Below are 60,948 nucleotides of genomic sequence, written 5' to 3' on the forward strand. Positions count from 1 at the left end.
CCCCTTCATGTGTTCCAGCAGTTCATAGATGGGATGGAGGAACTCAAAGCCCTGCATCTGGGCCTGGGTGGTAGCTGAATTGGTCAGCCTAATAATAGCTCTCCTTTGCTCACACCACCTTGGCCAGCTCTGCTGTCCTGCCCAGGCAAGGTTTAGGGTGCTCTCCTGAATGCTACAGCTGGCAAGGGGTGGGGCCAGCTCTCCCATCTGCTTCAGGTGGCTAGGGGTGAGGGTGGGCAGGCATCTCTCCCATGCACACACGACCATATGGCCCATGAGGACAGTCAGTTCCCCTGAACTCATACCCTTGGGGCCCAGTTTACCCGCAACCCCCCAAACCAGGGCCAGTTCTACTGTGCTTCTCCAGTAAGGTGTGTGTGAGAGGTTGGGTGGGGGTAGCGAGTTTGTGCTGCAGCTTGTGAGGGCCTGATCCCTCTCCCACACTGCCCAAGGGAAGGATAGGACCAGCTTTGCATAACCCTTGAACATCAACATAGTCCCAAGTGGCAGCCTAGACCAGAGACATCCACATGGCCTTTGGTGGTAACATGGGCCACAGACATCAATCAACACTGACCTCTCTTTCTGCAGGGCCATAAACCCAGACATGGTTCTCAGTGGTAGCACAGGCCAGGACTTCACCATGGCCTTTGGTAGCAACACAGGCTCCTCACACCAGGCTACTCCTTACTACCCTTGAGTCTCCAGTCCAGCCTCTTTTCACTGTACACACATGCTTCTGTTTCTCTTTCTCTTCCATCTCTCCACCACTCACTTGCTCATCTTAGTAGCACCTGTGCCTCTGGGTGTCTTCCATGTGGCACTAGAGGAGGGGTTGTCTCAGCCAGTAGTGTGGAGGGTGTCATCAGGGGCATGTTTTGCTCCCCTTCCCCAAATAGCTTTTAAGGTTAATTTCTTCTTGGACAATGTCATAAACATACACAGACCCTACACTCTGATCACACTCATGCCTCCTCTCTTTCTAAAACTTGCATTTTGTTTATTTATATGTTTGTTTATATGCATTTAGTGTCTATGCTCTCACATGGGAGCTCTCACACACATGTAAATTTGTGTCATCGTGCATGTGTGGAGATCAGAGGACAATTTGCAAGACCTGGTTTTCCCTTTCTACTGAATGGATTCCAGGGATCAACTCAGATAATCGGCTTGATAGCAGGCTCCTGTATATGTTGAGTCCCCTCACTAGCTCCTCTCTCTCACCCTCCTCCTACTCCAGCCCTTCCCCCTTCAACAACAGGCATTTGCATGCATTTAGTTTAGGTTTTGTTTGTACTTTGTGATCCACTGGGTTTCAACAGGACTGGTCTTGTGGGCATGGCTGTAAATCTCTCTGCTGGAGCACGGGTAACTCACACAGGCTACATCACTGAAGATAATGACTTCTCCAGGAGCCATCAACCACAATTAGCTCCTTGGAGAGGTCTCATGAGTGTCTTCTGTATCTATGACTGAATGTTTATGGACTCAGTCTTGTGCAGTTCCTGCAAACAGTCACAGATGTTGCGAGTTTAGGCATCCCATGGTCTCGTTATGTCTGTAAGACAGCCTTACATGGCCACTGCTGCCATCATCATCATCATCATCATCATCATCATCATCATCATCATCATTCTTCAGCTGTTATACCCTGCCTCCCTTCTTGATGTTTTCTGGGCCTTGGAGAGGATGACATAGGTGGTCCATTCAAAGCTTAGCACCAGATATTCACCTGTCCTTAGCACCTTGACCAACTATGAGTCTTCTCCTCAATTGCCATTAGATGTGGTTTAGTATTTTTTTTCTACAGCTTTCAATATACTTTCTTTGTTCTGTATATTAAGTGTTTCAGCCATGATATGATATAGGGATTTTATTTTCTGGTTATATTTGGTGTTCTGTGTGTTTCTTCTACCTGGATGGGCATATCTTTCCCTAGCTTTGGGAAGTTTTCTTCTATGCATTCATTGAAAGTATTTTCTATGACTTTGGTGTGAAAATCTTTTCTTTCTAGTCCCAAAGTTCACATTGTCCCAGAGATTCTGCATGTTCAGTTCATATATTTCAGAAATGCTGTGGTTGTGGTGGCTCATGCTAGTGAGATGTGCCGAAGAAGTAAAGGCAGGAGGAGGATCAGTGAGGCCAACCTCGACTTCACAGTTCCTTTTCAATGTATGTCATTTAGCTTGACTAAATAGTCCAATTCTTTTACTCTGTCTTCAAGTCTTGATATACTGTTTTCTGTATGATTCCTAACAGGGGTGTTGGGACCGGGGCGGGGGAGACATTAAGCTCGTTCTATGGGGCAGACTGTTCTGTGTAATTTTTAAAAGCTTGCTCCTTTGCCTGGGGCTGTGCTCTCAGCTAAGCTCTAAGATCATGCTCCTGCCAGCCTGGGAGCTCAGTCCATGCTCTGACGGCTCCTCGTTTAGATCAGCTGCAGCTGGCCTCACTTCCAATTTGCCTGTTCTGTTCCTCCAGTCTAGCTTGGCCAAGCCACTGTGAGAGCAAAATTTGAAAGCAGCATTGTAACAATAACAAAAATTCATGGTCAGCAAAGACCACCAACAATTTGTTAAATATAGTCATAATAAAAATATTAAGCCCCTGCAGGGGCAGGGTGACAAAAAATAAAGGCATACAAGGGCATGCCCAGACAAGTCCAAACAAGCCCAAGTGAGTAATGGGCTATCTGGTGTTTACTTTTCTCTCCCTCCCTTTTCTGGGAGGTCCGAGTTTCTGCAAGTTCTGCCAGTTCTGCAAGTTGCTGATGTTTGAAATATCCAATCATATGTAACCGCACCAAATTTTCCCGCTCTCCCCAACCCCTACCGATAAATATCCCAAGTTCCCTGGGTCCGGCGCGCGGAACCTCTATCTCCTGTGTGAGATATGTTCCATCCCGAGGGCCCTCGTCATTAAACCTCCTCTGCAATTGCATCAAGAAGGTCTCTCGTGTGTCCTTGGGGCGTGCAGGTCCGGACTTGGGTGAGGGTCCCCTTGCGGGGGGGGGGGGTCTTACATTTTGGTGCATGGGCCGGGAAGTGCGTGACCCCAGGACTCACGACAACCTCTTGGAGGTAGGTCTGTATGAGTGGAGTGTGTCTGAGTGCAGCGCTGCTGTCTTTGTCTCTGTGTTTTGGTTTCTGTGTCTGTGCCATGGTTTCGGTTTCGGGCAGCGGTCACTACAGGCCGTCAGGACTTAGTGACCAGCGGTAGCTGCAACCCTGGGGGACGCCCTAGAAGAGCTGGGAGAGCCAGTTAGGTCAAGGGATTTGACCATCTGACGGTCGAGGGATTCGGCTGGGCGGTTGAAAGATTCAACCGTTGAGTTTCTGAATCTGGGAGACGGAGTTCTCCATCTGGAGGAGAAGACGTGGTGTGCTTCTCCATCTGAGGTCGTGTTTGGTCGATGTGGCCAGGTGTGTTTGTCTGTGTTTTCTGTGCCACCCGTGGCAGGGGTGCGATATCTGTGTTGTTTATGCCACCCGTGGCAGGGGTGCGATATCTGTGTTGTTTATGCCACCCGTGGCAGGGGTGACCTATCTGTGTTATTTGGTTTATATGTTCTTGGACTCTGACTGATGATCGTCGTTTCTTTTCTTTTCTTCTGGACTGAAATTACTGTGTAAAACATCCTAAGTTAAAAAGAGATAACATGACCACCAGCAGAAAAAGAGATAGAACAGCTGGTGAGTGCTGTTGCAGAACAGTGAGACAGGCAGGTCCTGTCCCACAGCTTGTAGCCAAGAAAAAATTCTGTTTCTCTGCTGTTAGCAGAGGCTACGGAGGAGGTACAACATGCAGGTCTTCTGCCCGCTGCAGTCTGAAAGGCGAGACGAGTTCCCAGCCTCCCACCAATGATAAATTGAGGTGTGGGCAGCAGCGCGGGCTGGGAGTGATCGATGAGCGTGTGGGGGTGAGCTATCTGTGGTTTTATTGTTGTTGTTGTTGTGCCACCCATGGCAGGGGTGAGCTATCTGTGTTTTTTTGTTGTTGTTGTGCCACCCATGGCAGGGGTGAGCTATCTGTGTTTTATGTACCACCCGTGAGAGGGGTGAGCTATTTGTGTTTTTTTATATGTGTGTGTCTTTTCTTGGCAAATCATCTGTGTGTTAGCTGTTAATCTACTGTGTTAAACATCTTGAGTTAAAAATAGGTAACATGATTGCCGGCAGAGAGGAATGAAGCTGCCGGTACAAGAATACAGCTGCAGAAAGGCGGGCAGGTCCTTTAATAAGGGGCGGCTACCTCGATTCCTGCTCGAGGTTCGTGTTCCTACAGCCCGCCTACCGCATATAGGGTATACTCCAGGTAACAGCACATGGAGGGTGCCCGAGCCCAGCCCACACTTGGCGGGCGACAACTCGTGGTTCCCCAGCACAGCAACAGCGTGCAACAGCTAACTGATAATTTGCCCTGCTCTGTGGCCAGGAGAAGGGCACCAGCAGAAAACAGAAAAAGGGGGCCAGCAGTTTTTTGGCTTCTGTAATAAGAAAGTTGATAATGATTTTTCCAAGTTTAATATGTGAAGGAGTGCTTTTTTCTTAAATTACAGCTAAAAAGTTACAGGTTGTCCTGAGTCAGAAAAAAATATATATAGGCTTCCGTTTTGAAAAAAAAAATGCCATTGCTGTTTGAGACAATTTCATTACTTATATGAGACTTTCATTAAGATTTGGTTCAAAGATGGGAGTTCAGACAAGATAAAATTAAAAAAGTGATAAAGACTTGTGCTCATATATTAGATATAAAATGTTTACTTTCCTGTTCTTGTTGTGAATCACTTCTAAAACAATATTCTAATCAGAAATAACTTTTAAAAGGTTTTTATAGAACCATGACCAAGGTTTCTATTTTTGCCAAAAGTTAAATTCAAATGAGTGTCTAATGTAACTCAAGTTGCCTTTTAAAAATTGTTAATACTGTGTAAACCTTTAACATCGTAATAGTCCTTACTGTGAAATGCTATTCGTTCTGATTTGATTTCTTTCTTAGAGCTTCAGAGGTGAGCTCACATTACACCTGTGGACAAGGTACTGTTTACAGACTGAATTAGATTGTGGTCTCTAGTGTGATGTGAACAGCAGTCATGCAGCCTCACAGATACATTAGTCTGTACAGAGTCCTAAAAGACTATTATTTACTGCTTTTACAGGTGATCAAAGTAATAAATAAGATAAGAGCCTTTCTTCCACAAGACCCTTATAGGTTTTAGTCTTCAGGAGTAAAGAACAAGAGAGGACACTGAAAGAATGTTCCCTCAGACATGGGGACCTCATCAATTGATCAGGCTGTGGTCAACAGTGGGTTACAGAAGGTAAGGGACACCCAAAGGCCCACGCCAGATTCCATTGACAGATCTTGAGAGAGCTAGAGACTCTGTCAGTATAGACAAGGCTTCAGAGGCTAGAGAGACTACAAAATGAGTCATTGAAAGATTTAGGAAGTATACTATACTATATCAGGGAAAAAGGAAAAGAGTAAAAGAAAAAAAAGATAAGATAGATGGGATCATAGACAGGGTTAAAATTATTGGTGGTAATAGCAAGTGAGAGAAGGTTAAGGAGTAGAGAAAAGTTGCCAGGAAAGTCTAAAAGAAAGAAATAGAGAAGAGATTAGAAGATAAAAGGTTTACTGTAAGTTGCTGTGAAAGTCTAGAGGAAAAGAGTGGAGAAGATAGAAAGTCTAGAGAGAGGAAGAAAAAGAAAGGTGACAGGGAAAGAATTTACAGAAAGCAGAGAAGAGGGACTCCAATCAAAGGGAGATAAGAAACTCTTTTTATTTTTTTTTTATTTTTTTTAATGTAATATATACATATATATTACATATATTTAATATATATGTAAGATTCTTCAAATTTATTAGTGAAAACTAACAGACTATGTTTTTTTAAACTATTTATTTATTTATTTATTTATTTATTTATTTATTATATGTAAGTACATTGTCGCTGTCTTCAGACACCCCATAAGAGGGCATCAGATCTCAATACAGATGGTTGTGAGCCACCATGTGGTTGCTGGGATTTGAACTCATGACCTCCAGAAGAGCAGTCAGTGCTCTTAACCACTGAGCCATCTCACCAGACCAAGAAACTCTTTTTAAAAAAGACCAGTTTGCACATTGCAAGTAAATGAGCCAGCTTCAGGGTCCAAGAGGGCCCTAACAAATAGAAGCCAGGGCCAAGAAATCCCAGGCCTTGAAAAACATCCCAGATGGTGAAGATATTAGCTCTGTGTAAAGACAGCGATTAAGATAGACAAGGTCCTCCTCCAGGCCAATGGGCCAAAATATATTTATGGACTACCCGAAAATGGTGGACTAAGAGATGGGCTGGGTATCTCATTCATTTATGGTCATCCTAGGCTGCTCCTATCCCCTGTCTGGTTGAGGAGATACCCCCTAGGATGGACATCCAGATACAACACTTCCTGGGCTGCAACTAGCTGACAAGAATTCAACGGATAAAAGACTGACTTCAGCCAGGAGCCGAGGTAACCTGCTTTACAGACGAAAGCAGTTTTCTCCATGCTGGTCAGAGACAAGCCAACACTACTGTGGTGGACACAAATGTCATCTGGACTGACTCCCTACCCCTGAGATCATCGGTGCAGAGAACAACCTTGGAACTTGGGGCTGACAAGAAGACCAACATCTGCATAGACAACAGGTATGCTTTTGCCACAGCCCATGTCTGCAGGACTACATACCAAGAGAGGAAACCCTGATGAAGCCAGCAACTGTGAGTACTCGTTGCCCAGGACACCAAAAGGGAGGAGACTCAGTGGCCTGAGGCAATAACCAGACAGATCAAGTGTCTTGATACGGCAGCCTGTTCCAGTTGTGGGCCTAAGAGATGGCCTCACTTAAAACACAGAGTAAGAGAAAGAACTCAGATTGCTAGCCATCCTGCCAGACGCTATCTAGAGGAAAAGAGACAATGGTGCACACAAGAAGGGAGAACTATACTCCCCAGAAAGCAAAGGGTTTACCAGGCTAAATGCACAGATGGACTCTTAAGATATGAGTACAACCAAGCAGCTAAGAGATTTAAAGCATATAATAGACTTCAGGTTTTGGGCTAGAGAAATAATAAGATAGTGTAGGATATGCCAGCAAGTAAAGGCTTATGAGACTTAGAGTGAATAAAAAAATACCTAGAAGAGAACAGCCTAAAATAAAAGTTTTCCAAAGGTTTTCAAATGTCTGAGATAATTAGATCAGATAACAGACTTGCTTTTGTCTCTAAGATAAGTCAGGAATTGTCAGAAATATTAGAGACTAATTAAAAGCTCCACTGTTTATACTGTTTCCAAAGTTCAGGACAGGTAGAGAAAATATACAGAACCCTAAAACTAATTGCTCTCTGGAACTGGCGCTGGCTGGAGACTGTCCTTTGTCCTTGTTCCTTACCCTTTGTTCCATTTTGTGTGAAAAATGATTTTTCAGGCTACTAAGAGACTGTTCCTGGAGCTGTTGGTCATTTGACTTCCTTGAAGTTCACCATCACCACCCCTGACTGATGCCAACTGGAGAAGATCCAGATGCCTGAACAACCCCCTACTCTTTAACTCCAGGTCTTCTAAAGAGCAGCAGGCCTTGACTCCTGAGACCACCCCAGAGGCACAGGGAAAATGCTGCCTTGGAGAGTGAAACTTAGTGTGTACACCCAAGGTTAAATGACAGCTTGTGATTACAAGATTGAAGTTGAAATGTGAATCTAGAGTTATATAGATTTGTTCCTTTTGCAATTTCTCTTTATTATATATCTGATTATATATATATATATATATAAGTCAGAGGACAACTTTAGAAGTGTGTTTCAAAGAAAAGAAAATGTTTTGAGACCCCTAGTCAGTAAAATAGAGCCCAAGGAGTCCTGATAACAGAAACTTAGTGCCTAAGATTGATAAATGGTGAGTTTACAGTTCAAGATTAACCCTTTATTTATCTACTTCTGTCTTTGATGAGGTCAAAGATTATTGTGTACTTGTCTAGCTAGTCTCCTAGGTTTATTACCACCCTGAAGACACTTTTATATGTGCGTTTGAGATACGCCCTAGACACTTCTGCAGAGAGCCTATTTCTTTGACCCTAGCTATCATACTGGGACTTGGAGTGGCCGCAGGAATGAGAACAGGTACTGCTACACTAATACAGACACCCTGTTATTTCCAATAGCTAAGAGCTGCCATTGATATAGATTTGAGAGCCTTAGAACAATCAGTACTTCCCTTTCAGATATTGTTCTGCAGAACAGAAAAAGATTAGACTTGCTGTTTCTTAAAGATAGAGGACTGTATGCAGCCCTCAAAGAAGATTGTTGTTTTTATGCTGATCACACTGGGGTAGTCTAAGACTCAATGCAGAGACTTAGAGAAAGGTTAGACCAGAGACAGAAAGATAGAGAGACACAACAAAGTTGGTTCAATAAGTGCCCTTGAGGTTGATGACCCTACTCTCTGCTGTGGCCGGTCTCTTGATAATAATTATTTTTTACTTTTGGTTTTAGGCCCATGTGTCATAAATAGATTGCTAGCTTTTGTTAGAACTAAAATAGATACTGTTCAATTAATGATGTTAAGACAAAGAGATGAGATTATAAGAGACAAGATAGAAGATACTGATCTTTAACTTTAAGATTAAAGTTATTCCCAAAAAAAGGAGTAGGAATGTGAGAGCAAAATTTGAAAGCAGCATTGTAACAATAACAAAAATTCATGGTCAGCAAAGACCACCAACAATTTGTTAAATATAGTCATAATAAAAATATTGAGCCCCTGCAGGGGCAGGGTGACAAAAAATAAAGGCATACAAGGGCATGCCCAGACAAGTCCAAACTAGCCCAAGTGAGTAATGGGCTATCTGGTGTTTACTTTTCTCTCCCTCCCTTTTCTGGGAGGTCCGAGTTTCTGCAAGTTCTGCCAGTTCTGCAAGTTGCTGATGTTTGAAATATCCAATCATATGTAACCGCACCAAATTTTCCCGCTCTCCCCAACCCCTACCGATAAATATCCCAAGTTCCCTGGGTCCAGGGCCGGAACCTCTATCTCCTGTGTGAGATATGTTCCATCCCGAGGACCCTCGTCATTAAACCTCCTCTGCAATTGCATCAAGAAGGTCTCTCGTGTGTCCTTGGGGCGTGCAGGTCCGGACTTGGGTGAGGGTCCCCTGGGGGGGGGGTCTTACACCACCACCAACATCACCAGCTGCTCTTTTTCTCCAACCTGTCCACCTTAGCCCTGAGGATGGAAAACACTAGACAGCTTTGTTATTTTAAAATTAGCCAGATACACAATGGCTGGATGAAAAATCTCAGGCCCTAATCTTATCAGCTAATGGCTAACTCCTGCCAACTCATCAGCCCTCACCCAAGGCATAGGTTGCATGTCCTAGGTGCCCCAAGGGCTTAACATGGTTGTTTGTGCTTCTCCTTCTAAAACCTTGTTGAAAGGACTCCCCCTCCCAACCCTGCTCTTCCAGTCCCTTCTCTTCTTCCTGGGACCTGAAACTTCTCTTCCCCCAGCAATGGGCTCTTGTCTTCTTTATTGACACAATCAAGAGCCAATTAGGGAACCAGATTTTAGTATCAGCTCCTCCCCCTACAGGAGACAAAGAATGAAACATATAGGAAAACCTGGAGATTGGTCCACAGATAACATGAGGGTAACAGCTTTCTTACAAGCAGCTCCCTTAGGATGGGAGGGGACTAGAGCTGGCACTTCCCTAGCTGCACTCTGAGTTAGATATTTTATAGGATGATTCCCCTAGTAGTTTTGTTTAGATAACTGTCCCATTCCTTCTCTTTATATCTCTACACAATAGACTCTGGGAACAAGAAGCCATCATCACAGGGAGTCTGCTCTCACTTCCCTGTCTACCTGAGGGACTCGGAGAGTTAGATTCTCTGGTAGACAGACAGAGGGAGAAGGGCTATGACTAGGTAATAAAGGTGGGGAACTCCAAGACGGCTGGCTTCATCCTCACCCTAATAAAGTGAGACAAGCCAACAGTCTAAAAGAAAATGCAAGGAGGCTTTCTCCCACCAGTGGGGTCCCTGAGAAGGCCCCTATTAACCCCCGAGTTTCATGGCTGTCAGGTAGCTTGTCTTTTTTTCAAACTGATCAACCCTAAATTACAGAAAGCAGCCCCATAAGCTCCCTAGTCCTTGAGAAGAGCCTGGGATTTCAGATTCCTAAATGCCCTGTCTGGTTTACAATAGGTCTTTTGTTCTGTGTGCTTGTTGTGTGTGCTCACATGTCTTTCCCCACCCCTAATGAAAGCCTTTCTTTACCTAGAGTCTTGTCTTCTCTGTCTAAAAACTTCACTGTTCTTACCTATTGTGCTGGAGATTTTCTCCCCTGCCTTATAATTCTTTAACTGGCAGAGAAAATAAATCAGATTGAGGCTCCCACATATCTTTTTTTTCCTTCACCTCTCCTTCATCCCACGGGAACACTCTTTGACTTACTTAGTATTTTCTTTTCACAATAATTTCAGGTTGACCTTTATTTGATATTTTTGTCTCTTTACTGAATTGTATTTTCTGGTCCTGAATTTGACTTTCTTATGTCATCCAGATATTTATTTGTATTCTCTTAGAGTTCATTCAAGGAAAAGGAGCAAGTTGTTGTGCAGTAGAGGTGGTCCAGATCGATGGACTGCACCTCTGACTCCCGGAGGCTCATCTTGAGGCACAGAGCAGAGGCTATCCATACTGCTTATGCACATTGCCACAACTGTGGGGGAAGAAGAGCGCAGGGCACAGCACTGCTCATGGGTTGCCAACGTGGTAGTCATGCCCCAGCCCACGCCATAGGCAAGGTGATGTACAGCAGAATGCAGGTCCTGCCCCTGGACATGGTCCCCAACTACACAGTCACCCTGACTGCGCAACACGAGATGGAGAAAAAGATGGCGGAGTGGAGCACACGTGAAACAGAAAAACTGAACTAGAGAGGCAGTGGTGGGACAGGTTTGGGAGCACAGCTGAAGCAGACAAAGGAGAGTGTCATTGCTGAGTGGAGCTGGTCCTCTGCCACCAGGAGACTCAGGTCACAACCAGCTTGCCTCAGGTGCTGCTGCTCACAATGCTTGTTCTGTTAAAGGGAGGAGAGCGCAAGGCCTTGGGGCTGCCTGCCAGCTGCAAACAACTTGGTGGTGCTCAAGGTTCTGACAGGGAGGCCCCACCAGGATGCTGTGCAGCAGCACAGAGCTCTTCAGGTCTTGCAAAAACTACCATATTTAGTATTTACTTCGGGTTCTACAGCTCCACAGCAATCCTATTGTATGTTTGAGTCAAAATTGAACTACTTACACAAAAGATAAAGATGGACTTTGCTCCTTTGGGGGATGCTGGATTCGTTGAATCTGGGTGCTCAACTTTACATTAATGGGAAAAATGTCTCTGTGAGGCTATCAAGAACTCAGACTTGGGTTACCACAGCTGATAGTGAATTGGAATAATCATTTAACTAGACGAAGCAGGCAGAAAGCAAAGACCTTGTCCTTAGGATATTGATTCTAATAATTGGGGTCGGTATGTGACCTATAGTAGATTTTTTTTTTCAAAGAAATTAGATGTTGTATCATCAGAAGGTCCTCCTGTCCAAAAGCTCTGGCAGCTGCATCACTGATAGTTCAAGAGGCCAACCAAGGTATCTTTGGAGGCAATGACTAGAAGCTCTTACAACCAACCAAGTAAAGTCTATAGTAGAATTAAAGGGCTACATATGATTAACTGGAAGTAAACACCAGAGGAGCTTCCCAGACAACCAGAAGTAACTATGAGAACATGGGTCACACCAAGTCTGCTTCACTTATGCCCGTGGTAGTGACCTTCTATCTGGGACACTGTGTGCTGAGACTATCTCCTCCACATTTGCCAGCCAGGCTGACTTAGAATCAGGCTCTGGATAATCAAGGGGAGAAATGGTTTGCTGATTAGGGCACTTTTCATCTAACTGGAAAACGTAAGACCAGATAGTATGTGGTTTTCTATAGTGGAATGATTGAGGTTACCATATTACCCACTTCCATTTTAGATCACAGGGCAGTTCTAAGTTCTAATATGGGGACTCAATCTAGGCAAAAATAAAGAAAAGGTAGATACCTACATTGCTTCTAGTATGCCTTCACGATGTTGCATACCTCTGTTGCCATCTTTGGAAATTTGAAGAAGGTTAACAGCCAACATCTGACCTGTAAAACATAAGCAAGAAAGATTGTAAACCCATTGGCAGCTGTCTAAGTCTCTGATCAAGTGTTAGTCATCTACTGGAAGGGCCATCAGAAGGGCCTGCATGTCTAATGTTGCCCAAGGAAATAGGCCAGCACAGAGGAAGGCAAAGAGGATGCATTACAGATAGAGAACACTGCTCCTTCCAAAGACAGATGTTACAAAAGCAACATGTACGTCATTCTTGCAGTTTGCCATGAAAGGGGGCAATGGAAACTGGCCATGGATCAGTGTGGGAAATAAAATACTTCCCAATCTAGGTCCTGCAGTGAAGAAAAATCAGGGAATGCATGACTCATTTCATCCAGGGAGGGATGCCACTCTGTAAATGGTAACTTGACTGTTCTTGGGTAGAGGTTTACCCACAGTAAAGCAAGAATATCAGGCCTACAGTCTTCACAACTCTGCTGCCCTCATCCTCTACACTCCTTGGACCAACCTAGAGGAGGACTTCTACCCCAGTGAGAACTGGCATGTAGAATGTACTCTTTTGTCTCCTTGGGGCTGCTTCAAATATGTGTTAGTGTTTGTACACATATTCACTGGCTGGATAAACACTTTACCACTGGGGCTGAAAAGACTACAGAGGAGTCAAATATGTGTCTCTAAAGGACACTATCCCAAGGTTTGATCTCTCCTGGTCATTAAAGACTCACAAATGAACCTTCCTTTACACCACTTATGACTCAATTTATATCCACAACTCTAGGGATAAAATATTACTCGACATCTGATTGGAAGCCCAAACCTCAGACAGTATTGAAAGGATTAACCAAGCTCTTAAGTAGATTCTAGCAAGACTTTGCCAAGAAACCTCTGATAAATGGCTGAATCTGTTCTCGTTGGCCTCAGGAGTGTCAGAATAGTTCCACAAACTGACACCAAGGACAGCCCTCGTTTGTTGTGTGGAAGGCTTTCCTCACATGGGTTCTAGGTTAGACTCTGAGGCCAATCAGATGATTCAGTACATAATACACTATGAACTTGGAGCAAATCCAACAAGCCCTACTGGAGTATGGGAACAAAGTTGTACACTGTCCCAGCCTGAGCTGCCTCATGCTTGTGGGCTAAAATGTCCCAGACTGCTCTGCTGCTCCGGTCTGTGGGTCAGACAACAGGATCTAACAAGAGAGAGAGTGTGGGATGGAGGGGCAAGAGACTCGAAGAATGGAGACAAGCCAGAGTGTGTGATCAAGTCTCATTTCTCGTTTCTTGTCTCTCTCTTATTGTCTCCTCCTCTCTTATTGTCTCCTTCTATTGCAAGGAAATCCCGGGTATTTATAAGCACAAGCAGGGGAACACAGCTGAAGACACTTTACCACGTGCACCATGCAGCTGGGGTCACTAAACAGCAAAACAAGATATGTGGGATAAACAAGATGTTTATCAGAGTGTGCTCAGCTGTTGTAGGTTGTTGAAAAACAAGTCTCTTGTCAGGGTATATCGCTCAAGATGGCTGCAAAATTGATAGCCGCTTTCTGCTAGAAGTCGGTTCCCAACAGTACACACCCACTCTAGGGGGAAATGGGTTCTCCTGGTAAGATCCACAGAACAGTTGGATCCTCTGTGATAGAGACCTTGCCAGTAGTCCTGAGAACCCCAATTACTGTCACATTGCCTGATGTTAACACCTGGGGTTATATTTTAAGTTAAAACCAGTGATCTCAAGGTAGAGAACCCACCTGAGGACACAGGGGAATATACCCCCACTTCTGATCCAAGGACAGCTCTCAAACTTCTTCTAATGGACCAGTGAGTTGGCTCAGTAAATAAAGGCACTGCTGATAACCCCAGTTTGAGCTGCAGAGCCTATGTGATGAAAGGGGGGAACTAACTTCTGCAAGTTGTCCTTTGACCTCCAAATATATGACTTCACATATGTGCTGTGGTATGTGTGCACTCACCAACACAATAAATGTAAACCATTAAAACAAAACAAAACAAAACAGCAAACAAAAAACCTGGATAACAAAGAAACAAACAAACTTCCAACCTCCCTGAAACCCCATAAGCTACTGTCCAGATTCAGATTGTTGCTTCCCCCAGAGATGGTAGTGTGGGAGAGCATAAGCTGCCCTAACTACAGAGAGAAGAGACCATAAGGAGAAAAGCACCAACACCTGTCTCAGAGACAAGAATGGCCACTTGAATAAACATGAGAAGGAATGCCTCTGTCTCCATTTCCTATGGAATCTGTTAGCTAAAGGTGAGAAGAAGATGGAGCATCAGGATGCTAAGCCACTGTCTTCTCAGATGGATGGGCCACAAAAAGTACAGTTTAAAGGTCCCTTTTTCTAGGTTTTGTCTATGTAAAGGTTAGATACAAAAGAGTGGGGCTTATCATGGACATTTCACTCACTTGTGTAATCAGAATTTGTTTGCCTTCACTCCTCTGCATCTACGACCTTTCTTGCACTTCCTCAACCTGTGTGGCTGTTTCTCTTGTTTCAGACAGTCTCAAGTTCTGCTTTCCGATTCCACATATTCTACTACCCTATTTTATACTTTCCTTAAGACTTCTTCTTCACTTCTCATCTAATTTCATGTCTGCTTACATATAAACACACACACACACACGCACACGCACACGCACACACACCATTTAAAAAAAAATCCATTGAAGTGGAGAGACAGCTCAGCAGTTAAGAACACTGCTCTTCCAGAGGACCTGGGTTTCATTCCTAGTTCCCATGTAGCTAACAATCATCTATAACTCCAGTTCCATGGATTCAACTCCCTCTTCTGCCTTCTGCTGACATCAGGCACGTATATGGTACACAGACATTCATATATGAAAAACACTTATATACATAAAACAAAAATAATCAATTAAAAAAAATCAAAGTTTTGCATATGAGAGAAAATGTGGCATTTGGCATTTGTCTTTCTGAGTCTGGCTTATTTCAGATAACGCGATGATTTTTAATTTTATCCACTTTCCTGCAAATGTTGGGAGGTTGGTTCTAATGCTTTTATTTAATAAGGAATCTGTGTGTCCAAATGCTAAAGGTTCTTGTTCCCAACTGGTTTTTGATCAATCAATAAAGAGCCAACAGTCAGTGGCTGGGGAGAGAGAGAGAGAGAGATAGAGAGAGAGAGAGAGAGAGAGAGAGAGAGAGAGAGAGAGAGAGAGAGAGAGAGAGGCGGGACCTCTAGCTTCCTGGGAGAGGGGACAGATGGGAGAGGAGATGGACGAGAGAGGAGATGTAGATTCACCACGGTAACATGAAAGATGGATCAGATTTAGAGCTGCAGGAGAGAGAGGCAAAAGATTTCAGGTGAGTGGGCACTGGCGGATTCCCCAGTTGGACCAAGGTAGCAGGCAGAGGATTAGAAACACCCAATCATTGAGCTAGTCAAGGCATGTTAAAATTAAGCTAAGGTATGTGTGTGTCTTTCATTTGTGGATCCAAAGAATTCCTTGGGTGGGTGGCTCTTGACCCTTCAGTAGCACAAAGCAGTTAGATAAACTCAGTGCTATATGTCATCATTTCATTTTCCTTTCTGGTTGCATAAAGTTCTGCTGGGCATGTTTGATCCACTGTCTTTATCCATCTGTTGTTGATGCACATCAGGCTGAACCCACTTCCTGACTTTCCAGCACAGATCAGCAGTAAGGATGGCTGAGCAAGTATCTCTGTAGTGTGTCTTCAGGACATAGACCATGCATGCTGGAGCTGGGGAACAGAGTAGGCCTGTCTCCACTTCTTTCTGTTTCCCACAGTGGTTCCACAAGATGGCATTGCCACAAGGGGTGAACACTAGCTCCCCCTTTCCCTTCACCATTGTCCTCAAATTCTTGACAGCATTAGTTTTTGTCACTTGTTTTCTTCATGACAGGCCTGTTGACTGGGAAAAGAAGAAGTTTATGGGAGCCTTAGCTATTAGGAAAATGTAATTAAAACAACCTTGAAGATCTCCGAGTTGGATCCCACCCGGACTACAGAGTGAATGCCAGGATAGCCAGGAATACATAGAGAACCTGTCTCAAAAACAAAACAACAAACGCCCTCAAAACAAACAAAATAGCCCACCCCACCCAACAGCTTAAAAGTCCATCTCACCCAGGTCACTGTGGCTAGCATCAAGAAAACACTGACCACAAGTGCTGGCAAGGATCCAGGGAAAGCCTAAGTCCTGTTCCCTACTGGCAGGAGTGTGAGCTGGAGTGGCCTCATGGAAATCTGTGTGGCAGTTTCTCCACAACCTACCATCTGATCCAGCAATACCACTGTCTAGCATGTGCCCATTCATCACAGATGACTAGAGGGTGAATATGGTACTCATTTGCACAATGGAGTTCCATTCAGGTGGAAAGAAGTCAACTAGCCTCAGATTCACAGTGTAGCCCAGGCTGGCTTCAGACTCCCCACCCTCTTGTCTCTACCTCAACACACTGGGATTATGGGATGCTCTGTCTATGCAGTGCCAGGAACTGAACCCAGGATTCTGTACATGGTAAGCAAGCACTGCCAACTGAACTACACTGTCAGCCCCTGCATGCCTGTTGTAAATCTGGACGATCATGCCTGCTCTACTCTATTGCATGGATCCATGTCTTATTAGGCTTAGAGAGTAAGTTCCTGATTGCAACCCACACTTCCAGTCCTGCCTCCCAGTACTCACATTCTGCACAACAGAGTGGTGATCTTAGGTTGTATCCACCTCTGATTAACGCACTTCCTGTGAGCACTGCTGGGAAATCATTCCTTCTTAACCTCCCTAAGCCAGGGTCTGAACTTCAGGGATTCCTGTCCTTTACACAGTTGGTTCTGTCTGAAGGCCTGGGAGACCTGTCTACACAAAACACACACGGGTTCCCCTTTGTGTTACTACTCTTTCTGTGCCCTGCATACTCTGGAGGAAGTTTGACTTCTGAATTTCCTGCTGTTTAAGTTCTGCTGGTAATCAGATAATTTAGCACACATTAAGAGCTGTGTTCCCAGTTTGTTAATTTTGCTATGGTTGATGATAAATTTAACAGTGGCCTACTGTGAGAGTTAAGGTAAACTTAAGAACCATACCAGACTTGAAAGATTCTTGAGCAGACAAAAACTTGTTTCTTACCAGGTATTAAAAATAGCCTTAGCCAACAAAAATTTAGAGTAAAAATTAAAAAGTTTTTTGTGAGTTCAAAACCAGCCTGCTCTATATTGTAAGTTCCAGGAAAGCAAGAGTGAGGCCTTCAGGCTGTACCCAATTTCACCAGAGTCAGTGGATTATGTTAACCCATAAAGTTCTCCAAACTTAGCATTCATATTTAAAGTGCAGATTCCACACACCAACCTGGAGGAGCAGATTCTGTATTCACTGCTCCAGAAGAGTGGCTTTCCTTTAACCCTGACTGTGGTCCACTTAAAGCAAGAAGTACCACCATTGTCCAGTGATGGCAAGAACCCAAGTATTCCATCTAGGGCACCAGAAAGGAACAGCAAAATGAAAGCTGGTAACCAGACTGAAAGACAGAGGTATGGAACTGAGGGTGTCACTTCTCTACTCCATTCTGCATCTGACAGTGCATGAAGGCTCACTGCCACATCTGGTGATGCTTGGCTCCCCCAAGTCCTTAAAGGGATGGCACCTTCCTGTCTGACACTGATTCCTGACTATAGTTCTGTCCTCAGGAGTCAGGTCAGGACCTCTCATTATTTATCTCTTTTCTGTGTGAATTCCAGTTCCCCTATCTTGGAATCTGTTTTTCCTGGTTTGCATTGAATGGTCTCAAAAGTGAGTCCTGAGGACAGCTATACAGGGAGAGGGTGAGGGACAGCCTCACTGAGATCCCAATTCCCTGGGCTCCTCTCCCAGCCACTTCTTTCCCACAGAGAAACTTTAGGAAAGATGTCCTGTAGGAACGTTCTGGAAAGATTTCCATCTGTCCTCAGATTCATATGTTTCCAGGGTAATGGAAATTACCTGGGTAGATGCTTTAATTGGTATGAGGACTTGCCTCAACACACACACACACAGACACACACACACACACACACACACACACACACAAATTCTTTTTGTGTGTGTCTCTCCCCTTTCCTCTCTTCCCATCCCTGTCAGACACAGAGATACTCAGAAATCTAGATGAGTATGCAAAGGTGTTTATTGACTATTAAAGATCTCTTCAGAGTCAGGGACAGGTTTCACGAGGACAGGTGCTGATGCGCAGGGCAGAGAGGAATTGGTTCTTCACTACTATGATCTTGGCAGTAGCAGATGAGTGAAGGTACCAAGTGCTGGCACTGGAGCTAAAATGTGCCATCCAAGTGAACCGGAACCACTGGATAGATGGGACTGTCCTGTGCAGTTCTGTTGTCACAGGCAACTGTGTAGAACTTCACTGCTCTTGTGGTTTGGTATCTGCATAGGGTATAATTCCTTGATGGAAATGTGAGGTTACAGAACATTATAGGTACTTGAGATGTACTATTATGACAATTTGTAGCTCTCTGGTTTTTGCAGGTGCCATTTGGATTGCCACACACATGAACCACATCAGCAAAAGTTGTATTAAGAAAAGTATTGATGTTTTTACATCTTTTTTTATAACTGTTAACCATCAGCATTGCAGGATTACATTGGCGGTAGGCACTATTATAGATGTGCTGAATTGCAAACCACTGGGAAGGGGTTGGTGGCTGGCATGAGGCAAGCAGTAGGACAAGTCCCAGCAGCAGCAGGAGACAAAGTCGGGACTCAAGCATCTTCAGACCCATGTTTCCTGTGAGAACAGAAGAGAAGTGACTACTCCCACCCTAGTTCAGTTTTCCCTATCTCTTCCTGAAGGCCCTCTGCTGTCACTGTGGTCCACTGTGTCACTTCTGGACTCTGCCACATCACTGCCCCTCCTGTCCCAGGCTTAGACAGTCAGTGTCTTACCCAGTCTGAGTTGTAGCTCCTGTGGAACTGAGCACTGGTTGTCCTGGAAATCAGAGATAATGGGTGAGGTCCACTTGGGTCCAAATATAGAGAGAGGAGTCTCTGTGGGTGGAGCTGGTGGCTCAGAGACTTCATCATGAGAACCCACAGATTGGTACATTGCCTGCTTGTGCAACCAGCCTTCTGTTTCTTCACTTGGCCAAGCCATGGTGCTGCTGGCTCCATTGTAAGAAATCAAATTCTAAGTCCTCTTGTGCAGGGCAGTTTGAAGTCTGAATCTGAACTACATATAGAAATCTTTGTATTTCGTGTTAATTGTCTGCAGACTTCATAACTGTGGACAGACCAAGATTCCTAGCCTGGCTACACACTTAGAAACAAAGCCTTGGAAAGCCAGAATCATAAGAGATATTTACATTACCGTCTTTCACCTTTAAAATTATATGATGTTGGGGTGTGTGGCGATGGCTCAGTGGTTAAGAGCACTTATGCTCTCCCAGGGGACCCAAGTTTTGTTTCATTACCTATGCTGGTGACTTACCACTGCCTGAACTCCATTCCAGGGCATCTGATGTCTTCTAATAGCATCTGTTGGCATGTTCATACACATGAACACAGACACACAGAGACACATAAGTAAAAATAAGTCTTAGGGATTGGTGGGACATCAGTGCTTAAGAGAACTTCCCCTCTGCCAGATCCCTTCCCTTCAAGAGGAGCCCAGTTTGTCACCCAGAGGCCACAACTGCAGATAACTCCAGCTCCAGGAAAATTGGACACCGGTTTGTTTTTTGTTAGTTCCGGTACATGCATGGCACATATGAATGCAGACACATGTGAAAGTTACAAAATAAACTTTAAAATCTGTATCCAGAAACAGTAACAAAAAACTCTACACACGGCACACTGCATAGTATTTTCATGATTGTTTCCTGTATAAGATTCCTGTCTACATTTCCAGCTATGCACATTTGCTCCAGAACTAGTACTAATGGTCTGTTTTACACCATGCTCCCGCAGGAGAACACCACTTTATCTAAGATGCTGGACTTACTACAAGCCAATGTTATAAAAGAGACACTAATACACTAACCATAAAAAGAATTTTGCTTTCTCTTCTTCTTTGTGCTGGGGTTTGAACCCAGGGCTTTGTGCACTCTAGAGAAATGATCTGCCACTGAGCTACACCCCAGGGTCACACAGATAAGAGTTTTGGCGTCATCAGATTAAATGCTTCTCTATGTTTTTTGTTATCAAAACCTCCCTTGCCTTCCAATCCAGTGACACATCTCCAGACCTGCTCACACTTCTGTTGTGAAGGACAGGCAGAGTTATATCCTAGTATTAAGTACTTTGTGTTTTTTTCCCAAACTTGATGAATATCATAAGATATTGTCTAAAGAAATACTTCATCATATGACCTATAAGTCACAATGAGTATTTTGCTGTCCCAATTGATAGATGTCTTTTTGGGCAGATTCCATCTGTGATAGATTATGTACAAAGCTTAGAATTTCTTCAATCTGGGCGGTGGTGGCACACGCCTTTAATCCCAGCACTTGGGAGGCTGAGGCAGGCAGATTTCTTAGTTCGAACCCAGCCTGGTCTACAGAGTGAGTTCCAGGTCAGCCAGGGTTATACAGAGAAACCCTGTCTCGAAAAAAAAAAAAAAAAGGAATTTCTTCAACCCCAGATCTCTTGCAATGACTACTATTGACCTATTGACTGACAGATGCCCAGTGTCAGCATAGTGTTTGACACAGCTCTGCCAAGTGCTCAGGCTGTCTACGGAAATGACAGTGCACAGCATTTATAAAATTGTCACAGTAGCCTGTGTTTTAGGGACTGATCTTTGGGGGTGCTAAGAAACATTGAGACAGGGTATCACTCTGTAGTTTGGCATTGGTTTCAACTTGCTTAGAAACCCAGATTGGATTCAATTTTCCTCTCCTTCCTCCTTAGGCTGAAAGTTCTAGGGTCCCAGACTTGCACTTCCACACTAAGCTTCTGAGCCAGCTTGTAAGCAGCCTGTGCTGCTGTGAGTGGATGCTCAGCTTGAGGAATTAAGACTCAGGAGGCAGAAGCTAGGATGCTGTGGGCGTGCCCTGGGTGGATGGTTTGGGACCTGGTGCCCTTTCCTGCCCTCCTTTCTTCTGCCATGACCTTGAGCGGCTCTGCTTTAGCACATGCCTCCCATTGTGGGCTTTTCTCTACCACAGACCCCAGACAAGACAGCCAACTGACTGGATGATGTATCTGACACTGGAATCAAATGAATCTCTGTTTCTCTCAAACCATGGATTTGTCTCAGGTATTTATCAAGCATTGGGAAGCTGAATTGGAGTGTGATGCAAGTAAATTTAACTCTGATTTATTTACAAAAGCTCAAAGTATATTTGGTACAGGGGCTCTAAGGTCTTCTCCTTCATGATATGGGACCTTCTGTGTATCTCTTTGTTAGGCTAATGAACAAAAGCAGATCTTGAACCTTTTGATCAGGTTTCTGCAGTTACACAGGAACTGCAGAGAGACCTCCCACACAGACAGGCTCTGGGTTGGTTGAGTCTGTGAAGGGGCCTGCAACTCCTTTGCACACTCAGGATTCTGCAGAGACTCAGGTGTGTAACTTCAGGTGGACACTGTGCAACTCTACCTCCCCTGCCACTGCAGACTTGCTGTGTGTGAGTGGAGACACCTTGTTGCCTTGTTGCCTGGTCTGGTCCAGCATGTCTTCATTCCAGGAGCCATGATGGGCAGCACTAAATATGTTCTCGGTGTACTCAAAGAGGGGTGCCTGTCACGCCTCACGTCTTGGTTTCATGTAAAATGGATGGTGTGATACTCTGGCCTCAGCCCCTTTGGTTGGGATTTTAATTGAAATTACTTAATTGACTCTGTAGGTCAGTGTGAAAAAAGCAACTCCATGCAACTAAGCATTGAACCTTCCATTTTTCCAGAGGCAGAATTGTTGGGGTCCAGATGGTCTGTGGTTCCTTTCTCAAGCGCTCACCCACATGTGGTTCCCTGACTGAGGGAATCTGCAGGTACAATATCTGTATCCTGGGAGGTTGTCCTCCAGGGCACAGCAAGATCACAAAGGTCAGGAAGGCAGAAGGAAAAACTCAGAGAAGGGGACAAAGATGCTGTTTGCTCAAGCTCTGCTTGCAGTGAGTGTCTAGTGACTGGATAGAAGGTGCGTCACCAGCAGTGGGTGAATCAAAGTTGTTCTTTCATGTGGAGATATCAGTGTCTGCCTCTGACTATAGTTACCCCTTCCCTGGACCCTGTGGTACCCACAGCTGTGCCACTGAGGGCTCAAGTGATGCATAACCTTGTGTTTCTAGTCATATTCTCTCCTAGGCCTCATGATGCTCCTCATAAAGTCACCTCACAGGTTTGTTTGCTGATAGTGTAACAGGGCCCTGATCTTAGGAGGCCTCCAGCTCTTAGCATAACTGAGTCCATGAAGGAAGCACCATTCAGGCTGTGAAAGTCCACATGAAGTGCCACCTGCCAAATATAAAAGAAGAAGAAGAAGAAGAAGAAGAAGAAGAAGAAGGAGGAGGAGGAGGAGGAGGAGGAGGAGGAGGAGGAGGAGAAGAAGAAGAAGAAGAAGAAGAAGAAGAAGAAGAAGAAGAAGAAGAAGAAGAAGAAGAAGAAGACCAACACCATCAATGTCCATAGTTACTTATGGGAAAGTCTCTGTCTTAGGGTTGTATTGTTGTGAAGAGAAACCTTGACCAAATCAACTCTTATAAAGGCAAATATTTATTTCAGGCTGGCTTACAGTTTCAGAGGTTTACTCCATCATCATCATGGAGGGAAGCATGGTAGTACACCAGAAGACATGGTGAAGGAGTTTCCAAATAGGAATGTGTTAATAAGAGAATATACATGTATAGTCCATGATATTCCCACTAATAAGGGCATACACACTCATAGTCCATGGAATTGTAATACATTACAGACCCTCAGTAACAATGGTTGTTTTGTCCAGTTGTTGTGGGGTAGACTAGTTAGATCAGAGAAGACTAGGATACTGATTTAAGCCAATAGAAAGTCTTTATTAACTTTCCAGCAACTGCACTTGGAGTTCAATGTCCCTGTGAGGTCCTGAGCCTTTCTCTGGGTAAGCTTTTAAGACAAAAAAAAAAAAAAGAAAAGAAAGAAACGAAAGAAAAGAAAATATCATCACGTGTGAGTTATAAGTGAATATTAGTCATAAAGTCCAGTATACCCATGCTACAATCCACAGACCCAAAGATGCTAAAGAACAAGGAGGGCCAAGGGGAGATGCTTGGATCTTTCTCAGAAGGAAAAATAAAATAGATCCTGGAAGTGGATACTAGGAGGGAAGTGGGTGAGAAAGAGGTTGTGTGGAGAGGAGGGGAAGATGAAGATGTAGGGAGAGTAGGGGAGAGAGAAGGGAAGTCAGCAGGCCAGGGTAGGGGCAATCTCTAGGACATGCCAGAGACCTGCAATTGGAGAGAAGTCCCAGAGGGTCTATGGTGGCAAGACTCCTAGCAGTGGGAAATATGGATCCTGAAGTGGCCATTTCCTGTATCTAGGCAGGACTCCCAATGGAGGAATAAGTACAGCAATCCACCCACAAAACCTTCAACCCAATATGTATCTGCCTGCAATATGTACAGATATACATATTATAATATGTATTTGTACATATACACATATGTACAAAGATAGAGCAGAGACAGAGAAAATGGCCAACCAATAACTGCTCCAAATTGAGACCCATCCCATGGTCAAGAACCAATCCCTGACACTATTAATGATATTCTGTCATGTTTGCAGATAGGAACCTGACATAACTGTCCTCTGAGAGGCTCTACCTAGCAGCCAATGGAAAGAGATGCAGAGACCCATAGCCAAACATTAGATGGAGCTTGGGGAGTCTTGTAGAAGAGTTGAGTGAAGGACTGGGGAACCCAAAAAAGACAGGGACTCGCCAGGAAGACCAACAGAGTCCACTAACTTGGACCCTGGGATGCCCCCAGAGACTGAATCAACCAAAGAGTGAACATGGGCTGGACCTAGTCCATCTGCACATATGTAGAAGATAACAACTTGGTCTTGATGCAGGTCCCCAAGTACAGGAGTGGGGGCTGTCCCTAAATCTGTTGCCTGCCTGCTGGTGGATCCTGTTCCCCTAAATGGACCTCCTTAACTGGCCTCAGTAGGAAAGGGTGCACCTAGTCCTGCAGCAACTTGATGTGCCAGGGAAAGGGGGGAGAGAAGAAAAGTGATATGTAGAGGGGGGCACCCCCTTCTCAAAGGAGAAGGGGAGGGTGTAATGGGGAGAGGATCAACAGGAGTGGGTACTGGGGGGAGGAGGACTGCTATTGGGAGGTAAGGTGAATAAATAAATAACTTTAATAGAAATCAAAATTAAAATAAATTCTTAGTTGACATTCTTCAGTTAACAAGAACAGTTAGCCAAATGTGAAACTACAGAGCCAAAAAGGAAGCTTAGTGCATTTAGAGACTTCCCCAGAACTATGGACTTTGATGGATTGGTCTTAGTTTTTGTTCTGGGACTTGGTGCTGTCTATGTGCTGAGTTTTATGGCCTGGATGGTATTTCAGTCGTTCATGCTAAGGTCTGGGGCCAGCCAAGTTCTGGCATCCTGTTCCACAATGACCTTTTCATTCTTGTGTGAAGACAATAGAAAAACCATCCTTAGATCACTAATGTGTTTAATTAGCATTCTGGTTACCTTTAACAAGACAAGTACTGTGCTGCAGTGTATACATATTTTTGGAAAGACTGCCCCACACACAACTTGCTTCAGATAATATCGATGGATTACATGGCAAGCACTGTGTAATAAATCTATAAAATAATTCTTGAATGAGGATGTTGTCTATTAACCAGAAGCAGTAATGGTGATATCAGTATGAGTGTCATTATGGATCACAATGGGGAATATAGGGAGAGGGATGTAGCTCTATTGGTCCTTGCCAGGTATGCACAATCTCCAGCATCACACCAAACTGACTGTGGTGGGCTACACCTGTAGCCCCAGGACTCAGGAGGTTGAGGCAAAAGAATCCGACGTTCAGGGACACTCTCAACTATTCTTGCTTACACGCTGACTTCCAGGCCAATCTGGGCTGAAAGTGAGAGTGAACCAGTGGATACTTGAAAGGGAGAAAGAATACTTCTTAAATTGGTTCTGAGTTGAATTTTTTTTTCCTAAGAAGAGATAGCCCTTAGTCTTACAACTGTCAGGTAGCCAAGAAAAGCCCACTATTCTCACCAAAATAAGTAAGGACACCAACAGAAAAAATCATCTTATCTTTGTCACCAAAAGATCAAAAGATCAGGACTTCCCTGTGGCATTGTATCTGTAGATGGTATGAGGACAAATCTCTTAGCAAACCTGAAAAGATAAAAGGCAAATACAAGATATATGTATGTATGTATATATATATATATATCAGATTACCAGATAACTGTGCTGGCCTAAGAAGGATTTGAAGGTCACAGCGGTGCATTACCAGGAAAACTAGGCAAACTAACACACTCCACCAATCACAGTTGAGAAGGAGTTCCCTAACTTTGATAAAAGCCATGTAGAAAGGCTATGGCAAGCAACTGAGTTTTCTGGAGATGGCCCACTGTTTTGCATGGCTGCCATGGATGTGCTCTGTGAGACCAGGACCCCAGTGACTTCATCCAGGATCTACTCTCACTTCCCTTTGCCTTTTCACTCCTTTCACTTTTCACTATGCCTTTCCTACCACTATTACATAGCCTAATGATTCCTGGACAGACCTGCAGATCAATATGAAGATGTACTTTCATATAGTAATACTGTTTAGATGAATTAATGACTTAATAGAATTCCTGATTTGATTCAAATAATTTTAAGAAGAAAGTGTTAGGAGATGGTTTTAGTTGTTTTGCCAGAAAGGTAAAAATAAAATCAGAGTCAAGAATAGAATGTGCCCCCTCCTCATAGAATAGTAGGTAAAGGCTGCATAATAAAGAGTAAAATGAGCTTTCATAAACTGCACTAAGAGGAGAAGTAGGCTTGAACAAAATAATGATCAAGGAAAGACATTCATTCAAGGTCAGATCCAAGGATGAAACCACAGGTATATCCATGATAAAGCAAGACCTTGTAAAACTGTTGCTTTAAACTTATAATGAGCTTATAGAATGGAATTGCTTTGAACTTACTATCAATATTCATTTTGTATAATATTTTATGTGTGAGGTAATTTTAATAAGAACTTTTGTCTAAGAAGCTATAAAAAGGTTGAGAGAAAACATAAAGTGTGGTTGTTGGGGCTGTGCTCCATTTACCAAATGTATGTGTGTAGTATATATGTATATGTATATACAATATATATGTTTGTCTACATTCATGTACACATATACATATGTAGATATATATGGATGTATATAAGTATGCATGTGCACTTGTAAAACTGATGAAACATGTGGTTGGGCCTGCCCAAACATGTGTGTGTGTGTGTGTGTGTGACCTTCTCTCTATCCTTTTCTTTTTAGACAGCCACTTCAGAGTTAAAAGAGTTCAGAGTTTCTCTTGGGCATTCCTGCCAGCCCCAAATAGTTAAGTTTTGCTCCCATGAGCCCTAACAGTGCTGACCCTGTAAATTGCCTGCTGCTATCAGAGGCAGGGGGTGGGGTACCAGCTGCTAGCAGGGGCAGTGGGGTGGGGATTTCGGCTGCTATCAGCACCGACCGCAATGGCTATTGCCATTCCTTGCTGCCTTCCTCCCTTTCCCTGGGTGTCAAACTAGCATTCAACATAACTTCTATAGTAATTACTTCACCTACCTAAGGTAGACACTAGAATGCTAAATGGGGAGTGGCCATGCCCTATGTTACATCAGAATAGAAAACTAAGCAAGCCACTTCAGCAGACAGAGGTGTCAGGTTTCAAAATTATAGCTGAAGCTGAAGGGGCAGTTTAAAGGCAATACTCTGAAGTGAGGGTATCAAACCTTCCCATGTAGCCTATTTAGACAGTACCGAGTCCCAAAAGGAAGAATAAATAGATCCAGGAATGAAGGAGTAGAAGCAGTTTGGCCCACTTACCAGCTGCCACGCTGTGGCTACAAGAACTTCATTCCGGGGAGAATCTTGGTTAGATTCTTGATTCTTGATATCAGAAAAGGTCTTTCCGGTGCAGCCAAACTGGAAAGCTTGTCACATCAGCAAACACTCGCAACCTACTCTTCCTCTGCCTTTGTACAGTGCCGCAGTGTAAATCTGAGGGGAGAAAGATCAATACTAAAATGTCTGTGTTCACAATGGCAATAATAAGCACAGAAATCTCTTCTTTGGAAGTTAGACCGTGTTTATGCTTCAGTTCTGTACTCCTTGAGGGCTGGAACCAGGTGACGGCGCGCCCCCTGCCGGCCAATGCAGCAATTCCCGGGAGGTGGAGTGGCCTGGCTCTGTTACTGTGCCAGGCTGGACACAAAAGGATTTGTATGTGGGGCGGGGACACAAAAGCAGAAGAAGGTAGGGCAGAAAGACCCTGAGATCAGAACACAGACAAGCAGGACCAGAGCGGGAGTGGAGCTGGAGTAGCTCCTGGGCATTCCCAGGAACATCTTTCTTGAGCATGTTATTTGAAGCAGGCTGACACCTTTGGCTTGGAACCCCGATAAAAAGTCGAGGAAGAAGGAAACTCTTTCCTTCCTGCTTGTCCTCACCCTTACTGGCAAGTTCTTCTACCCTGGTGCTAAAACATTTCTTTGACACTCTAAGAATCAACTTCTTCCAGTTTCTAATGTAGGCCGACAGCCGGCTGCTCTCCAGGAATATTCCCAGGCTCCAGCTCAGATTGGGGCTGTTAAGACTGTTGTGTTTTAGAAAAAAGAGAGCAGGATAAGTTTGTAGAGCCAGGTGCGGTGTGGTGGGAGGGGTAGTCTCTGTGGGCCCATGCTGAAGTATCCTTCCCCCTGAGGTACCAGCCATACAACGAGTATGGAGCAGAATAGAGTTTATTCAGGGAATGGGAAGGGGAGTTGAGAAGGGAGTAGAGACAGAGAAAGACAGACAGAAAGACAGAGAGAGAGGAGGGAGGGAGAGAGGGAAGAGAGAGGGAAAGGGAGAGGGAGAGAGAGAAACAGAGAGACAGAGATGGAGAAGAGGAGAGGCCAGGCAGGAACATGTGAAGAGAGACAAGAAGGGGAAGGGGAGAGGAAAAAGGGGTCAGGGAGAGGAGAGAGTCAGAAAGAATAAGAGATTGAGGAGGGGGCAAGCAGCCCCTTTTATAGTAAACCAGGCCTACCTGGCTATTGCCAGATAACTGCTGGGTGGAGCCTAGAAGGAATGCTAACAGACATCCAGGCTTGTGGACTGAGCATCTCTCGGATTCTCTGCCTCTCCAGTGTAAGATAGCCATTTGTTGAAATACCCAGACTATCGTACACTGTAAGCCAATAACTCCTCTGTGTGTGTACGTGTGTGTGTGTCCTTTAGAGAACACTACGAGGACATGTAGAAACTAATTTATCCACACATGGACTAATGCAATCAACAGATGCATAACTAGAGACCACACGACAGAGACCACTAGCGTTGAGGATTAGAGATGAGGGGTAACGGGCTGGAGGCCGGACTCAAACTCAGTATCCTGAGATACTGTCAGAGGGAGACTGAGAAAGAGACTGTTTCTTATAGGCTTTAGCTTTTTGAACATTTGTCATTATCTCCTTCATAAATCCTTCCTAACACATTGACGTGAGAGCTAAGACTGCTTGCTTCTCCTTAATCAGCTCTCCCAGTCGACAAGTTGCCAGAGTGGTCTCAGGCTGTCCCATGGGGCAATGTCCAAGTTCTCTGCATCTTGAACAACAGATTGAGAAAGATGCTTGTTCCTATGCGATCAGGATTCCTTTTTACAGGTCTCCCAAATAAAGGAATTTTTAACTATGCTTAGAAGAAAGCTTATTTTACTAGAATTTAGAAGAAAAAATCACAGAGAAGGCAGGCCAGCTGGCCATCCCAGCAGCCACTGAGAGGGAAACAGAGAAGACAAGAAAGTCTTGCCTTTTAAGTATGAGGCAGCAGCGTATGCCAGCAAGCATCTGTAGAAAACAGTGTCCAGACAGAGAGAGAAAGCTCTGGTGTGTGGGGGGTGCTTAGGACTTTGGTCAGTATCCAAAGGAAAAGTTATGTTTTTTTAGTTGAAACTCGGGAGAGCAGGCAGGCTCCCAAGTGGGGATGTGTAAGTAACTGCCTTGAATTATCATTAAGGGATAGTTATCTTTCCCATCGCCATAGTGTATCTTCAGGTGACTCAGCTTCCTAAGGAACAGTCTCTGTTGTAACTTAGAAAACAGAGCAAGTTCACAGAAAGCCCTGACCTTCGGGTGATCTGAGCCTTGGAGCCACAGGCAGCCATGATTGGGCCTTGAAATGGGAGGCTGTGAGCAGCACACCATGGCCATAGGCAGCCAAGAAGAGGGCCTGGGGGTAAGGGAGGAGATGGAACTTTTCCTTCAGTTCCAGAGGACAAGGGGAGCATCTGATCTTTGGAGCAGATCCAAGGGTCAAGTCTCAACCCAGAGCTAGAGGAAAAATTCAGATTCCATTTTTTTTTTTTTGAACCAGCTTTTCCTTAATGGGCCTGAAAAAGCCCATTATGGCTAATGGGTGGCAGAGTCCAAAAGTAATTATTACAGTAAGGCAATTCCAAGCCTGCGAATGCCTATCTACACACCTAACACTCATCTAGTTCTACACTGTAGCCACAGTGTCTTGGTTGACAGAAGATGAAACATCACTTAAATAAAATCTCTGGAAGTGAAATCTCTGCAGTGATCGAGGTGGCTTGCCTTCACCTGTCTCCATCTGGGTTCTTGTCCCGTCCTCCTCTAAGGATGGAATGGAGAAAAATCAAACACTGCAAGTGGCATGTGCTTAACTGTCAGTTGAGAATTAACCACCTTAACTGGGATCAAACAACTTAAAACAGATCACCACACGGGATTTAAATGACCCATCAGGGTAAGTCTCTGCAGCTGGAAGAAGCTGAGTTCCAGTCCACAGCTGAAGTCCAGAGTCTTCGATGCCCTCTTCCTGCAGCTTCTACACAGTCCTGGAGGATGACTTGAGAGAACACCCTATCCAGGATGGAAGCCTTAGAAGAGGGAGCTCCAGCTGTCTGTCCCACTGAGCCTGGAAGGCACTCTTTGTTCTCCAACAAATGACAGCTGGACCTGTAGTCTTCAGGCTTCTTCCTCTGCAGAAAGCAGGAGTTGGCAGGGAGTAAGAGGCAGAGATGGGCTTCAAGATCTTTCTTTGTTTCATTTCTGTTGGATTTTGTTTTATCACATTTTATGTTCTGAGTTCCAGGCCTAGACCACCTGGACTCCAGTGGGCTCACTGTGGTGTGCAAATAAGTTTTTTTTTGTTTTTGTTTTTTTTGTTTTTTTTTTAATGAAACAAATCAGAAAAGAGCTGTGGAGTCTCCTCTGGAAGAACACTGACTCCACCACAGTTACTGAAAGTTCACTGTCAGGTCAGCTGATCGAGTGGCAGGTCTGTGTCTCACAGGTAGGGGAATTGGTAAGAAAGTTTCTGTACAGACTGAAGAGATGGCTCAGCTTTGAAAGGCACTCCTTGCTCCTCTCAAGGACCCAGGTTTGAGTCCCCTGCATCCACATGACAACAGTCAGAAACTCCAAAGAGATCTATCACCCTCTTCTGGCCTTTATGGACACTACATATGCGGTGCACAGATGCAGGCAAAATACCCATATATATAAACATGCCTCCCTACACATATATAAATATGCATGTATGTGTATACATACATACATATATACATATTTTTAAAGTTTCTGTCTGTTCTAGTTGACAGGTAACTTTTGCAAGACTTCCCTGCTTCCTTCCTCTGGGGGATTTAAAATGGGTGGGTGGGTGAATCTACTGGTTAGTTCCTTTAGCCAACACCCTTTGTGGTGACATTCCTCTGACACTTGAGCAGAGCACTTGTCAGAAAACTCAGTGTGAGATTGGTGATAGAGGGGGCACCTGCCACTAACTTAACAAACAAGCCTTGCACCGTCAGCACTCGTGGAGGCCCACACCCTGCTGGCCCTGCTACAAAGACAGGAACAATGTCACAGCGTCCCTTTCCTGGGGACCACGCAGGACACAGCACCCAAATAAATGTTTTCCTTTATAAGAGTGGACATGGACATGGTGTCTCTTCACAACAATACAACCCTAAGACAGAGACTTTCCCATAACTATGGACATTGATGGATTAGGTCTTTGTTTTCATTTTTAGCAGGTGGAGCTATCTGCATGCTGAGTTTTACAGCCTGAATGGTGCTTCCTTCATGGACTCAGTTATGCTAAGAGCTGGAGGCCTCCTAAGATCAGGGCCCTGTTACACTATCAGCAAACAAACCTGTGAGGTGACTTTATGAGGAGCATCATGAGTCCTAGGAGAGAATATTCCTAGAATCACAAGGTTATGCATCATTTGAGCCCTCAGTACCACAGGGACCTGGGAAGGGGTAACTATAGTCAGAGGCAGACACTGATGTCTCCTCATGAAAGAACAACTTTGATTCACCCACTGCTGTTGACGCACCTTCTATCCAGTCACTAGACACTCGCTGCAAGCAGAGCTTGAGCAAACAGCATCTTTGTCCCCTTCTCTGAGTTTTTCCTTCTGCCTTCCTGACCTTTGTGATCTTGCTGTGCCCTGGAGGACAACCTCCCAGGATACAGATATTGTACCTGCAGATTCCCTCAGTCAGGGAACCACATGTGGGTGAGCGCTTGAGAAAGGAACCACAGACCATCTGGACCCCAACAATTCTGCCTCTGGAAAAATGGAAGGTTCAATGCTTAGTTGCATGGAGTTGCTTTTTTCACACTGACCTACAGAGTCAATTAAGTAATTTCAATTAAAATCCCAACCAAAGGGGCTGAGGCCAGAGTATCACACCATCCATTTTACATGAAACCAAGACGTGAGGCGTGACAGGCACCCCTCTTTGAGTACACCGAGAACATATTTAGTGCTGCCCATCATGGCTCCTGGAATGAAGACATGCTGGACCAGACCAGGCAACAAGGCAACAAGGTGTCTCCACTCACACACAGCAAGTCTGCAGTGGCAGGGGAGGTAGAGTTGCACAGTGTCCACCTGAAGTTACACACCTGAGTCTCTGCAGAATCCTGAGTGTGCAAAGGAGTTGCAGGCCCCTTCACAGACTCAACCAACCCAGAGCCTGTCTGTGTGGGAGGTCTCTCTGCAGTTCCTGTGTAACTGCAGAAACCTGATCAAAAGGTTCAAGATCTGCTTTTGTTCATTAGCCTAACAAAGAGATACACAGAAGGTCCCATATCATGAAGGAGAAGACCTTAGAGCCCCTGTACCAAATATACTTTGAGCTTTTGTAAATAAATCAGAGTTAAATTTACTTGCATCACACTCCAATTCAGCTTCCCAATGCTTGATAAATACCTGAGACAAATCCATGGTTTGAGAGAAACAGAGATTCATTTGATTCCAGTGTCAGATACATCATCCAGTCAGTTGGCTGTCTTGTCTGGGGTCTGTGGTAGAGAAAAGCCCACAATGGGAGGCATGTGCTAAAGCAGAGCCGCTCAAGGTCACGGCAGAAGAAAGGAGGGCAGGAAAGGGCACCAGGTCCCAAAACATCCATCCAGGGCACGCCCACAGCATCCTAGCTTCTGCCTCCTGATTCTTACTTCCTCAAGCTGAGCATCCACTCACAGCAGCACAGGCTGCTTACAAGCTGGCTCAGAAGCTTGGTGTGGAAGTGCAAGTCTGGGACCCTAGAACTTCCAGCCTAAGGAGGAAGGAGAGGAAATTGAATCCAATCTGGGTTTCTAAGCAAGTTGAAACCAATGCCAAACTACAGAGTGACACCCTGTCTCAATGTTTCTTAGCACCCCCAAAGATCAGTCCCTAAAACACAGGCTACTGTGACAATTTTATAAATGCTGTGTACTGTCATTTCCGTAGACAGCCTGAGCACTTGGCAGAGCTGTGTCAAACACTATGCTGACACTGGGCATCTGTCAGTCAATAGATCAATAGTAGTCATTGCAAGAGGATCCTGGGGTTGAAGAAGTTCTAAGCTTTGGACATAATCTATCACAGATGGAATCTGCACAAAAATACATCAATCAATTGAGACAGCAAAATACTCATTGTGACTTATAGGTCATGTGAAGAAGTATTTTTTGAGACAATACATTATAGTATTCATCAAGTTTGGAAAAAAAAAAACACAAAGTACTTACTACTAGGATATAACTCTGGCTGTCCTTCACAACAGAAGTGTGAGCAGGTCTGGAGATGTGTCACTGGATTGGAAGGCAAGGGAGATTTTGATAACAAAAACCATAGAGAAGCATTTAATCTGATGAAGCCAAATCTCTTCTCTGTGTGACCCTGGGGTGTAGCTCAGTGGCAGATCATTTCTCTAGAGTGCACAAGGCCCTGGGTTCAAACCCCAGCACAAAGAAGAAGAGAAAGCAAAATTCTTTTTATGGTTAGTGTATTAGTGTCTCTTTTATAACATTGGCTTGTAGTAAGTCCAGCATCTTAGATAAAGTGGTGTTCTCCTGCGGGACCATGGTGTAAAACAGACCATTAGTACTAGTTCTGGAGCAAATGTACAAAGAAATCTTTTACAGGAACCCATTAGAAAAATACTATACACTATGCTGGGTGTACAGTCTTTTGTTACTGTTTCTGAATACAATTTTTAAAGTTTATTTTGTAACTTTCACATGTGTCTGCATTCATATGTAGTATGCCTGTACAGGTACTAACAAAAAACAAACCGGTGTCCAATTCCCCAGGAGCTGGAGTTATCTGCAGTTGTGGCCTCTGGGTGACAAACTGGGCTCCTCTTGAAGGGAAGGGATCTGGCAGAGGGGAAGTTCTCTTAAGCACTGATGTCTCACTGATCCCTAAGACCTATTTTTACTTATGTGTCTCTGTGTGTCTGTGTTCATGTGTACTGTCATTTCATGACATTTTTGGCATGTTCATAACATGCCAAAGGATGCTATTTGAAGACATCAGATGCCCTGGAATGGAGTTCAGGCAGTGGTAAGCCACCAGCATAGGTACTGAAACCAAACTTGGGTCTGGAAGAGCATAGTGCTCTTAACCACTGAGCCATCTCTACACACCCCGACATTATATAATTTTAAAGATGAAAGACAGAACTGTAAATATCTCTTATGATTCTGGCTTCCCAAGGCATTGTTTGTAAGTGTGTAGCCAGGCTAGGAATCATGATCTGTCCAGTACTGAAACACAGCCACAAAGTTTGCAGCCAATATACAGGTTATTTGGAGATTTGTTTGTATAGTTCAGATTCAGACTTCAAACTGCCTTGCACTAGAGGACTTAGAATTTAATTTCCTACAATGGAGCCAGCAGCACCATGGCTTGGCCACGTGAAAAAACAGAAGGCTGGTTGCACAAGCAGGCAATGTACCAATCTGTGGGTTCTCATGATGAAGTCTCTGAGCCACCAGCTCCACCCACAGAGCCTCCTCTCTATGGTCCCAAGTGGACCTCACCCATTATCCCTGATTTCCAGGACAACCAGTGCTCAGTTCCACAGGAGCTACAACTCAGACTGGGTAAGACACTGACTGTTTAGACCTGGGAGAGGAGGGGCAGTGATGGGGCAGAGTCCAGGAGAAGTGACACTGTGGACCCACAGTGACAGCAGAGGGCCTTCAGGAAGAGATAGGGAAAACTGAACTAGGGTGGGAGTAGTCACTTCTCTTCTGTTCTCACAGGAAACATGGGTCTGAATATGCTTGAGTCCCGACTTTGTCTCCTGCTGCTGCTGGGACTTGTCCTACTGCTTGCCTCATGCCAGCGACCAACCCCTTCCCAGTGGTTTGCAATTCAGCACATCTATAATAGTGCCTATCCCAGATGTGATGACGCAATGCGGGTTGTTAACAGTTATACAGGAAATGTAAGGACATTAATACTTTTCTTCATACAACTTTTGCTGATGTTGTTGGTGTGTGTGGCAATCCACATACCACCTGCAAAGATGGTATAAGTACAAATTGTCATGATAGTTCATCTTGGGTATCCATAACTTTCTGTAACCTCACAACTCCGGCAAGCACTTATACCCAATGCAGATACCAAACAGCAGGATCAGTCAAGTTCTACACAGTTGCCTGTGACAACAGAACCGCACATGACAGTCCCATCTATCCAGTGGTTCCGGTTCACTTGGATAGAATATTTTAGCTCCAGTGCCAGCACTTGGTACCTTCACTCATCTGCTACTGCCAAGATCATAGTAGTGAAGAACAAATTCCTCTCTGCCCTGTGCATCAGCACCTGTCCTCATGGAACCTGTCCCTGTCACTCTTTAATGTAGGGAAACGGATCCTTCCTAATCAATAAACACCTTTGCATACTCATCTATACCTCTGGTATCTGTCTGAGAGAGAGAGAGAGAGAGAGAGAGAGAGAGAGAGAGAGAGAGAGAGAGAGATGGAGAGAATGGGAGAGAGAGGGAGAGACATACACAAAGAGAATTTGTGTGTGTGTTGAGGCAAGTTGTCATACAAATTGAGGTATCTACCCAGTCCCTGGAAACAGATGAATCTGAGGAGATTTGGGCATTTTTCCAGAACATTCCTACAGGACATCTTCCCTGAAGCTTCTCTGTGGGAAAGAAGTGGCTGGGAGAGGAGCCCAGGGAATTGGGATCTCAGTGAGGCTGTCCCTTGCCCTCTCCCTCCATAGCTGTCCTCGGGGTTCACTTGTGAGACCATTCAACACAAACCAGGAAGGAAAGATTTCAAGAATCTATTTTTTTCCATAAGGGAACTGGACTCTACACAGAAAAGAGATGAATAATGAGAGGTCTTGCCTTGACTCCTGAGGGCAGAACTATAGTCAGGAATCACTGTCAGACACGAAGGTGTCATCTCTTTAAGGACTTGTGGGAGCCAAGCATCACCAGATGTGGCAGTGAGCCTTCATGCAGTGTCAGATGCAGAATGGAGCAGAGGGGTGACATCTTCAGGTCCATACATCTGTCTTTAGTCTGGTTACCAGCTTCCATTTTGCTGATCCTTTCTGGGCCCCAGATGCAATACTTAGCCTCTCCTCCCCACTGGGCAGTGGTGGTACTTCATGTTCTCAGTGGACCCCGGTCAAGGCTGCAGGGAAGCCACTCCTCCTAAGCCACCAATGGATTTGTTTGTGGACTCTGCCCTTCTGGGTTGGTGTGGAAAATTGCTGAGTCTGGCATGGCGTTGGTGGTGACAAAATGACAGGGTTCCTGCCCCTGGGACAGGAGTAGCAGATGTGAATTGCCATGACATGAGGCTTGTTTGTATAATAAAATACATATTTTCATGTTTCTTTGAGCAATATCCTCCCTGTTAATATTAATGACTCCATAAGGACTTGAGATAGCATGAGTCTGGGCATCGAAGGTGTGGCTAATGTCTTAGCAGAATGGTACAGGCTGGGACCTTTAGTACATCTCTTTAGGCTGTGGAAAAGAACTCTAAAAAGATGAGTTTGAAAATGTATATATTCTCAACTATGTGAAAATTAAGGATGCAATGTGAATTATGAGGGCCTTCATGAATGTAAAGGAACAAAGGCAGCTACACTGTAAACCAGCTTGTCAGAAAGATACAAAGGCAGGCACATTCCTGAGTTCAAGGTCAGCCTGGGACACAGCAAGTCTAGGCCCAGGTGTGGTAGAAATAAATGGTAATTTTGGGCCTAGAAATTTCAGGTTCCACCCAGCTAGTTTACCTTCTCTGCTTGACAGAGGCAGCAGATCTCTGAATTCTTTTGCAGTGTTAAAAGAAAATATGTTCTTGCTGTTTCCTAAGAATTAAGGGCCTGGGGTCACAGGATGCTGATTCATAATATAATTAAAAAAAAAAAAAAAAAAAAAAAAAAAAAACATATAGAGGTGTCTAGAGATTTCCAGACAAAGCAGATCTGAGAGGGAACAAAAGCAAAACAGAGAGAAAGTAGGCCGGCAAGCTGTCTCCATCAGAACATAGGCCGTCAGCTTGGACCCACAATTTGACTTTGAGTGGTTTGTTTTTGCCATTCTCAGACATCCCTTCTCACAGAAAACCCTCACCAACCTGAGATGGTCCTTGGCAGAATCTGTACTTTTCAGATGAATGTTAAATTTTGAGAACTTCAGGGGATGACATAATCCATTGACTTCAGATGAAGTTGGGTACAGCCTGAGGGTCTCACTATGTAGCTCTGGCTGTCCTGGGACTTACTATGCAAAGCAGGCTGAACTCACAAAAAAAACTTGTAAATTTTTACCATTAATTTTGATGCCTAAGGCTATTTTTAAGACCTGGTAAGAAAGAAGTTTTTGTCTGCTCAAGAATCTTCCAAGTCTGGTATAGATGTTAAGTTTACTTTAACTTTCCTAGTAGATCATGTTTAGATTTACCATCAAACATACCAAAACAAACACTGGAGGAACACAGCTCTCAATGTGTGATAAATTATCTAATTACCAGCAGAACTTAAACAGCAGGAAATTCAGAAGTCAAGCTTCCTCCAGAGTGTGCAGGGCACAGAAAGAGTAGTAACACAAAGGGGAACCCGTGTGTGTTTTGTGTAGACAGGTCTCCCAGGCCTTCAGACAGAACCAACTGTATAAAGGACAGGAATCCCTGAAGTTCATACCCTGGCTTAGGGAGGTTAAGAAGGAATGATTTCCCAGCAGTGCTCACAGGAAGTGTGTTAGTCAGAGGTGGATACAACCTAAGATCACCCTCTGTTGTGCAGAATGTGACTAGTGGAAGGCAGGACTGGAAGTGTGGGTTGCAATCAGGAACTGACTCTCTAAGCCTAATAAGACTTGAATCCATGCAATGGAATAGAGCAGGCATGATCGTCTAGATTTACAACAGGCATGCAGAGGCTGACAGTGTAGTTCAGTGGGCAGTGCTTGCTTACCATGTACAGAATCCTGGGTCCAGTCCCTAGCACTGCATAGACAGAGCATCCCATAATCCCAGTGTGTTGAGGTAGAGACAAGAGGGTGGGGAGTCGGAAGGCAGCCTGGGCTACACTGTGAATTTGAAGCTAGTTCTCAATATCTGAGACCCTGTATCCAAAAACAAAAGCAAAACCCAAACTATCAAAATAACACCACCAACCCTGTGGGCCATGGCATTTTCCTGCCCTGTATTGTGTTCACTTTCTCCCCCACCATTTCCAACCTCTCCAGTCTCTTGCTCCAGCCACAATATCCACAGCCTTTTCTGCCTGGGAGCAGGTGACTCAGAGCCAAACAAGGAGGCCTATGTGCTGTCAGAATACTGTGACTGAGTTTGCTATCCCTTGTAAACAGTCATCTAAGACTCTATTGGCTTCTAGCCAGCACCACAGACACCCCATGCTCTCGAAAGGTTCACTGTTGACAACAGCTGTCTCCTGGGACAGGGTCCTTTCTGGCACTCTGTCCCTCAAAGCCGGTTTTCCTGGTGGCTCTTTTCTGTCTCTTGTTGTCAACTCACATACACTAACATAAGTCCTCATTCTTCACATTGGAAGCTAAGGTCTATGTCTCAGAGAACACATGACCAACCCTTGTCTCACTGAGCCTGGAGTACTTCACTTAAGATACTGTCCAGTTCCAACCATTTCTTAAAAAGTTGACTTCTTTCCACCTGAATGGAACTCCATCATGCAAATGAGTCCCATATTCACCCTCTAGTCATCTGTGAAGAATGGGCACATGCTTGATAGTGTATTGCTGGATCAGATGGTAGGTTGTGGAGAAACTGCCGCACAGATTTCCATGAGGCCACTCCAGCTCACAGTCCAGCCAGTAGGGAACAAGGCTTAGGCTTTTCCTGGATCCTTGCCAGCACTTGTGGTCAGTGTCTTCTTGATGGTAGCCACAGTGACCTGGGTGAGATGGACTTTTAAGCTGTTGGGTGGGGTGGGCTATTTTGTTTGTTTTGAGGGGTTTTGTTGTTTTGTTTTTGAGACAGGGTCTCTAGGTATTCCTGGCTATCCTGGCATTCACTCTGTAGTCGGGGTGGGATCCAACTCGGAGATCTTCAAGGTTATTTTAATTACATTTTCCTAATAGCTAAGGCTCTCATAAAAGTCTTTTCTCAGTCAACAGGCCTGTCGTAAAGAAAGCAAGTGACAAAAACTAATGCTGTCAAGGATTTGAGAATAATGGTGAACTGAAAAGTGGGAGCTTGTGTTCACCACTTGTGGCAATGCCATCTTATGGAACCACTGTGGAAAATAGAACAAGTGGAGACAGGCCTACTCTGTTCCCCAGCTCCAGCATGCATGGGTCTATGTCCTGAAGACACGCTACAGAGATACTTGCTCAGCCATCCTTACTGCTGATCTGTGCAGGAAAGTCAGGAAGTGGGTTCAGCCTGATGTGCATCAACAACAGATGGATAAAGACAGTGGATCAAACATGCCCAGCAGAACTTTATGCAACCAGAAAGGAAAATGAAATGATGACATATGCAGGAATGTGGAGAACAGTGAAAATCATTATGTCAACTGAGGTAAGCCACACTCATAAAGACAATTCCATCTTTTTTCTCATATGCACATCTCTCATATTTTTCCTTTTTTAGTTTACACGTATGAGTGTTTTTGTACATGCTATATTCACAGTTATGTGGCTGTGGTCAGCAGAGGGCAGAAGAGGCATTTGGATTCCTCGAACTCTAGTTACAGATGGTTGTTAGCTACAGAGGTGCTAGGAAGAGCAGTCAGTGTTCTTAATTGCTGAGCCATCTCTCTAGTCCAATGGAATTTTAAAATGATTGTGTGTGTGTGTGTGTGTGTGTGTGTGTGTGTGTGTGTGTGTGTCTGTGTGATGCATGCCTGTGCAAGTGCTTGTATCTTTTGGTGTGTAAGAAGGCATCGGGCGTCCCTTCCTATCACTCTGCCTATTTCTCTGAGGCAAGGTCTCTTGAACCTGAGACTCATGTTCTCTTGACATGGCTGGAAGCCAGCAAACAGGAGGATGCTCTTGCCTCCTGGATGCTTGGACCAGAGATGTCAGGTGTGGGGCAGATATCTGACTTCTTATGTGTGTGCCGGGATCTGAACTTTGGTCCTCATGATCACGCAACAAGTGCTTTTAAATGCTGACCAATTCCTCCTTCCCACTAGTTCTTTAACAATTCCCATCTTCTTCCTCATTTCTTCCTTATTTCTGTACAAGGCAGCTGCAGCCACTGTAAAGAATGAGAGTCTCAGTCTGAGGAGATGTAGTTCAGCACTGCATTTTAGAGGTGCTGAGATTGGGGTGTTCTGGCCCCCCAAGTTCACTGATGATATAGATACCCAAATTTTCTGCTAAAACTCTCTATAGGAATTGCGGTCACCACAGAGGCCTGGATCTTACCTAGTTCCGCACTTTCTATCAGGGCTCAACAAAACAGCATGGTTATGTTGCTCAATGTTCACTTTAAGGATGTCATCTCAAATAGTATTGTGTAAAAACTTACAAAACTTAAGACCAGAATGCTCTTGGAAAAATAATCAACAAACTCAAGTGAAAACGGCTGGAATAAATTCTCTTCTGTGGGGAATGAGATCTTTACACACAGGCACATCACATCCATCATGTGCACTGACTCCACTTCTCCTTCATCTCACTGTGCCTTAATGCTGCAAGCAATACCCTACTTTTATTAAGTCTTTCTGCCCAGTAAGGACCACAGCCTGGGATGGCCAGGGTCCTTTAAGAACTGGCTCCTAGTCATCAGCTTACAGGAAACCCTGGAGAAGGGTTTTAGTGGCTTACAGTGGTGTGTTGTGTGCCTTGCTGATGGAGAAATGGAACAGTGAACATTTTTTTTTAACCTCGGGCACTTCCTATAGAAGAAGGCCTGGTGGCCTTTTTTGGAAATTGGAAGGAAATAAGACAATGGTGTTTCTATGGAAGAGGTAAAAGAAGATTCAGAAAAGATGTATATCTTTTATTTTATGCTTACTTTGAAAAGAGATTTAGAACAAAATTTGTGCAGCCTGTGGTGGTGCATGTCTTTATTCCTAGCCCCAGGAGGCAGAAGCAGGCAGACATTTATGAGATTGAGGCCAGCCTGGTCTATACAGTGTGTTTCAGGACAACTAAGACTATATATATAAAAGAAAACATTTGCAGTGGGTGAATCAAGGATGTCCCTCCTCAGGTCCCCTCTCTTCTTTGAGGTTCTCAGCTGTTAAATGTGATGTACTATGTGTGTTGTTCTAACTGCCTTTCCGTGGGTTAATACATGAGGATCTTCAGTGGAAAGAGCATGTGTTTTCCTCTCTCAGTGGTGATAATATGCTTTAAACACTCAGGATGCAGAGGCAGGCAGATCTTTAAATTCAAGGCCAGCCTGGTCCACAGAGTGAGTTGCAGGACAGCCAGAGCTACACAGAGAAGCCTTATGTCGAAAACAAACAAAAACAGATTAAAAAGTGCAATTTATTTCCTGATTTTTCAAACAGGTCTATATTGAACGTATATTGTTTCTCTAATTAAAAAATTAATACTCTCTAAATTGTCGACTTCTTAAGTCAGACGTCTGTGGTCTTTTCTAGCACCAGGCGTCCCATCTTCCTGGAAGAAATCACCTAGTTCGTTGTTCTGGGCTCTTCTGGGATCATTAGGCATCCCCAGGTTGGTTTCCTGAGAGCACATCTGCTTGTTTAATGGAAGAAATCAATTTCTTTTTCACAAGACACTACCTTCCGATAGCTGGAAATTTATTTTTTTATTGCTTTTGGATGTCTGCTTGGTAAAACACAATATCCAGGAACTTTCTATTTTGGGTTCAGTATTTTCTACAAGAGTCTGCATCATTGACGCCCCTTTGGTTTCTTGTATTTCTTCTTAGGGAGGACAGTGGGGCTCAGAGGTTAAGAAAACTGGCTGCTCTCCCAGAGGGTTTGAGCTCCACTCCCAGCACCCACATGGCAGCTCACAGTCATCTTTGCTTCAGTTCCAGGGCACTTGTTGCCTTGTTCTGTCCCCTGAGGGCACTGCATGAACATGGATCACAAACATACATGAGGGCACGACACATATGCACATAAAATAACATCTTTAAAATAACATCTTAAAAAGAGCAGATGCAGTCTGAGATTACTAACAAGAGCTGTGTGGGAAAGCAGTGGCGGTCTCACTTGTAAGCTGTGAGATTCCATCCTGAACCATCCAGTAGCAACTCAATTCCAGTGGGGACACAGCAGGAGGGCTGGAAATGCATTCCCAAATGTGTGAAGAGTCCTGATAAATCCTGTGGCACTGTGGCATGATGGAGCATTGAAACCAATCTACATGGTGTACAGCTGCTGTGGTCAGGAAGGCTTTACAACAGCAATTTCAAAAGCCTTGAGGACCATTTACAAAGTCAGGGTACCATCTGTCTCGGTCTGGTTTGGTCTGCATCTCTCTCCTTTGAAATAGAAATTTCCAACTTGTTTTTTACGGTTTTTATTTCAATTATTTTCTGAGAAAAGGTCTTACCTAGCCCAGGTATCTGGGCTGAAGATAGCCTTGAACTCCTCCTGATCCTTCTGTCTCCACCTCCCAAATCCAGGCTCATAGCCACATCACTACATTCTCAATGTTCTTCAATCCTTTATCTTAGAACATCAAGATTACAGGACCCTCGTTCCCATCAGGTGTTCTAGAGCAGTGGTTCTCAACCTCTGAGGCACAATCCCTTTGGGGAGGGGGTCACATAACAGATATCCCGTATGTCAGAGGTTTACATTACAATTCATAGTAGTAGCAAAATTACAGTTATGAAGTAGCAACGAAATAATTTTGTGGTTGGGGGTCACCACAACATGAAGAACTGTATTAAAGGGTTGCAGCATTAGGAAGGTTGAGAACCACTGTTCTAGAGGGAGAGAAAGGAGTAAGATAATATTGATTTTACAGTAGTCAAAAGTTACTATTTTTTAGAAGGGTTAAAAAGGAAAGAAAAAGAGAAAAACAAAGAAAGAAAGAGAAAGGAAGGAAGGGAGAAAGGGAGGAAGGAAGGAAGCAAAGAAGGAAGGAGGGAGGGAGGGAGGAAGAAAGGAAGGTAAAATTGCTTTTGTTGAATATGTTCAGAGGAGGACAGTTTGACTTTTGTTGTCTCTTCTTTCTTAACCCCTATTTCCTTTCCTTTAAGTGACTTTTGAGCATCTCTTAAGAGCTCTGTTCCTCAGGTTTCTGAGAGCTTTAGTACAGTGTGAACAGGATCCTCTGAGATGCTGTAGTCAGGAAAAGAATGGCTTCTATGAGTCAAGTGTTAGGAAATCTGTCTGCCACATTGTTCTAAGACATTTGCAACATATGTTAGACCATGCAAACTCTGAAGTAAACTCTGCTCCACTTCAGTCTTTATTCCAGATGTTTGGGCCTTGTTTTTCCCATAATGCCTCACAAACTTTGAGAAATGCTCTTGAACCATTTGTACCTTGCTCTGAGAGTGAGCATCCTGTATCTTTTTGTACTTTTCTTGGTGTCAATGTAATCTTTGTCTCACACTAGGTGGGACACACAATTGAGTGTGTGAGAATTGTGACCTGATTCTTAGGGTCACACGCACCTTGTTAGATGTCATGTAAGCCATGGGGTGGTGGGACCATTGCTCTCCATGGCACAGTGTGCTGGAGAAAATTCTTCCAGCTCTGTTTCCCCAGGCTAAGCATGAAACCTTACAGTTTCTCTTCATAGGATAGAAAGCCTTTGTGCTTCTTTGAAATAGAGATTGTTGGAGTGATGGAAAGGGTCTGGGTCAAACCTTCCTGTCATTTATCAGGATCAACTTGAGCTGATTAGAGGGCACACAACCCACACTCTGGGTCTGTGACCCCTGGATGACCCTCTGACAGTATGTTCTACTCTCACAGGCGGTACACATATCCCGGAGTGTATCACAGCATTTTCTTAGTTATCTGATCTTGGGAAACTCTGAAACTGCCCCAGCTCTGTTGTAGCTGCCTCTTTTTCCAGCAGAGGCTTGAGTCTCCTGAGCTTGCCCTTCACTTCCTTTCTTACAGCTGTAGGAATCAGGTAGGGTAAGGAGCACGGCGTTCACACAGGAGACCCACAAGAGGTCTGCAGCAGCCTGCCATGTAATCCACTCTCTCAGACGTGTGTCATCGTGAGTCTTTGCCCACGGTTTCCTGTACATTCATATTTCAGGCCTCACTTTACAACCAGCGGTGCAGTCTACTTTGGAACAGTTTCCTGTGCCTTTGTATTTCTGTGCATTTACAACCTTACAACTGGCTTCCTACAATAGAACCATGAGTCTCTTGAAGACTGACGCCATGTTTTATTTATCTTTGTGTATTAATAGTACACTGTAACTGATCGATGAAGATCCATCAGACACACAAATGACCATGAACACCTTTTAGAGGCCAGATCTCTGTGACGTGTGATACATTATACAGAGCTAGCCCTGAGAGTACAAAGCTAGGAAAGCAGACAGCCAGACATCTGGAAGTAGGATCCATCAGCTCAGTGGAGGTCATGAACCTGAAATGCTGGGCAGCTTTTCTGGAAGGTCCTGTGTGTGTTTGTAAAGCCTTGGAGGGACAGGGCTTGAATGGTGGAAAAAGATACTCTGTGCTGTGGGGAACAGTCACTGGAAAGAAAACTTTAGCCAGCATTAAACAGAAAATTTTGGCTGGAAGAACAAGACAACAAGACTAACACTGATGCAATGTTGTCTGAATGTATTGTTTTCTTCTACCTTGACAATTGACTGAACAATGGCAAGTTAGGGCATATTTCCCTCCAGTTAGGGCCAAGTCATGCCCAGCACCACATTTGGCTACTGGGTCTCTTTCACTGCCTTTAACGTGGAACATGTCCACAACCTTTTGGTGAAAAAGATCTTTGTTTGTTAAGATTTATTTTTTGTTTTTATTAGTGTGTATGGTGTGTGTGTGTGTGTGCGCGTGTGTGTGTGTTCAGACATTTTGACTGTGCAGCAAGTGCATACAAGCACCCAGTGAGGCAAGAAGAAAATGTTCAGATCCAGATCCTCTAGAACTGGAGTTAAAGACAACTGTTAACCATCATGAGGAATCTGAAAAGGGAACCTGGATCCTCTGGAAGAGCAGCAAATGCTCTTACCTGCTGAGCCATGTTTACAGACCCTTAGTAAAGAGGTTATAAAAAGGGAGGTTTAGCTACACTGGGGTAAGCTTATAACCTTAGTATTTGGGAGGCAGAGGCAGAAGGATTGCTGTGAGTTTGATTCCAGCCTTAGATTGGCTTAATAGCAAGTTCTAGGCAAGCCAGGACTACTTAGCTGACTCAAAAGAAAATAAAAAAGCAAGCACATATACCTCTCAGCCCTAAATGACACATCTGTATCTTTCTGCCATGTAGGCCGCTGACCTGACTTGGCTGGTCAAGATGGCACCAGCTTCCGGTATGATCTACTGGTAAACAAGTGCACTGCGCATGGGATCACCTTTGGGCCAACTTAGTTTTGGTGCCAACCCCTCCCAAGCAGGATATGTAAATGAAGCATTGCAATTCTGACCAATAGTGCACCTCCACGCGCATTCCCCGCCCAGAGCTGAGCGTATATAAGCAGCTCGCTCCAGGTACTCGGGGTCCTCTGCAAGAATGATGAAGTGCTTCTGGAATAAAGGCTGTTGAGAAGGATCCGGTTGTTTGCATCTTCCTTGCTGGTCGAGTGGGGCGCGACACCGCCAATGCCCATGGTGCAATATGGAAAGCCTGGTGGACAGATCATAAGAGCTGGAAGTAGGGAGGGGTTAGAGGATGGGAAGATGGGACAGAGGTAGGCGGGATGAGCATGGCCACAGTGAGTCACATACCCAGAAAACTGTAAATGTGTAAAGGGTAATAAACATGAGATGGCTTTGAGCTGCTAAGTAGATGTTGGGAACCAAACCTGGGTCATCGTTGATGGCAGCCATTGCTCTTAACCGCAGCCATCTCTCCAGCTTGGGCTTTGTATTTTTCTAAACAGCATTTTAGGTTCAGATGTAAACTCAGTAGAAACTGCAGATGTTCTGCACTGTCCAGTTTCCCTCATTAGCATTGTATCCCAGCAGCATGGGATGTGTGTTCGAATTGGGGAGCCTGGGTTGCCTTTGGCATCCATGGCTGGTTTTCAGTGTCACAAGTGATTTTGGTGGATGTTGGATGTGTGATGCTCTTATTAGCATGTGTTTGGAATCATCCCATGGCTTTAGAAATCCTCTGCTCTGTTTCCTCACTTCTTCCCCCTAACAAGTTGACAGCCACTAGTGTATTTAATATTGCCTCAGTTTTGCCCTTTCCCAGAATGTATAGAGTTGAAAGCATACAGGAGTTCTGTAGTGAAAATTTTGGTTTCTTAAGAAACACAGAAGTGTTGTGTGAATATGTTTTTTGTTTTAATCCCAGGTGTGAGATATAGGGTTATTTTATGACGGCAGCTGACTAGGATTTGTCTTGTGCTCTGGCATTTTGCCAGCTGAAGATCGTTTGTGTTAGGAATTCTGGGGACCCTTGAAAAGGTTATAAAATGTCAGAACCCTGAAAGGGGTTGGTGGCTGCTGCTGCCCCTGCTGTTGCTGCCCTTGGGGCTGCTATTCTGTGTTGCAGGTTGCTGGTTGCTGATTGGAGATATCCTGACTTGAGGCAAGATTGGACTTGCCCTAAGGAACTCAATGTCTCTAATCAGTAGGAATTAGTGTAAGGATATTGATGTTCTCTTCCCCCTAGAACCTTCTCTCTCCCCTACCTAGTGTTCTTGGGTTTGAAGGGATAAGGGTAGTAGGGAAAACAACCCGGGAAAGTAGCCGAAAGTATGGTCACACACTTTGCGTTTTCAGATTTTCATTTTCACTCTGTGATGTGCATTTAAGATTCCCCTGTGTTTTCCATAACTTGGTGGTTCATTTATTTTTCTGCTGATATACCACAGTTAATTTCTCAAGACTGTCTTGATTTCTTTCAGATGTTGACAGTTACAATAAAGCAGCTTGTGATGGCTAATCTTGATTGTCAACTTAATAAGATTCAGGAATACCTCAGAGATTAGTAAAAGGTACTTCAGGGCTGTGTGTGAGGGCATTTCTAGAGACTCTTGGATTCTAAGGCTCTGACCTACCGAATAGATTAATCCATTGATGGATCCATGATCTAATGTTGAAAGGAGAACCTGGAGCATAGCTAGTTAGAGGAGTAGGTTACTGAAGGTGTGTCCTGGGGACCAGTCCCTGGGTCCCTTCCAGTGAGCTGTGCTTCCTGTCAACCATGGGGTCATAGCCACATCATCTACCTTCTCTCACCACTGTCTTCTGCCAACAACCAACAGAGAGACAAGTATTTTGAACAGAATCTCAGAAATCATGGGCAAAATAATGTTTCCTCCTTTAGGCTGTTTGCTTGGGTCCTTTGATCACTTACATACACTGCTGCAAACACACAAAGGTTTCTGTGCAAACATAAACATTTAGACATGCTTCCAACTTACTTGGATAAACACCAGAGAGTGCTGCTGCTTGATCACATGATGACTGTGCTTGGTTTTGTAGGATACCTCCCTTTATTTTGGTTTTTTTTTTGGGGGGGGGGTTGTGTGTGTGTGTGTCAGGGTCTTGCTGAGTGGGTCAGGGTGGTCAGGAACATGACATCCTCCTGCTCCTGTTTGCCAAGGGCTGGGATTACGCTCAAAACGTCAAATTCTCATTAATATACAGTCAATGCCATGGGCTAATGTAACAAGTGAGAATAGCATGTATGGATCAAGTGGAGAAGGCAGCATTCTCCTCTCCTGAGCTCTAGGCTTGGATCCATCACACTGCCTACCTCTAGTTCATGATATAATAATTCATAGATTGATATGAGCTATATTGACCCAACTCCTGAGAGCTACTATCCTTTGGCTGGAATACATGACAATGGGCTTCCAGAGATCTGGTTCCTTTTAATCAAACATTTCATTATGCAAATCTTGTAATGTTAATTTCTGAATGTCTTACATATTTGGAAAGACATCTAAAATGAATAGTATAAACAACAGAGTTTAAAAGAAGACATCTTAACATAGGACAAGAAAAGAGGTGCCAAAAGCCATGTAGTTTTAATTAATAATCTCAGTGTTAGCAGTGAGCTAACTCCTCATGAATTGTTGGTCAGAGATGGGCCAGATGCCCCCCAAACAATAAAATCTATTTCTGATACAGTTGGATACCTGAACTAGATGGTAGGACCTTATTACTGAAGGCATCATATACTTTGATTATAGAACATGGAAAAAAATGGGACTGAGCCAGAAGTTCCTTTCTTCCTGTGTGCCGTGCCAACCCTGACCAGGAGGAATTAAGACTCGGAACAACTGGTTCCTTCTCACAGCAGTTTACTCAGGATGCTTAGCAGTTGGTAGTCAACATGGTGAGCCCATGATCCCTTCCTGGGTGCAGCTTATAAACCCTGCCAGGAGCCCATGAATTCATGCCACGTATCATCTCTCCATAGGCTTGTGACGCTTGTGTAAGATCAGGCCACCTTGAAGCACAGCCTTCACACCTAATAAGGACTTGTTTATCACTCGGCCCTCCGGTGGCCATCGACATCTTGGGGCGAGGTTCTTATGGCGCCTAACATTCCTGGATGATATCATAGCACCACAGATGCTGTCTGTTCTGCCTGCTGAGGAGAATTGCTGCCAGCAGTCCTACTTGGCTGTGGTCCCTTTCTTTCTCCTTCCTCCTCTGACATTTATCCATGCTTCACTGACAATGTCAGCTTAGCTGGGCACCTCTGTCCACCCTTGGCCTCGCCCACCCCTTCTCTTTCTCCTTATTCTCTCCTCTTTCATTTTCTATCCTGAGAACACAGCTGTTCTGGTGTTCAGTCTCTGTGTTTCAGTTCCCTGACAGATGAGATTGCCCTGGGCTATCTATATGCATTTCTTTCCTTCTCTCGTTTTAGTCCAAACAACTCCAATGCTCTGTCCTCCATATCTCATCCTTCATCCCTTACCCCTTTTGTTTACACCCCCCTCCTCTGCCAACTCAATACTAATCACTGGTGTTATCTGCCATTCCCCATCATAGGAGTAACTAATATACTAATCCATACAATATTGTTGGGATTCCCTCTGGGCACATCTGATGGCAGGAGCTTGAGGCAGCAAGTCCCATTGCATCTACAAGCAGGAAGCAGAGAGTGCTGGTAGCTTCTCTTTTTTTTCTCCTTCCTGTGCAGCCCAGGACCCCAGCTGATGGGATGGTGTTACACTGATGAGAATGGTCTTCTTACTTCAACCCAATATAGGAGCTCCCTCACAGGCATGCCCTGCCTTGACCTGCATATCTTGGTTCTGGAAACCTGACCAGGATCACGAGGGAATAAACAAATAACAGGTTCACAGTCCCCTGTACAGAAAAGCTAGGCTCAAGTGCCAGTGGGCTCTAATGCAGATGCTCCTGCAGCAACCTGGAAACAGTGTGCATTGACTGTCCACAGCTGTACTTAGAGGCAGGGTAGTCAATCTGGGTAGGAGTTTTCTGTAGGGGAGCAGTCATCTTGGAAGAGGAAGCTGTGGCTACCAGTTTCCACATATAGAGGTTTTAGCTAAAGGTCAATAGTTCCTCTGTTTCCACAGGTCTTGGATATTTCTGTAACATATGTTCACTCAGGACTTCATCTGTCCCCAACAATGCCCAGAGGTTTGTCCTAAGCTAGTCCTTACTAACTAGTCCTTACTAACTAGTTACTATCTGATTTATTTGCCTCTTCAGGTTTTGCCCTCTTCCTTTGTCTTGCCAGGTCAGCATCTGAGGTAGAACCCTACTGTTGAGGTCCAGCACCTTCACTGAGAGGAAGAGCTTTAGAAGAAGAAAACCTTGAGGCTGAAGAGTGTAGCTCTGCAATGGAGGCTCAGCTAAGATGACATCAGAAAGCAAACAAGACAAAAACGAAGCAAAATAAAATGAAATAAAAACAAACAACAACAACAAAAAACCCAAAGATATACAAAAGTGAAGCCAAAACACCATTTTCTAAAAAAACAACATTTGGAAAGTAACCTTAAGAGATTGTCTGTCTTCAGTGTGCCTTGGAGGATAGCATACTGTGGAGGGATAGCTGAATGGTAGCACAGTGGCTTGCAGAAGACAAATCCACAGAAAGAACTCTTTATTTGACCAAGTCACTACAAGACCTCTGACAAGGCCCTGAGAGCCAATTTGCTCTGTGTGGGAAACCCTCTTCTGCTCACTGGAAATAATCAGAGCCTGTTGAGCTCTGCTTGATCTCTCCTCTGTGATAGATTAGAATTCAATACAGGAAGAACAAGGAGACAGAGAGAGAGGAAGGGCAGGTGGGGTGGGAGTGGGTGTAAGAGACACCAACTATCAATCTCTTTTAACACACACTGTAAAACTTTTGACAAGGAATTACTTTTTAAAAAACATTTCTCCCATCTTAGAAGACTTTAATGCCAATACCTTCCCCCACCTGTGTTTACCCAAAGGCCCAGCTGCATTCTCAGAAGTTAAACAGCTACAGAAGCTGACTCCTTCTCCTTTTCTTCATTTTCTTTGGGCAAATGATGCTTTTTAAACTAGTTAATGTGAGAATGGACTGCAGCTGACTTTTTTTTTTCCTAACACAATCCCCACTATCAAGTCCCTGGTATGCTTGTTCTTCAGAGGACACTCCCTTGATAGAGAGAAAAGTTTTGCCTTGTCCAGAAATTTCAGTTAGAGTGGTGGTCTCTTTTATTGTGACATCAAACTTATTATTATTTTTTTTTTAGCAGGGTGGAGGGAGAGAGAGAAGATTTGGAGACTCTTCTCAGACAGAAGCAGTAAGCCACAGAGCAGTTAAAGGCTGGCTTTTCTGGAGAAGTGAGAGTTATCCTCAGGGGATACCTAGGAAAGGTGTCAGGACTCTAAAGCCCAAAGCAGGTCTGGGGACAGATGGCCAAGACTGAAGCTATTGGTTAATAGAAGGATCCATGTTGGTTGCTATGAGACCTGTTCTCCAAAGGAGACAGGCTGAGCTCTGTGTGCTTCTGCACTGGGCCCCTCAGGTGGCTGCTGCCTCCACAGTGTCTTCCATTCTATTTGCAAGAAGCACTTCTGTGTTCTGTCATCCTGCTCACAGTGAACTGAAGAAAAGCAGAAGATGGAGGGTGTGCAGTGATTAGAGGTATGCCAACTGTCCTCCAGATCTAGCTTCCTGGATGCACCCATCCTCTTGGAAGGAAAGCAGTGTGCTTGAAGAGGTTGTTTTCCTAGGGCTTCCGTCCTTCCTTCCTTCCTTCCTTCCTTCCTTCCTTCCTTCCTTTCTTCCTTCCTTCCTTCCTTCCTTCCTTCCTTCCTTTTTTCTTTCCTTCTTTCCTTCCTTTGTTCCTTCTTTCTTTGTTTTCTCACTCTCTTTTTATTTCTTTTCTCTCTCTGTCTCTCTGTCTATCTCTCTTTCTCTTTTTCTCTCTCTGTTTATGTATGTATATATGTATGTATGTATATTTGTGTACATGTTTTCTGTGGAAGTGTGAGAAGCATTTCTGCATCTCCAAAATCTCTCTGGGGAGAGTTGAGTCTAAGTGAGACAAGGCAATGAGGGGACTGTATGTTTGTGGGCAAGTGAGAAGCCAGGACATGGATCTCAGTGGCAACCTACATCAAAGACATGGTGGCCAAAATTCCTCCTGATCATTCCCATCTAATAAGAACCCCCACTTCTCCCCTGGTCCCTCTCCACCCCTGCATGAACTCTGAGAAGAGAAGGTTAAAACATCCAAGCCCTGGGTTTAGGTCAAGAGGGGCAGTCCCTCTCCTTTTCCAGAAGGTTGCCCTGACTTGCCTGTGAGTCCAGCAGGTTAAGTCAACAGCGCAGTGTCCAGAACACACAGGCCTTATCTCCTACACCACCTCAGACTACTGACACTGTCAGTTTTCTTCAGTCCCAGGGACGAGGCTCATTCCCCAGATGTCTTCCCCACTTTATCAGTTCTAAGTCTCCCTACCAGCATTCCAGAAGAAAGGCATGTGGCACTGTCCTTCCCTCTCTCTTTGTGTGTGGTATAGTTGTTGTTGTTACAGGAGACCAAATGTCCTTTCAACCTGTTTTTTTCCAGGTCTCTTACAGTCTCTTTAGGGAAATTTTACCTGTCTCTGTCAGCATTTCCCTCCAGAGCCTGCACCAGTGTCCCCAACCCAAAGCTAAGGGGCAGCTCACTTGTCCCAGCTCATTCTCTGCAGCTCACCCCAAGGATTTCTGTGTGAAACATCCTCTTGTTATGTGAAAGCAGAAGGAGGGAGGATGCTGGCAGTTGGAACCCCATTGTCTTTCTCCTGAGAAGCAATTCAATTCAGAATGTAAGATGTAATAAGTTTGAGAATTCTGAGCAACAGAGCACAACTAGACCTTGTTGGGAGCTGGAGCAGAATCCATAGCAGCCCTTAAAAAGCAGAAGTAGAGGGAGGGAAGCAGAGGAAATTTTAGAGCAAATAGTGTTGAGGAGAATTTCACAGGAAAAAACCACACCCATACACTTAAAATAAATTTTAGTGACAAAGACAGGAGAATTTGGACAGAAAGAAGTTAGAAGGAGAAGCACAGTACACTTAACACATATCAAGTGTCTGCATGTGGCCAGAATGAATGTTAATGACAAAGGAAAAAGGAAATTTAGTCCAGTGCAGGAATGTGTTGACCACCTTAAAAAAAAAAAAAAAAAAAAAAAAAAAAAAAAAAAAAAAAACCTTCGGCATGCAAAAGACAAAGAAATGTAGACCTCTGAACTTGAGCAATCAAACGGCTTCCCAGGCTTGGCAGCAGAAGCAGAAACCAGCCTTCTCTACTTAGTTTTGGGCACACACAGCTTGTCACAACACTGGGCACCTCGTCCCTGGGACTGAAGAAAACTGATAGTGTCAGTAGTCTGAGGTGGTGTAGGAGATAAGGCCTGTGTGTTCTGGACACTGTGCTGTTGACTTAACCTGCTGGACTCACAGGCAAGTCAGGGCAACCTTCTGGAAAAGGAGAGAGACTGTGCCCCTGCCTGACCTTAACCCTGGGCTTAGATGTTTGAACCTTCTCTTCTCAGAGTTCATGCAGGGGTGGAGAGGGACCAGGGGAGAAGTGGGGATTCTTATTAGATGGGAGTGATCAGGAGGAATTTGGCCACCATGCCCTTGAACTAGGTTGTTTGCTCCTCTCAGGCCACTGAGATCCATGTCCTGGCTTCTCACCTGCCCACAAGCATACAGTTCCCTCATCCCCCTGTCTCACTTAGACTCATCAAGTCTCCCCAGAGAGATTTTGGAGATGCAGAAACTCTTCTCACTCCCACAGAAAAATGGTCCATCCATACATATTCTTCTCAGTGACTCAAAGTCCTTAATAGGAGATAAAACATGTTATTCTACTCTTGAAAGTAAGAGTCAGAACAAATATTCAAGTTGAGTGGACTACAAACCATCTGGACTTTTACAAAGGAAGAATAAGAGAGAAGGAGAAAGAGAGAGTAAAGGGGAGGGGAAGGTAGGAAGAGCAAGACGTTTGTACAATGTGGAGGAGAAATGAGAAATGAGTGAAGCTCAGGGAGAGAGACTGAGCCCTCAAGAAAAAGCTCAGATTTGCTGAAGCTGTGCCCCTACTCCTCATACCTCAGCAGCGGCTTCCCTAATTCCTCACACACCCAAGACTCCCCCCTTACTTCTCACCTCCACAGTGCCCTCCCTCCCTTACTCCTCACACCCTCACCATTCCCTGCTACACTGGCTGGTTTTGTGTGTCAACTGGACACAGGAGAGTCATCAGAGAGATAGGATCCTGAGTTGAGGAAGGGCTTCTATGAACTCCAGCTGTATAGCATTTTCTCAGCTAGTGATCAATGGGGGAGGGCCTAGTACAGTGTGGGTGGTGCCATCCCTGGGCTGGTGGTCCTGGCTTCTATAAGAAAGCAGACTGAGTAAGCCATGGAAAGCAGGTCAGTAAGCAGCACTCCTCCATGGCCTCTGCATCAGCTCCTGCCTCTAGGTTCCAGCCCTGCTTGAGGAAAATCCTGATGACAATGTATAGAATGACATAATGGGAAAGGTGGCCAAAACTGGTATTGACAGGATGGGTATATGACAGGCAGTATTTTGTCACGCACACACACAGACACACACAGACACACACACAGACACACACACACACACACACACACACACACACATTAAAAAAAAGTAAAAGCCAACCTATAGTTCAAATTCCCTTCTGCAGAAGGCCAGGTCCAACAAAAGCTCTAATCCCCTGAAGTCTGGGACCCACTCCTGTCTGCCAAAGGAGCCTTTCCTCATCACTCTCAGGAGGAAGGAATATTTGTGGTTCCCATAGCTATCAAAGTGCCTTCAGGCTCCCTCCATATCACAGCTACCTGTTGCTCTTCTCAGCCTACACCCTATCCTAAACTTGTCCAGGTCATGTGCTTCTCATCCCATTACCATATAACCCTGCAGTCTGGACATGTGCTCTCTCTCTTCCTCTCTCTGGGTTGTCTCTTTCTCCTCAGGTCTCATCTGCTTGTCATGTCCAGTCTTCTGGCCCTGTTCATTCTACTGCTTTCTCTGATCTAGACTCTTCCAGGTGCCTCTGTCTGTTCTTTCCCTCCTATCTACAATAAAAACTTTTCTCTCACCCATACTTTGGAGCAGCTGTGTCTTCAGTCTATGCATCTGGTACTGAAATGCTCAGTTTATAGGTCTGGTGACAAAAGAAGCATGTAGGCTGTTGAGGGTGATGATGACCATCTGCTCTAGGACAACAGAACTCCTCAGCCTCTCTCCCTACTACTATCCAATCAACAAGCATCTTCCTCTCTCCCCTTCAATCCTCCATTCCCTACCATCCAATGGGAAGGCAGATCTGAGTACTGGCCTGTGATTCCCTAATTTGAAAAATCTATTCTGCAACCAAAGTAAATCATGCTCATTTCATTTTAATCTTGTGATTCCTTGGCTTACATAGGTGTAAGTGTTTAAACTACTAGAGCATGAAAACCAACCTCATGCCACATCAGGTCTTCGTCACCCCCCACTGCCACAGCATCCTCATCCATCTTAGGGAGGCTGATTTTATTTGGATACCAGATGAAAAACAACCTTAAATTTCTTCCTTGAGGAGCTTTTTCTTCTGGGCTTGGGAATGTACTGGATAGAGTGCTTGCTTCCCTGAATGCACGAAGCCCTGGCTTACACTCCAAGCACCACATAAAATGAGGTGTGGTGTGCATGGTTGTTATCTTCAAGCTCTGGAGGCAGCATGAGTCTAAGTGTAAGATCAGAGAAGTTACAGAGAGCAGGCTTCTGCTGTGAACAACCTTCAGCCCCAAAGTGAGGCAGGCTATGGTCTTTAAAGTCCTAAATGCTTTCATTGCTTCACATCAGGTACAGGCTAAGGGAGTCATCTCATACTCCTGGAGTCCTCCTTGTTTACAAGGGATCACTTCCCAGCTGGGAAAGAGGAACCCTTTCATCTGTAAACCTTATAAGCACCATAAGAAACTCTTTGTTTACAGGTCAGGATGGGGCTCCTTAGGAGAGGTGAACAGTTAGAAGAACCTGGCCTCCCCTAAGCCATTGTGTTGTGTATTTTCTCCAGAAAATGTTTGTGGTTTTGGATTATCTTTAGCTCTGCTCTGCTCCTACCTTGACTACTCCAGAGCAGGCATGGAAGATGGTAGAAAGTGGACAGAAATGGTAGAGCTCACCCTGGAGGTCTCCTCTCTGGCCAGGTATCTTCCCTGTCTTCTCCAAACCTCCTATAACTATTCTGGGAGATACTCTAAAGAAAGGCAGTTGTACCCCACTCCTCGGCTACCAGACTATTGAGACAATGGACCCTGTCTTAGAGTTACTATTACTTCAACCAAACACCATGACAAAAAACAAGTTGGAAAGGAAAGGGTCTATTTGACTTATACTTCCATATCACTGTTCATTGTTGAAGGAACTCAGGACAGGAACTCAGCAGGGCAAGAACCTGGAGGCAGGAGCTGATGCAGAGGGCATGGGGGTGGTGGTGGGAGTGCTTCTTACTGGCTTGCTCCCCATAGCTTGCTCTACCTGCTTTCTTGTAGAACCCTGAATCGCCTGCATCCTCAATGCCTGGGCCTCCCTCATTGATCATAAAGAACGTGCTCTTCAATTTGATCTTAAGTAGGCATTTTCTCAAGTGAGGTTCCCTCCTTTTAGGTATCCTGAGCTTGTGTCAAGTTGACATAAAACTATCTGGTACAGACCACAATGAATTAGCATTTCCCCAGGCATTCCACAGCTGCTGCCAAAGTGCTAGGCTTCAAGAAAGCTAAGACTGCCTTTGGATGAGGCCCTCACTTCATGCAGAGACCAGCACCACACTGGCAGTCCTCATAGTCACAGGAGTCTCTGAGTTCTGCATCTAGTCTCTCTCATCCTGCATAGAGATGAAGAAACAGTCACAGGATAAGATCAATGGCCTGGAGAGAGATGGCTCAGTGGTTAAGAGTATCGACTGCTCTTCCAGAGGTCCTGAGTTCAATTCCCAGGAACCACATGGTGGCTCACCACCATCTGTAGTGGGATCAGATGCACTCTTCTGGTGTGCTTGAAGACAGAGACAGTGTACTAGTATACATAAAATAAATAAATCTGAAAGAAAGAAAGAAAGAGAGAGAGAAAGAAAGAAAAAGAAGGAAAGAAAGAAAGATTAATTGCCTAATAAAGAAGCTAGTGTTCATGTTGAACCTTTCTGGTCTGGTGCTTGCAAAGGCCCTGGCCAAGGTCAACATGAAGCTTCATCTGCAGTGTAGGGGCTGCTTGGTTGCTCCTGCCCCCTCTACTGCTGTTGCCCCTGCGGAGAAGAAAGTGGAAGCAAAGAAGGAAGAAACTGAGAGTCCAGTGATGAATGATGACATGGGCTTTGGTCCTTTTAGATAACTTTTGTATACATGTTTAACTAAAGGCTAAACCCATTAAAACAACAACAAAAAGAGTTTCCCCAGGAGTCTCATGCTAGGGAAAGGAAGGTTTTGAGGGGCCTTGTGCTAGTCAGAGAGTTGTCTCCTAGAAAGAGGTGTCATACTGGTCTGACAACTTGTCTGACCATTCTACAGGACAGACTGGAGCCAAGCCTGGGATGAGTCAGTGCTGGGCGGGGTCACACTTTTTCAGCATTGCTTATTTATATATACCTTTTGTCCTCCACTAAAGCCTAAAGTTCATATCAGGACCCTGAAGAGGGACTCGGGGTCACTGGACTCTCTTTATTCCTTTTCCCAATTAGTCACATTGAATACTGTTGAGATCCTGAACTCTCGCTCAACGCTTTTGCCTCAACACTTTTGGGGGCTTAGTGCTCTTGTCAAGAGAGAGAGTGGGGCTCTTGGGGCAAGAAACTCGAAGAATGGATACAAGACAGGGTGTGATCAAGTCTCTCCTTTTATCAAGTCTCTTCTCAAGTCTCTTCCATTGAGTCTCTCCTATTGAAGGGAATTCTGAGGTATTTACATACACAAGCAGGAGAACACAGGTGAAAACATTTTACCACGTGCACCATACAGCTGAGGTCACTAAACAGCAAAACAAGCTATGTGGGATAAACAATATATTTATCAGAGTGTGCTTCAGCTGTTATAGGCTTTTGACAACCAAGTCTTTCATCAGGGTATATGGTTCCAGATGGCTGCAAAGTTGATCTAGCCGCTTTTTACTAAAGTCGGCTCCCAACAGAATACATTACCTTTCTCTGCTTTTTGATATTATTTGTCATTTTAATTGGTCTATTGAGGATGAGTGGCTGAGTTTACTATAATCACGAGTATTCACTGGTAAAGATTATTTTAAATGCTGTTCACATGATAACAAAACCATACAACATGAGTTCTAGTTTAAAGTTCATTATAAAATCATTCTGTCTTTTGAAACTCCCTCCTCCATCCAAACAAACAAACAAACAAACAAACCCGTAGTAATTCTGCTGTTCCAAGAACATCACAGTTAAAACGCCCTAAGCAACAAGGCATCATTATGTGTTAACAAGCTGCTTATCAGAACTCAGATGGTGAAAGCAGAGTCTGCTTCTTCCCCATTCCCCTATCTCGTCTGTCTTCATCCATTTTCAGGCAGAAGTCCCACATGCACTGGTAACATGGTGGTTTTGTGGCAATCTTTCTGGAATCAGCCCTCTGACACCAATGAGACCAGAAGAAAGTTAGTTTCATTAGTGAACTGAAGCCATGGTAACTCCTGGAAGTCTCCCAGACTGGGTCTCATTTGCATTCTCATTTTATACTCTGGGACCACAAGGTTGGGCAGGTAGGCAAGCAAGAGTTTACAGAAGCATACTTGATAGTCAGCAGGTTAAAGGTAGTAAAATCTTGTTTCTCCAGGCCATTCTGTTTCAGGTAGCAGGTGAAGTCATGCTTGGCAAACAGGCAGTATGAACAGCATAAGTCAATTAAATAAGTTACAAATAAATAAATTACAAATAATAAATAAATCAAACAAATTACAAATCAATAAGCCAGTGTCTATTTTTAATTTTTGTTTCTTAAATTATTTATTTATTTATTTATTTGGTTTTTCAAGACAGGGTTTCTCTGTGTAGTCCTGGCTGTCCTGGAACTAACTCTGTAGACCAGGCTGGTCTTGAACTCAGAAATCTGCTTACCCCTGCCTCCCAAGTGCTGGGATTAAAAGCGTGTGTCACCAGTGCCCAGCTAATAAATCAATATCTAATAATTATTTCTTTCTACTTTATTCTACTGCAGTGGCAGAAGATCCAAACCCTACTGGCCCAAGAATGAGTAAAATGGGAACGGTCTCCACCTTTATACCTCAACACTCTCAAGACAATGTTTCTGAATGTCAAGGTTCTCCCAGCATTTAACAGTGGATCCCAAGAGCAAGTGGCTCTTGCTGATTACATCATGTGTGGACCAGGAACCCTGGTAGTCCATCAGCTCTTCTGTGACAGCCGTGTGTTAGCTCTTCCATTTCCAACTGCATATCTGTATGAAGCCAGACTTTATATAATTCAACAGAACAATGATGTAAAACAGTACAGATTAAAATCAGATCCGGAATCACGATGTCTGCCTCTAAGAAGATTTTGAAAATATAATCAAGCATCATTTTCTCTTATTTATCTTTTTGTTTTAAAAAGATGTATTTACTAGCCAGATCTGTTGACACGTGCCTTTAATTCAAACACTTGGGAGGTAGAGGCAGGAGTGTCAGGAGTTCCAAGTCATCTTTGTCTATAGAAAGAATATGAGTCAGTCTAAGCTACATGAGACCCTGTTTCAAAATAACCTCAACCTAAACCCACCTCTCTAATTCCCCAAACCAAATGAAAACAAAACAAAAAATAAGATTATTTATTGAAAGTCTGATACATATGTAAACATATAGTAAGTGGTGTATGACTTGCTATACATAAAATACTATAGTTTTAATTTTAAGAAGATGGATATGAACAGATACAGTAAACATAAACAAAAATTTCTTGTGAGCCTTGGAAATTTTTTTTTGAGACAAGATTTTTGGTGTAGCTTTAAGTGTCCTGAAACTCACCAGGCTGGCCTCAAACTCAGAGATTCTTCTGTTCCTGCCTCCCAAATGCTGGGGTTAAAAGCATGTATATCATAGTTCAATAGTCATAGCAAGTTTTAGAGTATAAAATGACACCATGGTTCAAATGCGTGTGTTGGGGTCTGGAAAGTGTTGCAAAAACCACTCAGACACAGATCTCAGTCAAACAGGAATGGTTTATTGAACACCACACCCCAAGGCTGATGGATCAGGCCAGACTCGGTAGCTGAGTGTGACCTTGAGGCAAGACCCTGTAGGGCTTCTAAGCCTGAGATCTACAAACATCTGTGCCAAGTTTTTCACCAATCAGGAGATAGGGATAGGGGCTTCCTTAGGAACTTGTCTTTGTTGTACACCTATCCTGCTCCCATTGGTTGGAGTATTCAATTGTGGCAGGGGACTTGCCTTGTCTAACATTCATGTCTTAACTTGTCTACCAGGATGGGACTTGTCTAACATTCATGTCTTAACTTGCCAACCAGTATGTCAGTTACCCACATACATGTCTCTTTCCTGGGAACTTAAAACTTTACTTGACCCCTACTCAAAATGGAAGTCTTAATCTAAATAGATGCCGGTGTCTCTCTTATGTTGGGATCCATCCCAGGGGCAACTTATAAAAGCAAATGACAGCCTGAGCACTGAGCAAGCAGATCCCAGGCGGCAGCTCTGCCCCCGATCTCACAGATCCCAGAGGAAGTGGGCCTTCCAGGAGCTCTAACTTGGGCAGTATCTTAGGTAAAGAGATAGTAACACCGGCCCAAACAGGGAGTAACTGGGACACACTAGGACCCAGGAAGTCACTCCTGGCCCAGAGCACTGATTCTTTCCTGATTGGGACTGAGCCCTGAGCAGATCTTGGGCCCCAGCTCTAACCCCAGTAGTAACATCCACATCGCAGTTCTGATACAACTAAAATAATAGGAAAGACAGACTCCAGTCAGAGACACGGCAGCTAGCACTAAGGAGATACAGATGGTGAAAGGCAAGTGTAAGACCATAAGCATCAGCAACCCAGGGTACTTGGCATCATTAGAACCTAGTTCTCCCACACAAGAAAGTCCTGAATTCCCCATATCACTAGGAAAGCAAGATTCAGAGTTAAAATCACTTTTAATGATGATGATAGAGGACTTTAAGAAGGACATAAATAACACTCTCAAAGAATTTGAGAACACAGGTAAACAGGTCAGAG

General features: G+C 44.3%; 2 protein-coding genes and 1 long non-coding RNA gene across 7 annotated transcripts; 2 read left to right on the top strand and 1 right to left on the bottom strand.

Annotated features, from left to right (window-relative positions):
• Nucleotides 1-18,316: 18,316 nt before the first annotated feature.
• On the bottom strand, nt 18,317-32,760 carry LOC117705858 (eosinophil cationic protein-like). 5 transcript variants are annotated; one of them, XM_076931070.1, is made up of 6 exons: nt 32,607-32,760; nt 27,203-27,376; nt 25,392-25,514; nt 19,656-19,702; nt 19,115-19,157; nt 18,317-18,956 (listed from the first exon to the last, which is right to left on the bottom strand). In XM_076931070.1, the coding sequence occupies exons 3-6, from the start codon at nt 25,423-25,425 to the stop codon at nt 18,484-18,486; spliced, it is 597 nt and encodes a 198-aa protein (XP_076787185.1). In that variant the 5' UTR covers nt 25,426-25,514; nt 27,203-27,376; nt 32,607-32,760; the 3' UTR covers nt 18,317-18,483. The 5 variants fall into 5 exon arrangements, with proteins under 5 accessions (XP_076787185.1, XP_076787186.1, XP_034354495.2 ...); XM_076931071.1 differs by lacking the exons at nt 25,392-25,514; nt 32,607-32,760 and having other exon boundaries at nt 27,203-27,488; XM_034498604.2 differs by lacking the exons at nt 25,392-25,514; nt 27,203-27,376; nt 32,607-32,760 and having other exon boundaries at nt 19,656-25,373.
• Nucleotides 32,761-34,617: 1,857 nt separating this feature from the next.
• On the top strand, nt 34,618-35,581 carry LOC117705981 (ribonuclease 2B-like). Its single transcript, XM_076931073.1, is given in 3 exon segments — nt 34,618-34,771; nt 34,934-35,107; nt 35,110-35,581. Coding segments are annotated over 3 exon segments (624 nt in total). The 3' UTR covers nt 35,406-35,581.
• Nucleotides 35,582-49,622: 14,041 nt separating this feature from the next.
• Nucleotides 49,623-59,666, top strand: LOC143441734 (uncharacterized). Its single transcript, XR_013109379.1, has 2 exons — nt 49,623-51,339; nt 58,931-59,666. It is a non-coding gene; the product is annotated as an uncharacterized LOC143441734 (long non-coding RNA).
• Nucleotides 59,667-60,948: the final 1,282 nt, after the last annotated feature.

Source organism: Arvicanthis niloticus, chromosome 3 (genome assembly GCF_011762505.2).
Source record: "Arvicanthis niloticus isolate mArvNil1 chromosome 3, mArvNil1.pat.X, whole genome shotgun sequence".
In the NCBI taxonomy this organism is placed as follows: Eukaryota; Metazoa; Chordata; class Mammalia; order Rodentia; family Muridae; genus Arvicanthis; species Arvicanthis niloticus.

Excerpts from the sequence above, each read along its gene's own strand:
- LOC117705858 (XM_076931069.1), bottom strand. The coding sequence starts at position 19,322 with ATGGCTTGGCCAAGTGAAGAAACAGAAGGCTGGTTGCACAAGCAGGCA. Across the intron at positions 18,957-19,114 it reads GGAGCTACAACTCAGACTGG|GAAACATGGGTCTGAAGATG; the intron begins GTAAGACACTGA and ends CTGTTCTCACAG.